Consider the following 71,027-nt stretch of genomic DNA (forward strand, 5'->3'; position numbering starts at 1 on the left):
AGAAGAATGGACAGAGAAGTACAGACTTCAGAGACAGCAGCAATAGCAGCAGCAGCAACCTGAACCTGACAAAGGCTTTGTCGATTGTCGTATCAACACCAAAGAGTTCTTCTTCTCTTTCCGAAGATGCAGACCTATCGCCAGAAAGTCCATCCTGAGAGGACGTAGCATTCTTAGAAACTAAAAGTTTGCCGTAGCAAACAAAAAAAACAGCCCTTTTCAGGGCTACCCAATACTCTAGAAAAGAAATAACAATCCAATTGCCAATATGTGTAGGTAGAGTAGTGTGTATATAAACACTGACTCTTTTTCATAGTGTGAGGGTATGTGTTTGTGTATAAGAATGTGTATTTGTAAGTGCTCACGTACGTTGGTGTGGATAATAGATTAAGATGATATTTGTTTTTTTGGCCTGTTGGAGGTGTGGGGAGAGTAGATTTGGGGGTTTGATTTTATTGCTTTGCGTATGTGAATAGTATATTGGAGTGATTAATGAAAAAATTTTTTAGAATAGTGATGAGCAGTATAAAAAAGTGAATGAGTGTTTCTTTTAGGTCCGCGCGTTGTTTTTTTTTGGTCATGATCTAGGTAAGATCAATGTTATGTTTTTCAGGGGATGTTTTCCTTCACGTCCGCAGTTTTAGTATAAATTGAAACTCGTTCGGCAGTCCAGCTACCCTTGTTGATTGATCAACACCAGAATGAACACGAGACTGGCGAAACTGTTGGAACTTCATGTGCATCTGGAATATGCCAGGCGCCTGTTGAACGAACTGGCCGCGGAGGCCATTGTGGAAGAAGGAAGGATGAGAGAGGAGGAGGAAAGAAGAAATAAAGAAGAGGAGGAGAGAAGATACAAAGAAGAGGAGGAAAGAAGATACAAAGAAGAGGAGAGAAGATACAAAGAAGAGGAGGAGAGAAGATATAAAGAAGAGGAGGAGGAAAAGGAGAAAAGAAGAAGAAATTTCAGAATCCCAGCAACCGAAAATTGGGATTCTGAAGCCACATATCCTGCCTCTGCACTCTCCCCCAAAAAAGTAAAAAGCAACTGGGGAACAAGATGTGTATGTGGCGCCAGGCCTGGAAGTTGCCACCATTAACCAGGTGTCCATGAAGTTCCAAAAAAAAACAGCCCTTTTCAGGGCTACCCAATACTCTAGAAAAGAAATAACCATCCATCTGCCAATGTGTGTGTGTGTGTGTGTGTGTAGGTAGAGTAGTGTGAATATAAACACTAACTCTTTTTTCATAGTGCGAGTGTATGTGTTTGTGTGTTTGTGTTTGTAACTGCTCACGTAAGTTTGTGTGAATGGTAGATTATAGGTTTCTTTATTGTTTCTTAGCGTATGTGGAGAGTATAGTTTGGGTTTTGTAACCGCTCACGTACGATTGTGTGGATAGTAGATTATGGATTTTGTTTATTGTTTCTTAGCGTATGTGGAAAGTATAGTTTGGATTTTGTAACCGCTCACGTAGGATTGTGTGGATAGTAAATTATGGATTTTGTTTATTGTTTCTTAGCGTATGTGGAGAGTATAGTTTGGGTTTTGTAACAGCTCACGTACGATTGTGTGGATAGTAGATTTGGGTTTGTTTTAATGATTTGCGTGTGTAAATAGTAGATTTGGGGTTAGTTTATTGTTGCTTCACTTATATGGATAGTATATTACATGAAATGAGAAAAGTAGGGGATGTTTTCTTTCACGTCCGCACGATGTTAGGTCATGATCTAGGTAATATCAATTTTATGTTTTAGGGGGATGTTTTCCTTCACGTCCACGCTTTTCGTATAAGAACCCACAGTATTCGTCGTTCAAATCATTCTACAGAGAAGATGGCTTCGAACCACCTCGATAAATTTCAAACATTGCAAGACGTCCTTGACAATTTGGGCATGATAGAACAAATGCTAGTACGACTCAGTGAAGACCACTATTCTTATAGTCCGCATAGAGTAAAAATGGAGATTAACAACGTAAGAAAAGCAAAGGACATGATAAGTGGTGTGATGAAGGAAATAAAGGAGGAGAAGGAGGATGAAGAGGAAAGGATAAGAATAAGAAAATGGAATGAAAAAATTGAAAAAGAAGAAGAAAATGAGAAGAGGAAGAAAGAAGAGGAGGAGGAAGAGAAGAAAGAAGAGGAGGAGAAAAAAAAGAAGAAAAAGAGTGTAGGTGAGAAAATAAGAAGTTGGTGGAGAAAAAGAAGAAATTAGAAGCAGAAGAAGAAGAAGAAGAAGAAGAAGAAGAAGAAACCAAAGGCCCTTTTCAGGGCCAGCCATATTTCTCGAAAAGAGAATGACTTTTCAATTGCCTACCCCTTTATAAAAAAATTTTTTAAAAAAGAATCCCATGTTCAATTCCCCTTGTCCCTAAAGTAGTTTTTTTTCTAACATGTTCAATTCCCCTTTGTCCCTAGACAAACCCACACTTTATTTCCATGTTCAATTCCCCTTGTCCCTAGACAGACCCAAACTCTATTCCCCATGTTCAATTGCCTTTGTCCCTAGAATCGATATTTTTTTTTCCATTGTTCGAATGCCTTTGATGCTAATCTCAATATTTCCTTTTTTTCCTTTCTCCAATGTTAAATTCCATTGACGCTAATCTTACCCAGGGTTTTTTGCCCATGTTAAATTTCCATTGACGCTAATCTCGCCCAGGGTGGTTAATGTTAAATTTCCATTGACGCTAATCTCGCCCAGGGGGTGTTTTTAATGCTAATTCCCATTGACGCTAATCTCACCCCTTATACTACTGACGTAAAATATCAATTAAATGGTTTTGATCATTATTATCGAAATTATATTTTGCCTTACCATTCAGTTGTATGTGTGTCTATTAATTTTCACTGTTTATGAACTTAATTTTTGTATGGATGCAATTCAGTATTGCTACCTATGTGGACTTATTTATGTAAATCGTTACAAATGATAAGAAAGAAAACACTAAACTTGCAAATTCCTTTATTATTTTTAATGTATTACTTCCTGAAATCTACATATTGTATTTCACTCGAATATATTAGGGATTTTTTCCGTACGTTTTAATAGTATTTGTCAACAATTGCTGAGTTTGCAGCCGATTTATTCAAACGGAATTGTAAGAATTCTAAATTATTTCAGTCAACTCCTATGAAAATAGTAGACGAAACTGCGGAAAACATGTCTACATTTGCAACAACCATGCGATATCTGTTTTAATAAAGACACAATGTTCTCTCAGTATGATCGTTTTAAGGTATAATTTGTTTTCAAGATAGATTAGGTAGTGATGCTCATATTCGAACGTATCTATTTTAGGCAAAAGCAAACATCGGGTTTTCTAATCGTTCCCTTCCTTCCTCATTAGCACTAATTTGCCTTAACATCAATGTTGCGTGCATGTTCATCACTAAACATTTAAGTAAGGTTCCTTTAACGGAATTCAAAGTGATTACGTCCATTTCAGCAAGACATTAAGAAAACCTAATGCAGACATTGTAGCTTTAATGCAAGCTACAATGTAATATCATAAATGAAAGCGACTGATTGGGACAGGTCTTTTCTTTAATCAGTCGATGTCATTTATCTGTTTCTGACTTTCATTTTATTTTCTTTCTTTCTATATGTTCCTATATCTTACTTTGTCATTAATCTAATGATTTTACCTTTAAATGTATGTTATCTCAAATGCATTTAATTGTCTTTCGATATTTGAACACTTTTTATGATTATTTATTCGTATTCCATCCCTACTCTCCTTGCAAAGTTAAAATTCTTCTAATTTCGTTATTCAAGCTATTTCGGTCGGTTTTGTTAAAAGGGGAGACAACGTCTGACCGTGTATCCTTTGGACTATATTTAAATGAGAAACGGATGAATGTTAGGTGGATTTAATTACAGCAATCATACATTTAGTTGATTGCAATTTTGTTTTAATGTTTTTGGTCTGTTTTTGGTCATCGTCTTCAAATCACATTAACGTTAATTTCTGAAAGCATTGATTATGTTGTTTAAGTTAAATACTAATGCTCAAATGTCTCATCGAAGTTTTGTTAACATATATTACCTTAAATCTTTCATCGTTGTTCCAATTGAGATTGGATATCTTTGAAATTTCTTTCTTTCGTTTTAATCTCTACATGTAGCCGGTCTTGTTCCTTTCATGTTTGAACGGATTGTAAAATGTTTTCAATGTCAGATAGGTCTGTTTATTTTCTTTCAATGTATGTAAGGCTGTGGTGATCACATTTAATTTCCGTTTAGATTATTTAAAAGAAACAGAGAGGGTGGCGGAGGAGCGGTGGCAGCAATATTGCGGCACGACGTGCTGACCACTGCATTTTCGGCCTGTCCCCAACCCCACATAAAAAAACCTAAAACACTTGACGCCATTTGACAAACGCCCCGCATCAGCTCTCCACGATAAAACAAATTCAGACATATTCGATAAAAGTGTTTATCTCAACTAACCTCACCAGAACGCATAGGGGCAGCCAGCTGCTCCCTCCTCCCCTCCCCAATGGTCAACTTGATGCTATACTTTTAATTTTGTTTAGAGACGCAGTTTGTGTGAACATTTCGTTCTGACTGGAAGCAGCTGAAATGCAAGCTTCGGATAGTTAAAGAACGAAGAAAAAGAACACAGAAAGCTTATAATGAAAGACATAAAAGCTTTTCTCTGAGCGACTTACGGGCTTCGGTTCTTCTGTGACCTATGAGCTCCTCTTCTAGCTTCATTGATAGTGACAGAAGTATGCGCAATATAAGCACAAGACACTATAGGACTCTTCATATTTGTGTATGTGTCGAGTTCTTGTAATATAGGGGTCTTAAACTCTAATTACCCTGAGGGCCGCATGAGGACATTTTTAATGGCCCAAGGACCACACCACCTTTAGTATCTCTCGTGACACCTTGTGACGCCAATCATTTTGCTGGCCGCATTATACGGCTTGGCAGGCCGGGTGCTGCCCGCGGGTCTCCTGTTTGAGACCCCTGTTCTAATATAAGCTTGAACTCTTCAGCGGATATGGCGTTGTCGTGTGATGCTCTAGATACGTGCTCGGTGATAGTTTCCTGCTAAAGAATTCATTTGTACAGTTTTTAATATTGCAATATTGTAATGAACAAAGTCCATATTGTTGTATTTTTGGACAAAAGTGTGAAATTTCAATAAGAGAAACGAATAGTGAACATAATAAAAGAATAAAACATAAAGTATTTTTTGTTTATTTATAATACCATGAAGACCATATTTTCGTCTCTTTATATGTGACCCCTTCTGTCGTTCTAGACTTTATAATACAGAAATATTATAAATAACACAGAATATTTCTACACTCTTTTCATCACAAGTTGGTATCAGGGCGAACCGAGGATGTGTCATGGCTCGAAGAACCCGGGCAAATGGTCGTAATAGTATATTAATTGCTGAATCTACATACATCACTCTTAATAATGTTGCGCGAAATACGTGTAAATTTGTGTGTGTGTGTGTGTGTGTGTGAGGAAAAGAGAGACAGAGAGAGAGTCTTAATGTAAAACTAATTCGCTAATGCTTAACTAAAGAGTGAATTTTTTGTTTTAATAAAAGTAATCCAATATTAATGGAAAATACATTATAACGTATTTATGAAAGCTATCAAATTATATTGGTCAGAAATTACTTGTGGTATAAGGAAGGGTTTTCATCAGTCCTGTTTAGCAGAGTGACTTGGATCGTTTGTAAACATCTGAGAGAGACTATAGTCATTTATCATCTATACCATCCACTTTACAATATACATGTGACTTTAATATACAGAAATATTATCACCAACACACCTTGCATATTTCTCCACCCTTTGTATCAGAACTAGGCAAAACAAGAATGTGTGATGACACGCAAAACCCTGACAAACGGTCTTAGCTGTATATTAATCGCTGTAGTGACTTTGATTACTATGCTTGATATCGCTTCTGATCTTTAAAAAAAAAAAATGACATTATTTGTAAATGTACCGAATCCTTATTAATGTTGTATGTCTGAAAGCTGTCAAATTATATTGAGTATAAATTACATTGTTGTGTAAGGAATATGTTTCATGGGTCTTGACTGAAGACATGTGCCTGAGTGCATGGGATTGTTTGTAAACATCTAACAGGACTACAGAGTTATTTACCCATCCAGCTTTAGAATATATGAATGGTTTCATTCATAGTGATATGTCCCTTATTTTAGACGAAGCTGTTAAAATCGTACAGGCTCTAGACCACTGTGTCTTCCTAGCAACTCACAATAAATCATTTCTATGTGATATATTAGGCTCTCACATGAAGGGTGCATATCACGTCGACAAATGTCTATGTATGAGAGCATCTCTCAGCTAAGACATATGCAACCTTCTCACAATGGACTGTGGGAGTGTGACGTACTTATTACAATGTTCAACACTTTCTAATGTTGGGACGCAATTCTTGCTTCTCATGACACGTGTGAAGAAAAAGGTTTCATCGAGGCTCCTGAATAAACAATACGGCTCTTGCCCAGACGTGCTAGTTTTAGGTGTAGAAATTGATATAATTAGCATTGTCACACGGCTTCGAGGGGAAAGGTTTATAAAATTAAAAGATGAAACAGATGCTGTGTTGAGGAGGAACACTTCACACCTGGTACTGTAAGGAAATGTTAGAGACAGTGCAAGCTAGGACGTCTTTAGGTTTTGAAATGAAGTTTTCATAGAAATAGGACCACTTTGGTGACCCAAGGACATCCTTGTCGGAAAATCATGTAATTATTCAAACCATTACCTGTTGTAGCAGCCATAGATTTTGAGGTGACAATTTTAAAATGGGAATGTACTCCATTACATTGATAATCAAGTACTTGTTCCATTATGACTACAATATTATGAAAATCAATATATATATATATATATATATATATATATATATATATATATATATATATATATATATATATATATATATATATATATATATATATATATATATGCATATTATCATCACCATCATCATCATCATGATGAGGGCAAGTTGCCTAGCTTTGCCAGTGGCAACCGAGTAGGCAAGAAATTAAGAGATATCAGGAAGCAATTGAGGAATCTGGTGTAATTCTGCATCTACTCTGGGAATTGTAACCCTAAGAGATATTTGAATTTCCGTTATTACCGAAGCACATTTTAGAGTCCACTTTTAAGCTGGCTCTATGCATTACAATCGTTCTTTTCATTGAACTTTATGTTTGATCTCGCAACTGATCTGAATTAATATATGTCTATTTTTCTATCTATCTCAAGATGTGGTTCAAATCAGAATTCAGTATCAGACGAGCTTACTTGCATACTAAATCTCCTTTTCCCCAACTATAGTCAAGACGTTTTAATCTTGAATATAAATATATTTACTAAAAGATCATGAAATAGATCTAGATGTTTTCAGTATTGATCTGATCGTATGTTGCGAAATAAATATACATTTCATGAGCGTCGACATTGTTGTTGATTTATAAACGAGTAAAAACCTTAATCTGTGGAATTTATTATTGTGTGTTTTCTGACAAACCATTCAAAACAACGATTAACTGTATATGTGTTGTCCATTCAAGTGTTACTCTTTTCTATGTGTTTCTGTGTAGGGTCTGAGAAATATAATTTAACTTTACTAAATCGCTCACTTAGTTAACAATTTTGAGACTGAAGCACGTTGGCAATTACTTCTATGGGAATATAATGATTATTCATGGCTCGATAGATAAACATATTCACATTTGTTTTCCCGTATTCTTTCTTGCATAAAATATATGACACCTTTGTCTTTTCGGGAAATGCGATTTTGTACAAAATATTTGACCCTATATTTTTACAGATTTTAACTTTTTACCTTTATATTTTATTTCACATACAAATTACAGGACATTAACATAATTACGTAGTAACTTTAATCCTGTTGTAAAATTAATTTTTTTAAACATTTTAATAACTTTACTTTGAACCGGCAGCATATATCTAATATTGTGCTCAGGTAACTTCAAACTTGAATCCATATATATATATATATATATATATATATATATATATATATATATATATATATATATATATATATATATATATATATATATATATATATATATATATACTCTTGTATGAGATGAGAATACAATCTAAACTAATTCTCTGAGAACTGATGATGAAACGGTGTCAATGAATACAGTCAAAATGTTCTTTTAACTTGTTACATAATTGTTACATAATAATAAAAGCAAATTCCACTTCAGGATCAAATGCAAATGCATTGAGCGTAACATTTGCAGGTTATTATGTCTCATGCCAAACAACATTTTCCAGCACCCATGTTGGTCTAGATTTCTCCATGGCCTACTACAGCACGGGTAATAATAACTTGAACATCCCGAAGTACGGAAAAACGACACAATTGATGACGATATCGGATAATTTGAAAATCAAAAGGTATCCCAAACATTTTCCGTTCACGGTTTACTGTAAATCTTTTGCTCCTGTATTTGTTCCCTTAGTAGAAACCAATCTTAGGTTCCTAAGCTTTTCATTTAAAATTGGCATTTTAAAAAAATAAATATGTTTTGATTGTTTAAACAGGCTGTGAACTACAAAGCTTGATAATGCATCAAAAATTATTTCAAAAATAGTAATCACTTCAAAAATGATGGTCATATATTAAGGAAGATCTCTTCTTATGTTTTTTACCTCTGAGTTTTCATATACCCTAGGATGTGGAAAGGCATGGGGCACGAAACAGTTACTATCACTGAACTGGGAAGAAAGTTGAGTATACAAATTTTCAATTTTGCCTCTGGATTCTTATTAATTGAATTTCAGTAATTACATGATAAGCCGGTTTCTGATATATGACCCTTTGGCGATTATTTTCATTAAGGGCGAAACATATTTGCCATAGAAAACCATTGTTCGCCACTTACAACTGGATTAAAAATCTATGATCTAAACGCACACAAATGACATAGCGATATATTCGAATGTCGTGTGTTCCAAAGCGGTTTTGATATATAAAAAATTTATTTAATTTCGTTCCCAGCTACTCACCAGTGTGGCATAAGAATAGCTTGCAGAATGGAAATCCCATGAATCATGTGAGCCAAATATCCTGCTCCATCAGTCTTTGATTTAATTATTTCAGTGGTTTCAATTTTCTCTTTCTTCTTCTTGTCCTGAGGTCTTCTAAATTAACGTTTCTCCTTTCCTGGCTTCCATAATTCACGGGTATGGTTCCAACCAACACAAAATTTGGTAAATTTGGTCATATATATATAAATATAAATATATGCATTACCAAAATAATATATTGTTTGACTATTAAATATTATGCTTGTCTTTTCCGGACTTTATCTGTTTTGGTGCATAATATTTTTTCTCTCTTTCTGAGTTTAGTTTTGATTCGTTACATAGTTTCCACTAACTCTTTTGACTATTTTCCATCTCCCCAATGTAACGCTCAAGTTTATTTTGAAAAGCTTAAATGCATTGAATTTGCTTTTGGTACTATAAGACTTCTGAAGTTTGCATCATCCCCTCTTCTTACTCCTCTTGCGAACTTGTAACATTACCTATGTCTTTTTTTAAGCTATTTGTTTTTCCATTCAGCTCGTTTTTAAGAGTATTTCAAGTCTAACTTTTTATAATTTTGATATTTTCATCAAAATTAGAAAGAGGTAAGTAATAGTTGATTCTAATGCGTCAAATCATACATTTGTTCACCTATTTGTATTTTTGTAGCAATTCGAAAAATATAAATATTTTAGCGGTAATCGTGTTGCTCAACTCTGAGATGCTGGTACGCAACTGTGCCATGAGCCTGTTAATCTCTTGCTCATTTCTTTGAATCATCATCTGTACATTTTTCTAATGGTTATTTGTTTAAGATGCAGATCATTTAATAAATCTCGAGCAAGTATATCCTTTTGCCTCATGTACAAAAGGTCCAGGACCTCTTAAAGATCTCTTTCCCATTTACTTCGTGTAAAGGTTATATTACAGTGTGGCAGTTTATAATGATGTCTAGCACTGGACATCATGCTGCACACATGTAGCATCATGTCCCACCCAGTCACATTATCCTGACACCAGGCCGACCAAAGGATGAGAGAGAGAGAGAGAGAGAGAGAGAGAGAGAGAGAGAGGGAGGGAGGGAGAGAGAGACAGAGAGACAGAGACAGAGAGAGAGATGCGGTGGAAAGATTGGAGAGACATACAATAAAGGCATTTATAAATTGCCCATCCTATGTTTATTTATTGCTCGATTAGTCTGCTGCCTTACCAGCCTACGAAGTGATAGAGAAAGGTTGAGGGAGGGTAGAGCGGTCTTTGGATATTTTAATATTAAATAATATGTTTTAGACCATTATTAATAGGTCCTATAAACATGAGACATACATAATTAATAGGCAACGTGTCCTTACACATCAATATACCGTACAAATCTTGACAGGCTAGTGCAACTTTGTGTCATTGGTTCTGTGAACACTGCAATAAAATCTCATTGAACATTTAAACCTAATCATAAGTAAGTCCAGGTTCTTGTATGTTACTTGGTGCAAGTTCAGTTTTCTTCGTTTTCTCCAACTCCACATTCAGTCATTTCGAAATATGCATTTTACAGAACATTCAAATTCCATGCTTATCAAAATCTTCTGGTTTGCAAAAGATTCATATGTTCTCAAACCATGAAATAATGCATGTGAATATAATAATATCTTTGAAAGCAAGAGAAAACATTAAAATCTGGTATTGTATTGTATTTCTTGTTTTGTTTTACACACTAAAATACTTGCCCAATTTCCAAGAAGTTGTCTTCTATAAATAGTATAATGTCCAGTCTTGTGTACGGTTCTCCACGATTAAATTGATAGTACTACAATTATTTGATACAAAATGTCAAGTATTTACTTTACTCTGCTGCAAAATTATGCATACTAGTATCGCTATATTCCTATTCCGCTCTGAAGTATACAACTGTAGAATACATCCCCCACAAAACGAGAAATCTCTAACGTTAACGTATTTCAAGATTATTTTACAGTTGCATCCTCGTGCTAAATTTTAAAACTCATAGAGTCTGTAACAGTAAAGCATTGTTTTACCTTAGTTGAGACCTACATGGAAATGATTTTCCCATCATCAGTATTCTTCATGGAATTCGTAAGAAAACTACTTTTTCCGTTTATTCAGTCAAGAATTATGCCTCTTGTGTGCGCAAATACAAAAAGAATCCAACCGAGACTCCAACATCAGCGGCTATGAATATCCAGAAGAGCATGGTGTTCATCGTTTTCAGTTTGAACGAAAGATTTTTTTTCTGTTCCTCCTTAGAAGAGTCCTTACTTGGGAGCTTTTGATCGAGATGACTAGTATAAGTAGTCTTATCAGCATCTTCTGCAGCTTGTTCATTGGTAGTAAAGAAATATCTTAGTTCGAGTGCCACAAAAAAGGTCGCAATCACGCTCAGAGATAGCATGCAAATTAGATATATAGTGAGACAGGAAATTTGCATGGAATTATGGGGCAAAGAGCTACTTATATTGGACAAGTACACTCCATAAGCAACATAAACCGTCACCGAAAATGATATTTTTTCACCAGAATGACACGGTACAAGAAAAACAAAACTATTTAAAAGAGACAATAACATTATTGGTACAAGAAATTCGAGCATGAAAAATTTAGCTCGTCTCTGGAGCTTTAAAGACATGATAACATTTGGTGAGAGATAGGTCTCGTCTGTTCTCAGCCAAGCTTCAAGCAATTGCCACTCCCCATTTTCATGAAAACCAGAATTGGAAATGCCCGGGAAATATGGTTTTATTTCCACTTCATCGATTCTATGTGACCAGATCAAAAAATGAAGTTCACATAGTTGTGTATCAAATGGATAATATGTGGTATCAATAGAACAAGTTGAGTCAAAAACGTCACCTGGATTCCATGTTGCTGTGCCATTGTTTGTCACGGTTACCTTCACAACATTCTCGCCCAAAACGTTAAACCTTTCGTATCCATTAGATAAAACAATATCAGGTTTCCAAATTTCATCCTGTGGGAACTCCACCGAATAAAGTTCTCCATACTTGCTTGCATTCCAGACTAGGAATTCATCGCTCCACGAAAGCTTGAAATACCCAGATATGGATAGTTTTTGAATACTTTCTTCAAGTCCGAGAACGGTTATCAAATTAAAGGCTGCAGACACAGTCAATGATCTGTTTTGATTCTGAAGCGGCCTGATACGTTTGTTGTATAATGCCATTAGGTCGGTGTGTAACATATTTGCCTGGTATCCCGTAACAGCAAAACATGGTTGAGATTGAAAGAAAAGTTGGAGAAGAATAAAAACCGATACAGTCAAAATCGTCTGCATATTGGACATACTTCTTTAGAATATATATTACTATGAAGTTTTCATACGTGTGCTTTAGTAAATACCGTTAGTTGCTGGCTACGTGCTGCCTTGTGTTATTCAGTGCCCAATCAGTCAAACTGATACACTGCTGGCAAGTGTTAGATAATCTTTCATCTGGCCAACGCAATCGCTCCGTGAATTCATTTAATGCACCTTACTCCAGCCACTTATGTCAATGCCTGTTTTACCAATACTTGTAAAATAAGCTGAACTGTATCAGCTATGGCAAACTACCTGAATTGAAGGAAATTTTCATAAACGCACGATTTGGTTTCTGTGATCTCCAGTATGAAATGCCATGAAACTAGAAATCAGCCTTACAAATGCCATGGTTGCTTAAACAATATTTTTTAACTAATCACACAACGAAGTTTATCAGATTCTCTTTGGCTATCTAAGAAAATGATGATTGCAATTGTTGGGAGATGTTAAAGATCGGACATGTGTCCATCCAATTTATGGCTGGATCTTCATTTTGAACAATAATCTTATGCAGTGAAAGGATTCAATTAAACACACATATTTCTAGCTAGGGATAGGTGCATTACCATTAAAAAGAAAACGTACTCTTGGGAATATAGGTTTCCTAGTAATTGCACTGACCTTTTAAAATGTCACAATTGCTGATGCGAAAATATGATATTAATGATGTTTACGGCAGTTCTATTAATAAGGTAAATATTATCTGAGTCATATATCCTAATCGATTCAAATCAGATTGTTGGATGTCGTTATGTGTTATAAACAATCCAAATGAGATGATACAGTCAGAATAAGGTACAGATTTTCACTAATTGTTTGAAATTTTCCTGTGAAATAAATAATGTGAAAACCATTAAAAGTAACTGATACACTTTCGTACCTCTCCACATAGTGGTACCGTAATTTAAAGATAAGTGATATTTTACCTGCAGTTTTCGAAAAGATCAGGCCACGTCCACCACTCTACTTATAATTTGTGCTAATCTTTAACCATATAAATTATATGTTCTTTACCGAATTCTTGCAGCATGTAAATTATATGCACTTTACCTAATTCCTATTACAGTAACCCAAAGCAACGTTTCTAAAGCTAAAACTGATTGGGTGGTGTTTAACTAAAGAGTGGCATGCATATATTTTCACCTCTAAATACATTTTGCTTTAAGCAATAGATCACCTCTTTTATCAAGCAAATATCTTTGTCCTTATTGTCTTTCCTTGCTTTATGATTTACCTCCCTTTAACGTGCCCTTCATTTGAGCAGTCAAAATATTTTACCTGGGCTGAATACGTATGCGCCATGTCTCCAGTATAGCTGGTGACATTCAGAGGTTGTTTGAGATCAAAGAAAGGTGTTTCTTTTAGAGGTATAAATGGCTGACTGACTATGGTAACTATATAACTTAATGTCAGGCGTGGAAATTTTGTCTCTTCAATATCAATTGGTTGTACATGACACAAAACCCACCCACAACTCCCATCATATCAATATTGACTGTTAGAAATAAGATGTTTCACACATTTTTCGATGCAGGTGGATCAATAATCTTATTGTGATGGATGAAGGACTAGAAGTTGAGATGATAGACTGAGGAAAAACTATACTGAAACGGATACAAATCAAGAGTACTAAACATTTGTATCCTTTTAAGGGAAAGAAACGAATAAGAACTAAAATGTATACTGTGAATTAATTTCTTTGAAACTAACGGATAATAACGTAGGTTTGAATAAATGACAATACTGTAAGTATATTCGGGCTCAATATTAATCTATATTTATATTCTCAACTACATGTGCAATTTTATTTCATGCACGCTGACCAATACATTGTCTCTCCTTATTGAAACACTTATATAATTCAAATATATCTGCAAATTATACAATCTGGACGTAACAAATATACCAAATAGTAAATGTATCATCCATAGCGAACCCCATTTTAAATTCAGCGTAATATTCACTCGAGTGGGCCATAAAATAATGTTAGGTTTATATTTTCCTTTTGAGAGGAACTCCAGCGAATAAATTCGCCATATGTACATGCTTTCTAAAGTAGACACACCTTCCACAGAAGCTCTAAATACTCAGATGTTAAGAGTTCTGAATACATGCCTCTAGTAAAGGAACGTTTATCACATTAAATTGAAGACACATTTAAAACTTTGTGCTAAGCTAGAAATGTTCTGATAGGTTTGCTGTTTCATGTCGTGAAATATCAAATAGATGATGTTAGAAGTACAGTTTTAAAAAGATTCAAAATCGATACAGTAAAGTATATATTTCTTTATATCATGTATCGTCTTGTACTTATGATAAGGATTTGGTTTCTAAATACTGCTAATTTTAGGCTATTTTCCCCATCGTCCTCAAGAACAAAATAATGTTTATTCTGGCTATTACAATAGCGCTGTGAAGACAGTTAATGTAATTGTATTCATCTACTCAAGTCTAAAGATGCTTTAACGATTCTTGTACGATGAGCTTAATTGCGCTAGCCAACGAGAAAACCTACATCAAAAGGCATTTTTCATTTAAGCACAATTTGGTCTACATCATCTTTTGAATAAAATGCTCCAAAATCCGCAATATACATGCCGAGGAGTTGAAAAAAAAATATTCGCAAATGTATTACATTGCCAATACATATTTTTGAATTGCATTTAGTATATCAAGAAAATGTTGAACACATGTCTACTGCAATTAAAATGACATGTTCAAGGTTCTGTACATTTATTCATCGACTGTGGAAGCATCACCAGGAGCGCCATTTCAAAGTTTAATCCTTACTCTCATCGATCAGCAAATGGAAGGATTCCATTGAAAACGTATTTCACTTTTAAGTAGGATTGGATGCATCAACATATACGAAAATAAATGGACTCTCGTTAATATAAAGTTCTGTGTAATTGACAAATCCTTTTAAAAAGTCATAAATCATGGTCAGAAAATGTTACATCAATGGTGTTTGATAAAAAAAAATTGTTTCAGACATACGTCTTAATTAAAATCCGTCGGTGAATATATTTATCGATCCTAGCCAGTCTGAAAGAGATCAGAGAGATAAAATCTACGTATAATGTTTGATCAATAATTTGTTTCAGTAATTATTAATGTGAAATCCATCAAACCTAATCGACGAGTCATGCCGTATACGTTCCGACAAAAGGAAACAGTGCCTTAAAATAAGTGTTCTCATACATAAAATATACTAATGACTTAGCCACCTCGATTACACTACATGCTTAGTATCAAAATATTGAGTTCTCACCATTCTTAATGACGGTCACTTATCACATCTAGCAAACTGTTGAATCTAGTTTTTGGGTGTCGGGTTTCTTGTGTCATTATTTGCCTCCACATATCATCCACCTTTCCTTTAATCAACCAGAAGCACTTAGCTTGATCAGACAGTTAAAGTCTATGACTCAACGATAGACAAGTACAGATCTTGGTTAGACTCTTAGACTTTGTCTGAAATCAGCTGCCATCGAGGAATGTTTTCCTCCCAGTCAGAATATAAATGGCTGGTTAGATTAGCAAACGTGTGTCAGTGATTAAAAGGAAAAGCTTGGTACCTACCATCGAGTATTATATTCCTCCCAACTGGAATATAAATGGTTGGTTAAGCTTAGTAACCTTGTAAGACGGTGATTAAAAGGTAAAGCTATGCACCTGATTCATCATCTCTCAATATGAATTACTTGAACATTGAGGCAAAATATGTGCACAACCCCCTGCACAACGAGGTTTATATAAAGGTACATGCGTTGATTTTCATATCTTGTTGGATGCAGGTGGATAACTAAACTTTTTATGACGTAAAAAGGGAAATCAGACATTGAGGAGAAAATATTTTCCAAGAAATTAAACAGAGAATGCTAACTGTAAAATATTTTAAAAGATGCAAAGTTAAAAGTTATAATGAACAAAAAATATTTATGCATATCAATATAAACTAGACGAATAAATTGTGAGTATGAAAGATAATGGATAAAAATGAAATTCAGTTTGTGATAATATGGAAAGTAAATTTATTCTCACAATTATTCTAAGGTTGGATTCCCAAATACAGGTACAATTATGTCACGACAACCCAGTGATTTGAAAAGAACCTAGGCAATCACTTCTGAGATTTGTCGTTTACTCCAACCGTCCATTATTTTTGCAACCTGAGTAATTTAGCTAGAGTTTCACATTCTTTACGAATAGTGTTCAATTAAACTGTCTCGTAGGTTATAGATATTCATAAATATTGAATGTTTGCAAGTTAAAGGGATCAATCTTTCTTTGATAATTTCTATTCTTGATATTGCCATTGTGTTTTCTTATAACCCCACAATTAGAAATGTTAGCATGGCAATTTCGTACAATCAGCACAGCGTATAATATATCACAAATTTATCTTTATTTGAAATGGATAATGTTTGGAAGAATTGATTGTCAGCAAATTGATTAATTAATTACCAGTTTCATTTTTCCTTGACATAGCACGGTAAAAGTCGGCAGAGAGTTACACTTGTGGTGTTACTGGAAGTTGATATGAGACCAGTTATCTGCAATGCATGTTTTCAAGTTGTCAGGTATCCAGTATTTGACAATTTAAACGATTGTGAAAGCTGAACTAAAACGCTATATTAAAGAACCTATGGCACTTTGCATCAAATTGTACTTCTTTATGGTACATGGAACAGATTTAAGGTAAGAATTCTTGGATCAATTACTGCGTTTCTTGCGTCCCAAAATTATCTGTTCATTTTACACAGACCTTCAAGAATATCCAATCAAGATTAATTCAAAGCTATGGTTTATATTTAAACTCTCGTCGTGATCAAATTATGCATGTTGCTTAAAAGTTTTATTATAAATACCTTTATTATAACCATTTGACACTGCTTAGTATAGGCTTTGTAAAACCATGTTAAAGCATAGTCATGCTTTAGAATTTCTCACGTTTATATGTGATTCTTCATTCACAGTACTTGCATGAGAAAACTCTCTAATTATTTTATATTATATTATATTATATTATATTATATTATATTATATTATATTATATTATATTATATTATATTATGAGAGCTTTCGCATGCAAGTACTATTAATAATTTTAAATGAAAGATCACATGTAAACTTCAGAAATATGTTTTACCGCACCGGTGGTCTAGTGGTTAGAGCGTCGGCCTCAGATGCATGGGATCACGGGTTCGAACCTCGGCAGAGCCATAACAAAGATTTGTTTTTTCAAAAATGGTACTAACAGCTGCCTCGCCAGGCACTCAGTATCAAGGTGTTAGGTCTGGTCGGCCTGGTGTCGGGATAATGTGACTGAGTGGGACATAATGCTACATGTCTCCTCCATGATGTCCCAGTGCCAGTCATCACTATAAACTGCCACACTGCAGACATCGTAAGGACATAACTGATTTTTTTAAAATCAACTTCAAAACTCCAAATCAAACACATATGTTATATTATATTATATTATATTATATTATATTATATTATATTATATTATATTATATTATATTATACTGTATTATGTTATGTTATGTTATATTATATCATATCATATTATATTATATTATATTATATTATATTATATTATATTATATTATATTATATTATATTATATTATATCATATTATTATTCAAATAATAACTAATCATAATGTCCGCTAAATTTTACATTGTTAGTGTTGAAATTCAGATAACAAAAGTAGTCCATTCCAGTGACACATGTCATACATATCTAATAAAACACACAGAAGAAATCATACTCAGTAAAGCTCCATTAAATATTCTAGCATATTATATTTTTTTCAAACTATCTCAACGAAAGACTCTTTCCAAATCGATCTTCCCAATTTTATAAATTCTAAATGTCATACGAATGAGTCAATATAAACTATAATTATTTTGAGCTGTAGACCGCATCCAACTAGCTGTAGAATCCCCACAGGAACATTCCGATTGCGAGAAGGATTAGGGCGTTTATATTGACAAAATATTTCCATTTTCGTTCTTCTTTGATGGAAGTCAATGCACGCAGAGCTTCTTTTTTCTCCTTTTCAGAAATGATGTGTTCCTTTGGGGGTTCATATCCACATAACAGACTCACAATCCTCCTCCATCCTGACAACTCGTCTGAAAGATGGAATGTCGACAAATACGGTGATATTGTGATTTCAATGTAATAAAGGTTTTGCACGTCATTCAAGTTATGCCGCAATCTGTGCTAAAACCTATCTTATGAAGAAAAATAATGAAAGAGACTTTTCTCCTTTTAGTACAATTTTTCGGAACTATTCTAATAATAACATTAACTAATCGCATAGTTTTAATAGTAATCTAACTCGCTGACGTGACATCCAATTTATTTACGTTTACTACAGGATGATTGAACGTGTTCAGCAAGCTGATGCTGATAGTCAAACAAGGTAGCTGAAGCGTAAGGACGACTTCTTAGATTAAATTGTCAAATTAAATTTTAATAAATTAGTCGATCTTAGAAATATCTGATGTGGGCAGTTGTATAACTAAATGGCAAATTTAGTGCTGCTACGAAAACAAATAAAATCGTATAGAAAAAATCTAACAATGTTATTACCTATTACTTTTGCTTGTACAGGTTTCCTTTCCTGTGCTTTGCGATCGAATGATACTTCTTCATCGAATAACACTCTTTCAATGGTGCTGTGCCTTGTCCACCAGGTTAACCTTACAATCTGAATAATAATAATAATAATAATAATAATAATAATTATTATTATTATTATTATTATTATTATTATTATTATTATTATTAAAGTTAAAAAAATTATTTTTTACCACGCTATATGAAGACATAGATCAAAATTGTTTACCGATAGAACTATGAATTCTATAAGTAAAACATTTTTGAGACCGCATTAACTTTTTATGGTTAACCCCTTCTATACCCCATGTCTTAACCTATGCTGAAAACGTTCAATCATCCGAGGTGAATCCCCTGTAAATTCAAACAGGAATCGCAAGAAGGTTCAGATTTTTTTCAGTGTATCAGCCATTTTTTTGTTGTTGTGGTAATAAGACAAATTGATACAGGCCGACAATGCATAAGTGATTGACCATTAGAAAATTTCAGTGGAATATTATATATAATGGTCTTTGAAGTTCTTCCGTTTGACGCATACAGTAATGTGAAGGCATTTGCGTCTGTAGCTAATGCGGGAAAGAAATTGACTTAATTTGTAACGTCATGATATATCAATTCTTCAGGTAGGTCCAAAAGATGATATATGATTTTCAAATACATCTTTGAAACCTCTTGTTAAAATAATCGAGTTAGGGATCGCGTTGGAGCGAGCACGGTGTGAACTAGGCGACAAATATCATAAAAAGTGTGTAAATTCGTTGTATAATGTCGTGCAAGAAAGCTTCACGTTAACTCATTCACCGGTGTAAGTGAATTTAGCCGTTAACCATCTTGAAGACAGTGAAACGCAAAGCGAAGATAGTGAAATATTCAACGAAGATAGTGAAAACAGCGAAGATCAACGCAATGGGCAAATCAGTTCGAAAAATGACTTTGGTATATAAAATACCAATGGCATCCACACTCAACTTTCATGAGGTGTACGAAGTGATACCAAGCGCCCGAAAACGAAGCAGAGCATCCAATCGGAGAAATTTTCCGAAGATATTTCCATGTCCGATGGAAGAAAAATCATAACAAAAACATAAAAGCACACGGAGACGTCTGTTATTGTTCGATACAAACGTTCGAACAATGGCCGTGTTCGAATTGGTTTAATACTAGGTCGTGGATCATTCGAGCTCATTTGCACAGTAGACCACTCGGCCATTTGGAGCACATCCTGGTTAAGTGAAAATATTACAACAAACATTAATTTTTGAAATAAGCAATTACATGATTTATTTATTATACAGGCTCAAGCAATTCGGGCGAGACCTTGGAATAATGCTACCAAGAGATGCAGGAAGGCCGATTTTCTTGTGCTATTTGGGACTTCCTCTGGATGACTCACGATTGACTGTGAGGCAGTTATGTTCAACAGCAGACCAGTTGCAAAGAAGATAAAATCTCACTCGGGTATTTTACCTAGTGGAGTCCTTATGATCTTTAACCGCAAAGACACAGAGACCATGAAGAACGAAATCGACAAAGACTTTGTAACGATCCCCAGTTTAACGACTACGACCGAATAGGTTCAGGATGGATTCTTTTTAGATGCGTGGAAGTTCACTGTACAAGCCTTTCGTAGGTCGAGTTATATTCCAACGCCAGTGTGTATTCCACGGCGAACAATGATAAATATGGAAAACGACGACAACCAGTATTTCGAATGGGCAATTGTCAGCGCTACATCATGCGTGCAATCATACAGATTAGACAAGAACATACTAGAAGCACATGGCTGAGCTTCAGTTTGGCAGGTTTGAACGGCTCAACCCAGACATCGTCGTTAATGTGTTTGCTTGGAAACGTTGCCTTCTTCCAAACTCTGGTTATCCACCTCTTCTTGTTGTTAAGCAACAAGGACGGTCCACTGGCGCGGTACCACTATGATTGGGTTAGCATCCAAAGCTACTTGACGACCACGCGGAAGTCAGTGAGAAGCCACAGTGTAGGATTATGCAGAAACCTGTAAAGAAGATTCTGAAATACATTGCAGTGCAAATTTAAATGAAAGACTAATATGTTACTAATGCGGTCTCAGCAGTTAAGTAAATACGATGCAAGTTGCCAAACAAGATTCATAAGGGTCAAGTGTGACAGAGCTATTGAGCCGTCAATGTTATATCAAGACATATACTCGGTTCGAATGCTTATTAAATCGCTTGAAGTTACACCGAAATGGATTTGGCAATTGATATCTACGCTCGCAGATATGATAATTACAGACGATTACATAAGTGAACTTTCGAGGCGTCTCATTGCTGTATCTGCGTTGGCGCCAGGCCCCGATTTGGAACTGAAAGTTACTCCTTCAAATGATGGTCACTTAATTTTGCAGGGAATCTTAACGGCATCAAACGCAGCAAATAAGCGATATCATCAACAACATGGAAAATAGATGACATATAGGCTAGGCCATCTACGCTTCATTGCCTTGCTACAGTTTCTAAATTTCAGAATGGACAAACTCGTCAGCAACTTTGCCGTACATGTTACCTTTTAATGATCGCTTTACCATCACTCTTCGATACGATGACGCCTCCTCCAGCGGCGATGAAATGTTCAAGTTGCTCTTCCGCAAAACAATCTACTCGTACCAATACATGAGTGACTGGGACAAGTTTTCTGAAAGTCAGTTGCCACCGATTGGGCTTTTACCTTTTTCTCTGTTCTGCGTCTGTATTTCCAGCGGCTATTACGCGCACGAGAGCAACACCTTGTCTGCTTTTGGTTGCCAAAATCTGAATGATTACATGTATGTTTTTGCTGGTAATGCGAGATCACCCCTGCAACATGCAGGATCAACGCGCCTTACATATTGATCTCCAGACTTTAGCCATAGATGGTACTCTAGTCATGTCCTAGGCCCTCAGTAATTGTACTGGGTCCGGATTGATCCAATAATGCTCTTCACCAGGATGTTTATTCTACGATTTCCCCGGGTTTTTAGTCACCCCATTAACAATAATGACCGCCAAGATTTTTTAAACATTTGTTGATATTCAGCCGATGGAACTGGAAGTTCCAACAAACATAAACTCCTTTTCTCCTCAACGAGAATAAGTTCAAGCTATTTCGGTTCTGTCATTATGCGTTAGAGACCGGTTCGATTTGCGATACAAGTTTACCTGCGTCATCGCACATGATATGACGGCATACTTAAAAGCATAAAAAAAACTAATAATCAACACGTCATCAATGTGAAAGAGAAAATGCGCATTCACCATCATGGACTTATCTGTCTCGGCAAAGTCTCAACTGTTGCTGAAGATGATTATGCGAGGATTAAAGTGGGATATGTAGTCGTAACTGCACCATCCGCTGACCATCAATCACGTTCTAACGTTCTCAACAACTTCGCGCGCGCATGCCTTTGTCGGAAACTTTGTTGTTCGACATTCAGTTCTTTTCTACAGGGGATTCAGCACGAAGTGATATTTGCCCGGCAATGGCAACCAAGCGAGAATATTTTCTCTGGGACATACCAAAAACGCAAACGCCAATGCCATTGTTAGACACGTCAGTAATGGCATCATGGTGTTGTTCAAAAGCTCACGATACCTCATCGACGGCAAAATAAATCAAAGCATGTTTTGACAAGGTCGGCCTTGCCACGAGCATTCTCAGACTCGACCATTACAGCGGCAGTCATGCAATATGTGCTGCTTCAACTGTGTTTTTCAAGGATTCAGCCATGATCATATCCAGGACATCGTATGTCAACTAACACGGGATTCTTTTATCGATTCACAAACTGCTGATATGCCTGATAAACCTGGTGCTGATGGTGCCCCTATGCTAAGTTCAAATCCGAATTTCAACCTTGGATTGGTCGCAAGTAGAGAACAAGTTAGTGGAAAATCGCTGTTGTTTCCGAGTGCCATTCCTCTCAGTCATATAACCAGGTTTTGTGGAGATGTTTGCAAGGCTATTTTCGGAGTCAAACACACAGTGGTATTAACCCGAAAGGGCGACGACAGCGGTGCAATTTAGCGTGATTCTGGTGCTACCAATAGTCTAGTTGTGTTGTACAAATTGACATTATGAATCCCCGTGATAACCCTACCACTGGCCACAGAACCGACTTTGTTGACTTTTATTGAGTTCATAGGTGTGTGAATGTGGTCGCTCCTTTCGCCCATCATAGACTAGATATAAGGCGCCCTTCAGGAACAGAGTACACGCCAAATAAGAGCCAAACAAAGCATCAGTGCACCAAGACAAGTGTTGTTTTGAGTTGCAAAGTTTAAATCAATTAAACGACAGACAAGCCCGTAGCGTAATTATATTTGACTAATTAGGAGAGTTGGAAGTTTCTTGCGATTAAGCGGTCATCAAGGATCATCTAAAACATATTTTGTCTCATTGGGAAGCCAGTCAAGTCGCATGTGCATATCACATTCTATGGTCATACATGGGCCGGTGTCAAAAATTCAACACATCACCCAGCACGTCCTTTCCACATTGCATCCGATTTATTACTTTTCGTTTGTACACCTGCATCTTTTCATATAGTCAATGACAATCATTACCGCGCCTGTGGAAACCTCATGTTGTCTTCTCAAACACGTAGCCTTTTTAAAACTTGTAGCGGGTAATTAAACCTGTAACATTTCTAATAAAATATGCACTTCTTACTTTGAGTCAAGCAACTGGAAAATATCTCAGCCGCGATGATAAAGCAATCCAAGGTTTATGTTAAACTTCTCCCCGGACAAGTTATACGTAGACGCCCCATTAATGTTGACACCGACGAAGGTGCAACAATACGAAGCAGCCAAACATCAATAGAGTGGAATCACTATTAAATTATCAGCCGTTAGAGTCACCGAGATGAAATACGACATAAGAATATTCCCATTCCTCTCTGCCATACCAACTCTTTTGGCAGCCACTGTTCACGCAGTTGCAAATACAGTTGCGTTAGGGGACGTCGGGACCGCGTAGGACGGCTTTGATAATGGCGATTGGTAGAACAATTTCTACGATATTTGTTGCGGGCGGAGAGCGTCTACAGAAAAATAACAGGTCTTCAATTACGTGGACGGAGGCTCTCAATCGGAATAGGTCTTCGGCTGTTGTGTCCACGTTGGCCAGTTTTGAATTCCTCGCAATGACAAATCAGTTGAACATTTCCGAGGGCCTTCATGATGAATGAACGCGGAGCCAAAGGCTCTCAGGCCGTGTTTCCTCTCACGTGGGAACCAGAAATCGTTAATTTAGGTTCGTCAAGACGATCTGAAACTCATTGGGCAACACCGCGACATCTTTGGTATATTGACCTGTAGGGATTCGCACCGCCAAGTGAAGCCTTTCATTATCTACAAAGACTTTTCACTTCGAGAAACGAACCTCCGCCAACACGCTGAAGTACTGAATGCATTTGCTGAAAGCCCGCAACCGAGCGCTTGTTGATTCTCCGTTTAAAAGCTACTCTGGAAAGTATGTACTAAATGCAAATTTTAAATTTAAAGACACACAAAACACAGTGATTGGACTGGGAGGCACTGATGTGGATTCAACTAGCCTTGCCAACAAAACCGATTTGATCGAGTTGAGCAACTGACTTTTGTTGGCGCCGACCCAAACCTGATTATGATTATCAGGATCGAACAATAAACTGGCAACTTCCAACGATGTTGTTCTAAAGCCGCTATGAACCTAGCCGAGCTAACCCCGAATCAGAGACTCTGGCGTGTCGGTGGACGATATTATCACCCGGAATCAGCGACTTTGGCGTGTATGTGGACTGTATTATCACCCGGAATGAGAGACTCTGGCATGTCGTTGGACTGTATTCAACATAACGTCGACGATGCTGGCATTGTGACGAAACAACATAAGGATGTGAACGCTGCTCAAGTGGTATCAACCCTGACAATCCTGCAAAACTGAACAGGACGAGTTCGATTATCTGAAAGAGCGTGTCATCATCTATGACTATTCTATGCCACTTGTTGATGACTATCGGCGTCAGAACGTCGTTAACATGTCCTCATAAGGACCGAATTGTGATCTTGCCAACGGCCAGATAGAAAACAGCATGATGTACCAATAACAAGTCCAGGACAATTTACAATCATCGCATTTGCGCATGAAACTCCTGATCACTGAAAGTGGACATGTACAAGGCGAAAGATTGTTTCGGAAACAAGGAGGTCATGCTCAAAGACTAGACTAACGCCACAATATTCTCCGTCAATTATATGGAATTAACAATACTTTAGCAGGCGGAATAAAACAGACTAGTGTTCAACAAAGACTCGTTTGTCCGCGTAACAGTTCTTGGACGAAAAGGAGAAAAATCTTTGGTTGTACAAAACAAGAGCTTAATCATTGCAGTTCTAGGTGAAATTGGAAACGTGCAAATAATCCCCGGTGACATAATATTCCCCTGGAAATTATTTTATTAGATTGCATAATAATTGTAACAGTGACGAAATATAATTGGTCATAAGTACCTTTTTTATTTGCGTTCGGCCTCGATACGTCTGAACTAGGCCTGCCTGTCGACCAGTTATACATGGCGCTGACGTTTGTAATAGAACTGTAATACATCCTAACAGATACCGACGAGAAAAAAATAATTAAATCGAAAAAACAGCTGCGAGATGAAATCACCAAAAAGACCACTGAACTCAAAATACTAACGTGTGTGTGATGTCGCGGATGCTATTTGTGCATTCTCCGCGGCAACAAGCTTTAGGCCCAAGTGTGGCTGTAATAGTAACCACGGCAACTATCATAGAAACGACTATCGGATTTGCTGTAGGAGTTACTTCGATAGCCACTGGTGTGAGTCGTGGCACTGGAAAAACAATTAAGTTACTTTCACATAAACAAATACGTATATATTTGAAACTTCTTGCGGCGATACAAAGCAGTCTTTGCACAATAACCAAACTGTACTCGGTGGCCATGGAAGATAAAACGATTACCTTCAGTTTTCGCGGGCACGTTCGAAGATGGTATCAAATTAAGCATGATCTCACCGCTAGGATGCATGCTCTTGGATCATTGTTTTAGTACTCACCTGGATTCATTCTATATGCATGGACATTCGCCGCGTTGGTAAATTCATTGGGTATTGAAAGGGACAACCATGAAAAGTTATCGCAGTCTTAAAGTTGAATTCTCCATCCACTTACGGGAATTCATTACACGTTTTCTTACCGTAAAAGGTGAAAATATAGAATGTAGTTTAAAGCATCTGAATCCATCTACGCTAGAAAGAGAACGAATGGACATGCAGACAGTCATTTCTTGTTTTTATTGGTTTTAATTACATTTTAACACGTCATGGCTATATCATGCCGAGAAAAAGAGATTCATATATGAGAGCTACCCCGGGCCATCTATCGAACCCGTTACCCTTGAATTACTAATTCTCCGTTCTACCAGATGAACTAACACGGTTGCCCCAGTATTCAGTCTAAAAAAAGAGCATTTGCAAACGCTTGTGATATGTATGTTGTCATGGCTAAGTGCTTTTAGTTTTTGATGAAAAATATGTTTTTGACCGAACTACTAATGGATAGAAATGCTAATTTTATGTAAGTTCTTTGCATGTATATTTCAACAATATTTGGTATGTTTTACCCATTTGATTGGGATTTCTGTAAAAGAATAAATAATTATTAGAGTTTCACGCTTAATACAGCTCCAATTTACCATTTCAACTATACATACATGTTTAGAATCGATTGGATTAGTACACAGCGAAATGATGACGGTTGCTAGGACACTGACGAAAAACAGGATGATGGTGAAGTGTAGAAAATGCACTTTGGATATTACGGTAGGTCTGAAGTCTACTTCTCCACAGTTTGGGCTTCCGTAACCAAAGTCTAGGCCCATCCGTATCAACCCAACCAATAAGCCAATCATCATACCCCAGAAGGCGCCCTGAAGTTGGAAATAAATAAATAAAAGAAGAAAAAATACACACACACACATACACACATACACACGCACACATACATACATACATACATACATACATACATACCATCTAAAGTCAATAACATGTACATGTATCTTATTTAAGAATTGCATTTGAGTCTTTTTACTACCTTGCCTAAACTAGAACAGAAAAGTTGGTCCGCATGTCACATGCTCCTAAGCTAGCTCTAACATAATGGCAGCTTTGGTACAAATATGTTTAAATAATGAAAACTAAAAACTACAAGTGATGCAGGGAACAAGTATAAAATGACTCGCCAGTGCAAGAAAAGAAATTGTATGCTTTTTTCTCCAATAGCTTTACATTGTCAGAATCGTGCAGTATTTTTTCATAGTGCACGGCTTGAGATTGTACGACACGATAGGAACGACTTTGATTGTAATCAAACCATGTACACTGATGTAGCAGACAATTAGCTTTTCGTTTATTATACTTGTGAATAAACTAAACAAGCTATTTGGTTCATTTGAAGAAGATAAAGTTAACAATGTGGACGGGTTCACTGAGTCTGAAATGAAACTTTCACGCAAGCAAAAGAATAAACGTAATATTCGCAATGTCCATAGCAAATAGAGACGCAGTATCGAAAAAAAGAACATCTCATCATTTAAACAGCTATTTAGTAGAAATGTTCGTAACTTTTCGCGAATAGAATTGTTCAGAATATTACAGGTGCTCTCTAGGGTTTATAACAATATCAGCATAATGAGGCCAATGACTATCACGTGTCTATCATATACGTATCATTTTACAAGTCAGTCAAAATACTGAATTCAGTAAAAAAAAAAAAGAAATATACGGAACTAAAGGTTTTGGTAGGAAACTACGAACCTTAAAGCCAATAAGCCAAGCCAAGACGGGGTAGAGGTCATATTTCCTCTAGCTGCCACACAGTAACTGCTTTGCCAATTTCCCCGTTGAGGTTTTTATACAACTTTTTGGATGTAGGCTAGCGATTAAAGCCATACAAGTCATGTACCATCGTGTACCTGTCCTTCCAACAGAGAGCATGCAAGTGACAGGGCATAAACATATGTCTTCTTTAGCTGGTAATAAGAATGTAAATAAATATACTTACCTTTTTGCATCTAGCATTTTCTTTCTTAGTTCAGCAAATCCGATTACTTGTCATGTGTTCCAAAACGTAATACTCGCCAAAATATTGTACTATAATTTCTACTATATTTATAAAGAAATTGCATAATCCCTACTGTACTCAAAATGAAATGAATGTGATATTCCATAGCGTCTTTTTTATAATTTCCATCAAAAGAAATAATATGTTTCGCACATTATGATTTTAAACAATCAGTGACAGAATAGAAAACAGAGGTGCGTTTGATTCAATGCCAGTCCACTGCTCAAATCACATGTACATCGTACGGAAAATACACAAATATAAAACAAAATACAGTCCAACTCATGCGGAAAAGCAAACTTGAGTTGGATCAACGGAAAAACAAAATCCATGTATTCCTGACCAACTGGAAAAGTTGTTTCAATATGCAGTATTCACAATATAACTCTAAATTTCAATTTTAAGTAGACCAAAACAAGATATTTTTAACTAAATGTCGAGCGCGTGACGAAGTCTAAAGGTCGCTGCGTGGTGCTATCTGCACATTAATATTGTTATTTTATATTGATGAATCTATGATTGTGTATTTATTTTGGAATAAAGCATAAATTCAGTTACTTTGTTTCTTGTAGTGTATTTTTTATAATTAAGAATTATGTAGAATAAGAAAATGAGTATATAATAAAAAGGTTACTGCATTTGTAAGGGAAAATATGAACTCTATATTTGTGACTAATACTGCATTCCCAATGTAGTGCAGTATTACTCAGGAAAACTCATTCATATTTTCCCATAAAAATGCAGTAATCTATCATTACTAAATCAGATACTTACTGCTTCGGTCGTTCTGCTCCACAGCAAGGCCAGGAGATAGAGCGAGAGAACTGGTGGCGCTAAATACCCGGTGACGGATTGTATATAGTTAAAGAGTTGTCCTCCTTGGGACTGTTGTAAGACAGGGATCCAAGCGATACTGACGCCAACCAATACAAGGACAAATACCCTGTGGGATTCAAATGCAAATGATCAGTTCATTTATACATCAGTCTCATACCTAAATTCATACTTTCAAATTAGTTCTTGCGTCGTGAATGTTTCCCCTCTATTAATCCAAAGCTTGAAAAGAAATAAGATAAAATTGTATAATATCCACACGAGCTGAAGTAAAAGATTTTGCCCCAAAATGCAAAGCAAGAGAGATACTAAGGTACAAGCTGGTTGCATAAACACATAAACTTGTACATTGTCAAATATGCAAGGAAATGCAATAATAAGTTTATGTAAGCATGCAATAGAGACAAAGAATCTGTAGATTGTTTTTAAGGCTAACCTTTATAGACAAATCGTCAAACAAATATCTAATTTAACGATAATTTGGCATGATTTTTTTATATAAAAGTGTTTGAGTTAAAGACCTCAAAATACATACACATCTTACAGGATTTTCGAAAATATGACACATGGTCTGTTTAATTTAACATTCAATATGAGTGTGTAGATTTAAATAGCAAATTAATCGGATTTTGTGACTTAAATGTACTTGGCTTAACGGAAACGTTAGCCTCTCACTTCATCGAATATGACGGTCATTCATTTCAACAAAAGAAATACGGTGGTGCATTTATTACGAAAAACCCAGCTACGTGCCAACTTGAGTACTCATAACGGGATGTATTTCTTTTACCTCCCGACGACCAAAAGTTCCCCTTCCGAAGACCTAGGACGTATTCGTTTCCAAATGTCCATAGTGAATATTGAGCTTGAACTGTTAAATACAGAAGTCAAGGAACTCATCAAAGCCGCCATCATGGCGGCCAACATCAACCCCTTCAGTCCTTAAAAGGTAAATAGAAAAGGAGAGAGAAATAGTACACTGACAAAATGTTACGATCGTACGACATTTGGCTGTTTCTCCGTTTCAAACGATTTAGAGGCTCTTTCGTTTTCGGAATGTGTTACCACAAATATTATTTGCGGATGTCTAAATATACGTACGTACTCCATCTGCAAACCATACAAAATTATGTAAATGACTATAATCTTGCTTTGTGATATTTGTCTGCTCAGAATGTGATGTACAAGGCAAACGCATACTGCAAATACGGTTAATATATTAGGAGTACGTTGTAAGGCAGTTTAGCAATTTGAGTGTCTAAAGCATATGTTCAATCGTGCAAGAAACTGATTCTTTGAATATAAATATATATTTTTATGACAGAAGCGGCCACATTGTGCATTGAACCATATGTTAGACGAACCGTTCATAAAGAAGGCACATTTAGACCATTCGATTGTTTGCAGCACTAAATATAGAAAGGGAAACATTAACGTGATTGCAATGTTATCCCATGGCTTATTGTTGGAAGTTGTTATGTAATTATAGACCAAAATCTTAAATATAAAGAAAAGCCTAAGATAGATAATAACAGAATGATTACCTTAAAATAATTTAGCTCACTCAGTAATGATAATGACAGAATGTGGTTTAATCGCACATCCAAATCGCAGGCGAGAACTGGAAGAATGCAGTCGAATCATAGACGATCGTTACAGGAAAAGCTATACTATGCATGCACCAAACGGTTTAGTAAATAATTTTTATCACATATTAGGTACACTTTACTTATAGTTTGTGTAGTGTAATATGTTTGATATGACAACATGTTAACATATCGCTTTATGTTATTCCGATTAGTCCACTAAGTCTAAGCTCAGTGTCATCTTTTCTGATTGGCTGCGACAGTGGGAATTTTCCATACCCACCTTCTAAAACTTTTTTTACTATTATAAACACTTCGGCTGGACATCATATTTTCAACCAAATCGCGAAGTGGCATTGGCAAGAAAGATCTACGTCTGTCGGAATATAGCAAATTTACCCCACAGGGACTCGTTACAAATGAAACTAGGTGCATCGGTCATTGGACAGAGGGCTTGAGGGACCTATAAAAGGGACCACATCCGGCGACAATCTTGGTTTAAATGTTAACGTATACGAGTACATAAGGACTCTATTTAATAAAGAATGTTGACTTGTGCTGGTCAATTAAGTGAAAGAGTGTTATCCAACCACACCATTTTTACGCGGTACAAAAACTCAGTTGACAAGAATAATAATAATAGTGTTCATTTGTAATATAGGCCACTGGCCCATGATACATATCCATACATCATGCAGTACAAAAAGATGTTATAGTGCGTAACAAAAGAACATCAAATGTATAAAAATTAATATACACGAAAGCAATCATTATTGCTTTTTTCGGACATAGGTGAGATACAAGTATATACTGCACAATAATCAAACAAACGGATTTAAGGGTAACCCTAAAACTTGTGAGGAGCAAGATTTGTGATCTTGATCTAAGGCTTATGTAGCAGGAGTCGTTGATAAAAAGGTTTCTCTAATCTTGAATGCTTTTATAGTAAACATTGCTAAATTAGTCATCAGAATTTTACTAGTATCGTTGTGTATAAAGGACCTACATTTTTCTAAAGTTGGATTTTTATATACAAAGCTGGGTACATATTTTATTCGTATTTCTCCATATAGCGGACAAGCAGTAATAAAATGGAATTCATTTTCGATGTTAACGTTACAAATTTGACACAATCTTTCCTCATAGCAGATACTTTCATATCTTCCAGTATTACCTCTGATTGGCAAGTCCCCCAATCAATGCATAGTGATTAGGTAACATAGATCGTTATCTTCCGACAATTCTTTGTACTTCGACAAGTAAATTCTACTCCTCATGACCTATAGAAGTCTTTGCATGGACTTAGTCTCATCCTGCAGCTTTTGATTGAAATATCTTCACATCTCTGACTGAACAATCTAAGAAATATAGTTTCATGATTTACGCCCTGAGTACACCAAACGTTGCCAAATTCAAATGTAAATAGAAGCTTTTTAACACAATTAGCCCACCAATCACAATTTCCCCCCCATCTTAGCTGTAAATTGTAGCATTGTTTAGTATATCTGTCTTCTGGCATTTTTAGAATTCTTAGCCAATATTTCAAAATACGTTTATATCGTATACACTGCATACTAATTCTTCCTAATTAGTTTTATACGAATGCATTTGGAGTAGACTTAGATGTACCATGGATATATTTACAAAATAACTAACGAGCGTTTTCAGTATCATTGGTATCATAAAACCCCAAAACCTCAGCTCCATAATTAAGTGTGGGAGCTATCTTTGCGCCAAACAGACAAAGCAATCCAGTTACGGGTAATCTGGCAAATTTTGAAAGACTTTGTTTCAATATATGCACAGCCTTCAGCGCCTGGAAGGATAGAGTTATCTGGCACATATACAAAGAGGTTTTTGAAAAACATATGTATCCTAAATACTTATATGGTTCAACCTTCATCTGTGTATGGCCATAGTGCCACTTTTCGTGACTTCTGAGAAAGCCATTTCTGCGAAATACAAACAATTTTGTTTTTCCATATTCACCTTTAATTTCCATTTAGGCAATATGTATGTAACCTATTGAGCATATACTTCAGCTGGTGAGCAGTGTCAGCAAAGACAATTATAAATTGTCTGCATACAACAGTGAAAAGAGTTCAAAGGTTTCTACACACTCCCCTGTTTCCGTCAGCTATAAAGGGTTTCAAATCATTCAAAACTAAAGAAAAGAGCAAAGGCTACAAAACACAACTTTGGCGCATGCCCAAAGGGCATTTACACACATCGGTTATAAGACTCTAGAACTTAGCACATGATATTACATCAATATAAATTACCTTAATAATTCTTAACATTTTTCCTGATATTTTCAATAACTAACTTTTGGTACAGTACACGTCTCTATTTCCTATCAAAGGCTTTTCATAGTCAATAAATACAGTGGCGTCGCTAGGGGGGTGCGGGGGGTGCGGACCGCACCGGGTGACACCATCTCAGAGGGGTGACACCAAAATGAAAAACTTCAAATTTTACAGAACACACACTGCTCGGTCTAGTCGGATTTCATAAGCGGATAACCGATCATAGTAAAATACATGACTAGCAGGCACAGCAGTGGCGTCGCTAGGGGGATGCTGGGGGTGCGGACTGCACCGGGTGACACCATCAGAGGGGGTGGCACCAAAATGACATTACTAAGGATTCTGTATGGTCTGTTACGGAAGGAGGACCATGGGGGTGACATCATGAGCTACCGCACTGGGTGACACCAACCCGAGTGACGGCACTGAATAAATACTGTATAGAATCTACCCCTACGTTTTCTTAAATATTTACAAATTATTGCATATAATTTAAATATATTATCTGCTGTGGAATACCCGCTCTAAATCCTGCTTACTCTTCGCCCAGCAATTCGTTTTCCTCCACCCATTAATTTATTGCTATTTAAAATCGATGTAAACACTTTGCTTAATAAGGGTAGTAAACTAATGCCTCTGTAATTGGAGGATTCATTTGCATCCCCTTTCTTAAAAATTGGCATGATGATAGCCGTTGACCAATATTCTGGATAATGTCCAACACTGACTAGATTATTAAATAATATTGTTAATATTGGTGCAATTATGTTGCTTGGACATATAACGAAGACGCTAGATAAAGCATCTATTCCCCCAGCTTTGTTATGTTTCGTTTCCTTAATGCTAGGCGTGTCTCTTCTTCAGTGATTGTTCTATTTAAAGTCTCGTGAATTACTCGAATGTTTTCATTTTCCTGTATCTGGTCAATAGAACTGGCAAAATTAAATAATTCCGAAAAATATTGATACAAGGTTGCAGTCGTGATATTGTTTTGCATACCAGTACTAGGGTTCTTTACAAGGCTCCAGAAAAAGTGTGTATCTTTTGAGTATAATGCAGATAAAAGGATATTTTTTATGTTTTAATTCATGTTGATTTTGCTTGCTTCATGTAAGAGATTTATACATATTTCTATAAAATTTATAATCTTCAAGTGATTCACTTGTACGTTTCAATCTACACAGTTTTAGATATCTTAAGGATTTGCTTTTGGCAATTGTGCAATCTGTATCAAACCAAGGCTGATATTTAACAATTTTTCTTGGAGATGTTACAGCTGGAATTTGCTTTCTATTGATTGTTTTCATTGTGCTTGCTGAATCATAGAAAATATCAGTAATTGTTTCGACGCATTCATTAAGTTTTGTTATTGTTTATATCATTTAAATCTGACAAGAATAGCTAAACATTATTTTTAGAAAATCGAAGCTACCAGTCTCAAAACGAGATGAATATAGATCGTTTTAACACTGTACCAAACATATGAACAAACAATGAACAATGTTATTAAAGTTTAATGCAAACTCTCATCCTTTGTTTGAGATATTAAACACATTTGTACTTAAAATGAAGTGAACGTACAAGATGGATATTTAGAAAGATAAGAGTACAAGTTATTAGATTTAATGCATTTTTTAGGGTTTCCTGAGTTGGTTAACAATCAAACAAGCTCAAATTAAAGTTCAAATAACAAATGACAGGAATAACAACTGTTTCATATATGCAGTTGAATCAATGTTAAATATTATTAAATTAAACAAAGAAGGACTATCAAAATACGGCCCAGGGTGGTACAATTCGAGGTTTTATAGATGTTCAGTAAAACTCCGTAAAACTTCGAAAAGTAATTCAATATATCAGGCAATGTTTACGAGATGTTGGAAGAAATATAATGTGACCGATAGAAACTATATAAAGCTGGTCAAATTAACACAGAGAGAATGGGAAAGTCGTGTTTGGTGTGATAATCCTATTCAATCTAGTATCCACAACGAACTCAAAGACGGGAAGTATCATGACGTTAAAACTGAAAGATAAACAATCGCAATAAAATATTGTGTCTGCAACACATAATTGATTTCTAACACTACCAGGAAAAATAGATGAACACAAAGTATTATTCATTAAAGAAAAACTCGACAAACTGAATATCAAGGACAGGTTTATCTGTAAAATGCAAACAATCTATCAACACCTATTGAAAGTTCCTTACCTGATCAATTGTGATTTTCAGAGTAGATCAAAACGATAAATATCTGCAGAGAAAAACCTAGCTTAGCCTGGAAAACCAAAACATTTAAACCCATTTTATCAGATTCTGTTTGTACATCAAATCAGTACGCAAAGAATATCAAGCAACAGTTTACAGAGAAAATGAATGCGCTGATTTGTTTCAATCCAAAGTTCTGTAAAATCGCAAAACTGTTATGAGGAATTGAGGTGACAAAAGTCTCCTCCCCTCCAATAAGTCCCTATGATTTCACGGATGACTAGATATATATTGATTCAACAGATCACGATCAATTAACAAGCATGTATACAGATGCGGCATATTCGCAGTCAGCTGTTAATCAAGACACTCGTAGAAAAATACTTTAAAAAGAAAGTACAGATAATTGCAAATACGAAAGAGAAATATATTTCACTTAGAAAAGATTTCATAGCTTATAAAAGAAGGAACAAAATTTAACAGGTAGCAAATTTACGATGCATAATATATTACTTTACCACGTTTGTTCTAATAGAAACTGATAATCACAAGCTTTTGTATGTAACTAAAATGTACAATCATTCAACATGAAAATGTATTCATTGCCATGATATATGATAGCTTTTTAACTAGCATTCTTTGCAAAGTAGTACTGCATTGTTAGCATTATATTTCACCTTTATATAAAAATTGACATTATCACTGTATAATCACGATTTGAAAACTTAGTTTTGTTATACAATTAATACGGTTTACAAAATGTCTAATCTTGCACAGAGTATGTGCTGGTTTGAGGTATTTCACATCCTTTTGGTATATATTTCTACTTACAATACTGTAGGTTTTATAATCATTGCAATATATCGCGCTATAAAAGCTATGCTATTATATTTATTGCCTGTATAAATCTATATCCGACATACCCGCTTCGCCGATTACAGGGGAAACGATGTACTCGTATGTCTAATTATTAGAAGGATGATACAAAAATGTGTATTCTTTTGGTTTCCTCTAAAGTTACCTCAGAATAAGCTGAATATTACAAAGCAAAAGATTAAGATGTGTTGTTCATGGACTGGGCAATCAAAAATTTGTGATCTACACAATTTTTTAAGTAATCTAGAATGCTAACTCTGTAGAAAATCATCTGTTTTATTGGTCGATACCAGTAGTAAGTTAGTCTTTGAAAGTCAGTAAAATCTGATCTCTCAGTATTTTGATTTTCTTGATTAGGTCTGTCATGGCTAAGTAATAAGTTGTTCTCGTGCTCGTATCATGCTTTCTTTAACATTTTTGTTTTCATTGTCCTCTATATTCTTTTGTGTTGTCTCTATTAAAATATCATTTTTCCCCAACTCTTAAAAGCTTTCACTGAAGGCAGTCAATTTATTGTTCAGATCTTAAAACCGGTGCTAAAATCATTCTTTGGAGTCGATCTGTAACAGCTCCTGTTGCGATCGAAAAGTACCAAAGTCTTCAGGGAATTGTATGTGTAAATAAATCTTTGTTCAGTGGGTTGTAAATTGTAAATATTGTTGAATGTTACGTATATTATTCGCTTTGTCTCTTACTGCTCGCAGGTCTTGTATAAGATTAAACAAAGCATTTAATATGTGTTTCTACATACAACGGATGTGCTAATGATTATGGTCTGGACACTGTCTTCTTCCTTGTGCTTTTTGATATTTTTGAGACAGAGCAACCAATTATACAAAACAAAACTATGAGAAGTGACAACCAAAAAATCCAGGCATTCAAACTGCCAATTTTATATTTGAGAAGATTCTGAGAAGTATTTGTTAATCACGAAGATCAGACACAAACTGTCTTTCAGTCTGTTTCACATCTTCTTCATCCTCCACGATTACGTTTTGCTACATGATAAATATTTACCTTTAAAATGAGATTTGACATCACAACTCTTGTTAATCGAAGGAATACATAACAAAGAAACAAAGCATCCTATGTAATATATATTTCTTGGGCAAAAATATTATTCGCTTATCTTCTGTTATTTTATATATCTGGAATTTGCATAAAGCTTAACAAACCAGTGCTGACACGGGCAAGCCAGTCTTAAATGATGAACATACGTTGAGTAAAGATGTTACCATTTAAATTGCAACGCCTAACAACGACCCTGATATCTTAGCATAGACTTCATAGATTTTCTTGATCTCTCTTTGCTGTCATTTTATGTACAATTGTGTATAGCTTTTGCCAGTAATCTCCTTGCAAGTTCTATTAACATGAGCTATTCTATAACACCTAATTATTTTTCCAATTAGCTTTCATTCATTGATCTTACTGTAAATTATATACTATTTAGATAACTAAAATTAAAGAAGCATGAGAACCTACAGCATATGAATACTTTAAAATGACTGACGATGAGATAATAAACAAGAGGAAATACATTAATATTATGAACAGAAAATCTTGTTAGTGAATTTGATTAAAATGAAGAACATGTATATACTTAATTTATGGATAAATAAAGGGTCTAAAGTCCATTATTGAAGCTCAAACAATTTAATCTGGAACTTGCTTTTCTTGAGCGAATATAGAGATTATATTGCCATTGTTTTCCACAAGCACATTCGATGATGTTATCTCTTACCAATGTATTTATTTCATTCACTTTTATATCAATTTGGTCTCAATGACATTACACATTTTGCATCTCTAGTATTTATATTCCATTTCCTTATATCGTGTATCAGTTTCAATCTGTTAAATATGTTAACACTTAAGAATTGATTTTCCAGCTACATTTGCTTTAATAGCGTTATTTAAAATACTACTGTCAACTGAACGTTCTGGAAAATCTAGAACGTATATATCACCTTCAAAAGATGTTTCAAAATCTTTCTGGGGTTTAGTCATCCAAGTGTTATAAAACCTCCACCCGTATAAGTTTTGGTTACGCTTTGGTGATTCGTTTGGATAAATACCGCGTTATGAATGTGATAAAATGTAAAAGATTTGTCCAGGAGAAGGCGAATTTAATGTACGATGCAGACTCCATACAGTCTGTATACAAAATCTGCAAAAGCATTCATGCTCTATTCAACATGTGTCGTGTATATAAGTCTGAAAAAGGTGTTGCTGTATAAATAAATTGATTAGTTTGTCATTCCAATTAAGAATATATTTAGGTGGCATATGGGTGGAGGTGCACACAAGGGTCCACGTTTGATCAAAGGTGATATGTTTGATGTCGATATCATGAAAGGCTTAAAGTAATGAATGCTCAATGTTAGGTCACGAAGAGAATGGATGTTTTAGATACCTTTCCCCAATATGATTGGCAAACATTTTAATTGGGTTCAGTTGTAAATATTTATACTTCTGTCACAGTTTTGTGGAATCAAAATCATGGGTTTCTGCTCAGTTCCAATGTATTTTATTGTGATTGCATAAAAAAGCGTAAGAAACAAAATATAATCGTTTGTAATGAAATTACTAAATGCACTCTTACCTTTTGGCATGAGTTCAACCACAAGTTTGGGATAGGCGATGTTTGTACACCCTGCAGCATTTTGACAAACTTTCATACAGATATCGGGGTCTACACAGCCAACTTCCTCTGTAAAAGCAGCAAATGTACAAGGAAATTTTATTCCTAGTTTCTCGAATTTTACGTTCGGGAAGAGTGATTAAAAGCAGGTCTGGCCTGAGAAGTCATTAATTTTATGAACATTTAATGAAATTTCATTTGTTGGACCATAATTGATGGCTTTCAAAACGCGTTCTCGCTCTAAGTTCATGATAACTAATGTAGAATATTGTGGATGAATATCAATACCCCCAAAGAATCAATAAGTATAAACTAAATAATTGACATAAGCAATTAATGTTAAGATAATTGCCATTACTTAAACTGTTGTATGATTCCATGATGAAAGATGCATGAATACGGGATTCTTTGAAGCATTGTATTAGTAGAAAATAAAATATACCTCGTGAATAACGTGAAAAAAAAAACATTCAGTGCGACTGAAGTAACCACTCAACAAAATACAATGGCATTGAAACTACTCACTGAAGTAGCCATTCTACATAACTCAGTGGAATAGAAATCATTCACTGCGACTGAAGTAGCCATCCTACATGATACAGTGGCATGGAAACCATTCACTATGACTGAGGTAGCCATCCTAGACAATACAGTGGCATAGAAATCATTCACTGCGACTGAAGTAGCCATCCTACATGATACAGTGGCATGGAAACCATTCAATGTGGCTGACGTAGCCATCCTAGACAATACAACAGCATTGAAAATATTCACTGTGACTTACGTAACCATCCTACATCATACAGTGGCATAGAAACCAATCACCGCGACTGAAGTATCCATTCTGCATGATACAGTGGCATATAAACCATTCACTGTGGCTGAAGTAGCCATCCTAGACAATACAATGGCATTGAAACCATTCACTGTGACTGACGTAACCATCCTACTTCATACAGTGGCATAGAAACCATTCACTGCGACTGAAGTAGTCATCCTAGACAATACAATGGCATTGAAACCAATCGCTGCAACTGAAGTATCCACCCTACACAGTACAATGGCATATAAACCATTCACTGTGATTGAAGTAGACATCCTACATGATACAGTGGCATAGAAACCATTCACTGTGGCTAAAGTAGCCATCCTAGACAATACAACGGCACTGAAACCATTCACTGTGACTGATGTAGCCATCCTAGACAATACAGTGACATAGAAACCATTCGCTGCAACTGAAGTAGCCACCCTAAATGATATAATGACATTGAAACCATTCACTGTGACTGAAGTAGCCATCCTACATCATACAGTGGCAAAGAAACCAATCACTGCGACTGAAGTAACCACTCTACACAATACAGTGGCAAAGAAACTATTCACTGTGACTGAAGTAGCCATCCTACGTGATACAGTAGTATAGAAACCAATCACTGCGATTGAAGTAACCATCCTACACAATACAGTGGCAAAGAAAATATTCACTGTGACTGAAGTAGCCATTCTACGTGATACAGTGGCATAGAAACCAATCATTGCGACTGAAGTAACCATTTTACACAATACAATGGCATAGATAGGGTACGTAGGATGTGCACACAAGACACTCAAACTATGTAAAACAGGATCCAGAAGCATGCTTCCAGTGTACAATTTGGCAACAATGTGTACATACATAATTACAAATAGCACCTTAGCAAGACCCTGGCAGGAAAAGAGACCATCATGCAGCTATGCTAAAATAATGTTTTCTGACTTCATTTCCTGAGGTAACAAAAAGAAAGAAAGTTATTTCTTTTCTAACCTAATTCTAAACTACAATATGTTTATCATTCCGAATTTGTGCACGAGAGTTTCGAGAAGACAATGATAAATACCAAAAGAAACCTTACCGGTGAAGAGCACCCTGCTAATCATTCCAGGAAAGACAATCGTGAATAAAGGCAGGATTTTCAAATATGCTGCTAATATAGAACCTCCCTTCACATGGAGCATGTTTTTTGCTGCCAGAGATCTTTGTGCCAGCACCTTGGAAAATAAATAGTTGCACTTTTTATATGAGCGTGCGTGTATTTTGTTTTGTTTTGCTAGGATGCTAAAAGTGTTTAGAGATAAGAATCAATAATCGTCATAGATAGCGTTATTGACGTCTGTTCGCCATTATATATATTATATACTTTGTCACATACGAGTAAGATTGATTGTGTTATGTTACATGCGAGCAAGTAATGATCGAAATTTTATTGTTTCTGATAAAATATAGAGGATAACATCTGCTATGTAAATAAGTAAATATATGCTGCATCACATATTCTAAATAACATACATGTAGCATAGAGAACTCATTCAGAATTAAGGAAGAGAGTTAGTAAGTTAGTAAGCACCTGATCTGAACAAAAGTACCAAGCACCCAATATCGTTATTCCGAATACATTGCCTGGCCATGGTAGGTCGCCACTATCTACTCTCCGTAACAAATGAAAAGCTTCATCAGTCGGTATTCCACAATCAGAGCCATTTACCAGGTACGATGGTATTGCTTTCGGAAAGTCCGTGTAGAGTTTGGACATTCCTCCAACTCGAACAAAACCTTGATGAATCATAAAAACAAGGATTATTCCACGTCAATCAAAATCTATGTCACTCACGTTGCAATATCCATCGGGTACTACTTATATTTTATTTTCACGTGGTGAGGTTTTTATATTATTTTAAGTTGATTCTCTTTATCCGAATGTTATATTACAAAAATTGGATTTGCACTGTCAGTTGTTAGTTTCTGTATCTAAACTATCGCGATGCACTATTAACATTAAGTATCCAATACAACTTGAACACTGTTTTGTACTTACGTATTGAACGATTTTGAAAACTTTTATGTGTTAGTGTATTCACCGGTAACTGAACAATGTATTTATTAGATTTAAAATATATGTAACAGCGTCGTCTCTCTACGTTAGAATGTTCAATTTCAGTCAATTCGTACCCTATAGGCTCTTAATGGTTCCTCGAAATTTTCTTACAAAATGTCCACTGAGCATAATTGAGAAGAAATTCGCGTAAGTGCAGAGTAATTTTAAAGTGTAGTCACTTAGTCCATTAGCTCGACTAGGACTACAACTATATGGAATTATTTGCTGAGAAGGTAGTTAAATGTCTTTTTTTTTAAAACTAGACCTAAAACAATATGGAATTATTTGCTGAGAAGGTAGTTAAATGTCTTTCTTTTTAAATCTCTCCTGCGGAATTGGGGATGTAGAATTGACTCAGGACATCTCATGCATGTAGTTAGGAGCAGTTAATGCATTAATTCCTCTGTACCACACGTGTCAATGAGATTTGGTGTTGTTTAATGCATGGGTTGTGTAATTCATTTCACTGTACCAAACGTGTCAATTAACCTTGGTGTTGTTTAGTGCATGGGTTTTGTAATTATTTTTTGTACCATACGCAGTGTTGTTTGGCACATTTTAGTTTCAGCTTGTAGCGACTTTATGTAAGTTATCGTTTCTTTTCCCACCAATGTCCCCCATCCCTCATCTCTTTGCTTGCGTTTTAAAAACAAAACTATTATTTTTATTTCAAATGCATTGTTCATTGGCAAACATTTTAGTGTTGACGTAACTTTGTTTAAATCATATACGTTAAAAATGCAATTTCTCATTCTTGGCAGAAAAGCTTATTGGGGCTAATGTTGTTGTCTTAATACCGACAAGAGATAAAATATTTTGGGCTTAAATTTGACTTTGGATCCTTCCTGTATACGACTTCAAGGCATGATTAACTGCAGCGGTTTATAGTGCAAAATCGCATGGCTACATCGTGAAGATGAGCTTCCTCTGGCTATGCTTCTGTATTCTAACATTCGTAAGGTGATTCGTTATCTACAATGGCTTGACGTTTGCAATATACAACTGAACAACGGAACTTCAAACCAATATCCTTAAAATGTGTCTTATTTACAACTTTAAAGTCAAGTTATCCATCATTCCAATGGCTCAACTAGCCTTTTGTTTTACATACCAGTTTAACATATCTCAATAATGTTGATAAAAGTTTGGGAATTATGGGAAGAATGTCATAATCTAAAATAAATATGTATGTACTTACTTATGACCATGAGTACCAATGCGCCTCCAACCATTATCACCGTTTGTAATGTGTCGGTATAGATCACTGCCTTCAGTCCACCTGTTAGGCAATTCGATATTATTATTATTATTATTATTATTATTATCATCATTATTATTATTAATTTATTTATTTTTATAACATGCGCTTGTCCACCTGCTCATCCTGAGATCCAGACACCTGACATTTTTGCTTCATGTATTTGCTAAATTGCAAGGTACTGCTGCCTTAGTAAAGAAGTCATCTGAATTCTACATTCTAAACTATATAATAAAAGTTTCCAATAATACATTTATTTTTGTTGTATTTTGTGTGTTAAGTCTACCTTAATCCCATCAAACGTTTTAAAATTCATACGGATTTCCTCACCTGATACAGTGTAGATGGACGTGATAGCAAGCAATAGCAGAATACCAAGATACATGTTCCAGCCTATGGTTTGCTGGATGAAGATTGTCCCGGCATAGATGTCAGCCTAAACAAATAAACATATGCATACGTGGATAACACAAAAAGGCATAACACATGGAACATGCTAAATTAAAAACATAAACGAATTAGGACACACGATGTAGACTATTATATGCGTTTAATCATGTAATGGTACATTCATCTCCGATGATATACCCACAAGAATCCAATATTTACGGTAAACAATATCAATCAGAATACATGACAAGAATCTGAAGCGGAAACGGTGTAAATTCAATAGCTAAACTAAAATGCTAAATACTAATATATTGTACTGAATATACAGACTAGTGACCAACACATTGTAAACCATACGCAATTTCCCCTCATTTTTTATCTGATTCCAATCAAGAATCCATTTTTAAGCTCTTTTATCATATTATTTATCTATCTGTTTATTCTTTTATTAACTATATTGTCTCATATTTGTGGCTATTCGAGCCCTTATTTGTCGTCTCATTAATTAAACATTAACTGCCATTCTAATAATATTTCCTTCGTATCAACCGTTGTCGAAAAGCAATTGGCATTTGTAATTCGTTTCTAATATTTCATTACCCTTTATATTTTTAAGAACGTCTATGTTAATATGAGAAAAGCACTTACCGAAATTTTCGTGAAAACGCAGATAAATAGCGTTAGTACAGACATGTAAATTTGTAATCTTTGACCACCAAATCTCTTCTTCAGATATTCGGGAAGCGTATAAACCTAGGATAAATATATGAAAAATAAGGAAAGTAAAACGAAAATCTTAACATAATTATTAATTGTAACATTTATTGTGAATTAGAGAAATTATATTACTTTAAAGATTTTAAGAAAATGTAACTCCTTATTCTCTTTTGCACAAAAGTTATCGAAAATTTTAATGTAAACGCTAGGTTAAGTTATTCAGAGATCTTTCTAGTACTTTTTCAATATTAAATAAAAACTAATCAGATGAGATTGGCTGTTAACCAGAGGCACACATTGGATAACATAATCTAATTTTTAGAACCAAAAGCTATGTATTGGACAAAAAGGTCATAATTTGTTGCAAAAATGTCAATCCTATATTTTTATGTTATATTTATGAAATGTTTACTTACTCCGCTAGCTACATAGACTGGTACAAATAGCCATGCCAGCAACAGCAAACAAAATAAACCCTACAAAGAGAATGAAAATCAACACGACACCTACAACATTTCCTACTATGTCACACACATCATATGTTGTTATGTATATCAATAACATGTATTCCATTTTGATTCATGATTGTAGATTGTAAAGGTCATTTATTAGCAACATATTAAATAGTTAATTTATTCTATTCTAGGTTTGTACTTGGGATGAGGTATTTCCTTTGAGAAAACGTGTTATACCCTATTGACTTTGGAATGTGCAGATGTAATCGCATTGACGAATCTGATGGCATTTCTCTCAGGAACCATCCGGTTCACCTGATTTCTGATTTGTGTGCTGCTAAAGGAACTGACCTTGTGACAAGTTGGAAGGTTCTAAAAACGAACATTTTAATTTCATCAAGGTTCTGAAATTTTGTCTTAGATTTTTATACAACATTGCTAGAGCAGAAGTATTATTCATAGCGTAAACGTCTGTAGTGGAGGCTGTCATTTATTTGCGTCCAATTATTATTTCAGAGTATTCGTTTATTTCAATTATTCATTGACATAATAAGGTACTCATAAACTTTAGAAATAAGTAAATAGTTTGGAATTACCCTGAATTAATTCAAAGACGTTTTGGATTAAATCATTGTGATACATCAGGACTAATAACATTTTTAACAATTCAAGGCTATTCGCACACCAGCACAATAGATTCGACTTCATTTGGAACAAGTTGGAATGCTCTGTAAATGAAGATTTCAGCCTTATCTTGGTTCTGAAATTGTGAATACGTTTTTGTTTATAAAAGGTAGCGCGTAATAGAAGTATTATTCTTATCTTAGACATCTGAAGTTGAGACCGTTATTTGTTTGCGTTCAATTATTATTTCAGACGATTTATTTTATCAAGTATTCATTGAAATTACAAGGTGCTAATAAATGTTAGAACTAAGTAACTATTTTGGAATTAATGTGAATTCATTTAAAAACATTTTGGATTAAAATATTGTTATACATCAAGACTGCTAGCCTTTAAGCAATTCAAGGCTATTCGTACATCAGCACAATAGATTGGACTTCAGTCAGAACACCACTGGAACTCATTTGAAATACTATATGCTATTAGACTTGTGATAGAATTTCGAGGACTATTTGCGATTTAATTCACAATACTTTAATTTTTGTTTTTAAATTTGCTATATTTTCTCGGAAAATAAATTATTTGTTGAATTTTACAAAACTTGCATGTCTTCGCTATTTATTGTTCCTTACGTTAAGACCATAGAATCGTAACAATACATATATGTATGCTTGTGTGTGTGTGTGTGTGTGTGTGTATGTGTGTGTGTGTGTGTGTGTGTGTGTGTGTGTTCCATCGACTTTGCAGATTCATTCTTTGGTGACCTGTGCATGGTCGAAAGGGAATAACGGTTGGTGCATGCAGGCAAGGCGATGGGTGCTATATCAAAAGTTCTCCAAACTGTGTGATAATATAATGTCTTCATATTTAAAAAGTTATATTAATATTAAAAAGTTAATTTAATATGTTACTCCAATCAAGCATTCTCCTGTAGAATGCAGGAAGAGTACTTTCCGTTTTCTTTGGTATCTCTCTCTCTCTCTCTCTCTCTCTCTCTCTCTCTCTCTCTCTCTCTGTGTCTGTCTGTCTGTCTCTCTCTCTCTCTCTCTCTGTATATATGTATATATATATATATATATATATATATATATATATATATATATATATATATATATATATATATATATATATATATATATATATATATATATATAAGCTTTTATATCGTTGTCTGCTTAAAACTATAGTTTCCAGTTCATATGGTCATTGATAGTTATAGTAGCATAGAGATATGCTATCCTATTCAATGGTCATTGATGGTTATATTAGCCAGGAGTTATAGTGTCATGTTCACATAGTTCTTGATAATTACATTAGCTATAGTATCCTGTTCACATGATCATTGACAGCTATATTAGCCAGGAATTATAGTGTCATGTTCACATAGTTATTGATAATTACATTAGCTATAGTATCCTGTTCACATGATCATTGACAGCTATATTAGCCTGGAGCTATAGTGTCATGTTCACATAGTTCTTGATAATTGCATTAGCTGTAGTTTCCTGTTCACATGATCATTGACAGTTATATTAGCCTGGAGCTGAGGTGTCATGTTCACATAGTTATTGATAATTACATTAGCTATAGTATCCTGTTCACATGGTCATTGATAGCTATATTAGCCTGGAGCTGTAGTGTCATGTTCACATAGTTCTTGATAATTACATTAGCTATAGTATCCTGTTCACATGATCATTGACAGCTATATTAGCCTGGAGCTATAGTGTCATGTTCACATAGTTCTTGATAATTGCATTAGCTGTAGTATCCTGTTCACATGATCATTGACAGCTATATTAGCCTGGAGCTGTGGTGTCATGTTCACATAGTTATTGATAATTACATTAGCTATAGTATCCTGTTCACATGGTCATTGATACCTATATTAGCCTGGAACTGTAGTGTCATGTTCACATAGCTATTGATAATTACATTAGCTATAGTATCCTGTTCACATGATCATTAACAGCTTTATTAGCTTGGAGTGTAGTGTCATGTTCACATAGTTATTGATAATTACATTAGCTATAGCAGCCTGTTCACATGATCATTGATAGCTATATTAGCCTGGAGCTATAGTGTCCTGCTGTGCTTTCTTATGGTCAATGAGAGACACCCACACCCACCCACGACACTACAGCACCATTGTAATAAATCTGAAGTATGTGCATTTTGTTATAACGCCCCGTTTTAAGGAATTCTTAGATTTTTGTGATTACTTGTTTGATTATTGGAACTCGGTCCAATGGAAATATTTCTTAGCCCGCAATAATTAACCAGTTACTAGGAGCAAACGTCACGGAATGAAGTGTTAGTGAGTTTCCATTATGCCATGATTTACGTTTGATAAATTCAGGTCCGAACCGCATGAGTGTCCCTGTCGTTCCATAGTCACTATAAAATCTAGTGGTGTACATTGGTGGTGTCACTGAAGGTGCAGTATTTACGGTAAGAGAATGGTAAATTACACAATGGAATAAACAAGAAAGGACTTGGCAGATACCGTTATGTCGCCATGGTGGCAAATATGATGCAGTTTTACAGGCGAAATGTAGCCGGAAACAATTTATAGTATCGATTTAAATTTCAGTTCTAATCTTACAGAGATACAGAATGCCAAATGCATACTGTAGAAAGATAAACCATTTCAAATACACGTAAAAACGATATGAAGAGAAAATAATGCAACTTTTCTTTTAAAGGTATATAAAGTTAAAGATGATTCTAAGTATAAAATCCATAAAATATCAATGTAAATAATTTTGCCTCATCAAAAATTAGTCTGATGAGAAAAACACTTTATCAGGAAATAAACGATGGCTAGCAAACCAGGCTGAAAAAATAAAACGTTTCAGTTCTGAACAAGTACCGATGTGTGCCATTACGTACATTTAATTCATAACTCGCAACAGCAATTCCATTTGCCGCTCCTGTGCCGGCCAAGCCTATAAAACTCCCGCTTCCAATGTTACTGGAAAATAAAGATGCTCCAACCTAGGGAATGAAAAAAAAAAAAAAAAATATATATATATATATATATATATATATATATATATATATATATATATATATATATATATATATATATATATATATATATATATATATATGTGTGTGTGTGTGTGTGTGTGTGTGTGTGTTGTTTTTTGTCTACCTGACCATATCTCAAGGTACATTCTTATGTATATCTACATTTTATGTAACCTTTCGGATATGACTGCATCAATATTGTGTGTAATTTCTTTTCATGATTGTAATTGTAGTGATCATCTATAAACAGGATAATTGGTAGTTAATTTTTGTTCATGGGAATAGATTCTATTTTGAAAGACACTGAGCTATAAAAAGCTATTTACAAGTGAAATTCAACCAATATATTGAACCTGTTGACAAATTTGAAATAATTTTTAATAGACTGATTGGGTGAAGTGGGTTCTTAACAGAAATAAGTTATTTCTTATTAGATGAAGTGGGTTCTTTTACGACGTGCGAATATCTGCGAAATGTCACGTAATGAGAAGGGGAAAAATTGCATTTTAGAACTCTATGCCTGTATATAAGCTGATAGAACTAGACAATTATTTCATTCCTATTTCGGAGTATTATTTCATATGGTCTTATGTTAATATCAGTCTGCATACCTATTTAATGTTTTGTTTGGGTGTAATTTGAGGGGAGACACTTGTTTGGATTATTCGTTGGAATTAGAAAGTGACCATTGGACTACAATATTATTTTCTGACTGTTGTGAATTTATTCAATAGAGTTCTGGGCAATGCCATTGTGATACATCAGGACTGTTGGCAGACCAGAAAATTCAAGGATCTGGAACTTATTCGGAACATTCGATTCTTTAAGACTTGTTATATAACTTCCGGAATTATTTTGGATTCAACTCATAATACCGTAAGTTCCTCTTAAATTTTTATATATTAAAAATTAAATATTTATATTATTTAAGATTTGCAAAACTTTCGGTTTTGCTTATTTCTGTTACCTAGTTCATGACCACAGAGTCGTAGCAACAGATATTGCTCTCACTACGTACGTCTCAAATGCAATACAACACTATGCGCAACTGTGTCTGGCGTATTTATCGGCAAATAAATTTGTTTAAATATGGATGGGTATACACTGAACAGAGAAAAGAGTTCGAGAACTTACAGCGAACCACACCATATCCCTTCCTGCCAGAAAGTAACCACTGATACTGCCCCTTTGTGTTCGCCATGTTGCCTGAAAACAGAAACTGATTAGGTCTTGGAAAGAAGATTATGTTGACGACAACTGCAACAACAACGACGACGATGACGACGACGATGATGATGATAATGCTGATGAAACACTTCTCAACTTCCACATTGTTCCTGAGGAAGAAAAGTTTTTAGGTGCGTCTTCAATATCATTATACAATATCGTTTTGAGTGATATACATTGCGACGTTATCTATAAATGGTTTGAACATATTGGGAACATTTTGATTTCAGTTTTAATTATTGATCTGTTTAACAAAGTATGATACGTAACAATGAAGCTCTGAAGGCAGGCATTTAACAATTTTTAAATGATGTATCTATACAGGAACGGAGCGCACGATTATAAGCTACATCTAAAGGTATGATTTACAAATAGCTCAGACGAGACCGAAAATGAGTAGTACTTGATATATTTTGAAAGAAACCTCCAGTACAATCAGAGCATTGGGAAGTCATGCCAATATAAGACAGAAAATACACCGTGTGATATAGGTGTGGCATATTTCTTTTCTTCTTTTTTTGCGGGGGGGGGGGGGGCTTTTTCGGAAGAGAAAGATGTAAATTATTACCGTATTAATATTGTTCTAATTATAATGCAAACAATTTGGTAAACTCTTTTCCTCCAGAAAATGCTGAACATTAATGTGTCTTGATATAATGATGAAAACTTTGTGTAACTGATAGCAACGTACAAATTGTGCAGCTGACTGGATGTGCACGTGTACCGGTATCCTTGTGTACGTATACATATATACCTTTATGTATCTATATGGTATTCGTACAGGTATGTTTTTGTGCCTGCGTACAACGTTGCAAAAATTGTTTTTCATATTGTAATAATCACGCTGTGTTTTATATCACACTTTAGTAACGCATACCCCATTTTATCATATATCTGCGTGTAGCCTGACTGAGATTTCAATACCAAATTATGGTTCTGTTAAGTTCAACAACCTTCCACACGTGAATTAAAATGTCCGCTGTATAGATCCACACTTGACTATGCTTGGAAGATAAATTTTGATTAGCTGATTCAAAAACCGTGATAGGTCATGATGATTGACAATGGCATAAAGAATCTTCTCGCATTCACAGTGATTAGTTATATAGATTTTCGCAAAATGAGGAAATCTTCGCTAAGGCGGTGACCGGTGATAAATGAGTATCGCGGATTATCACATGTGGCTTGATACGCCGAGATCACGACAGACTGTTACCTATTTTGCCTGTCAAAAGGTGTAACTTAGGAATTATTTCAAAGGTGATACGTTGCCGGTAGTGACCAATGTGGGAATACACCATGGATCTGGACGCCAGTTCCTTAACCCCTCGCCCATATTCGCCCAATGTTGAACTTAATTTACATGTAGGTTATTTTAATATTGATCCCATTCACCCGACTGACGCAAAATTATTTACTTTTTTTGTTATGCACTTCCCCCTATAACTTTGTATCCAATTGAAAACGCATTTTAGTGAGTGTTAATAGACGCATTCTCCGATCAAAGTAGCGAAAGAACATAAAAGTGTATGCAAGAAGATCTTGAAATGGAGGCCGCCAAATTATCTATCGAAGTCGTCGTGGCCGAGTGGTTAAGGCGATGGACTTGAAATCTATTGGGGTTTCCCCGCGTAGGTTCGAATCCTATCGGCGACGAATTAGTTGTGCGTTATGTTAAACTTGCCATGTTATTATCAATATAAAAGGAACCTAACCTTGCTCACATAGGAAGACAGAGTTCTTTTTTAAACCAAATTCACAAATTTGACGGCACGAAATAAACAAATAACACCAAAATACAATATATCATGTGTAAAAAAAATTATTTCATATAACTTTTGCTCTTCTTTCAGATAATGTGCAATCTATATTTGTAAATATGCATTATTATCCAGTAATGCTATTTGATGTAGTAAATTCAGTTGCAAATCCTAGCAGATTAACAATTTCTTCACAGATAATGACAGCGCTGCTTATGTTCAGAAGAGTCTTCATAATGAATGTACTTTTACACACAACAGTAAAGCAGTCAATCAGAATGTTGGACTCTGCTTCATGGGTGTTAATCAGAGTATCAAAATCCGGTGAGGAAAAGGACAAAGTGTTATCGTTGGCGCAGTTATATAAAGAGCTATACGTAATAAACTAGTAGATATAATTTATAACAACATTAAAAAGTAATGGTCCTAGTATCCACCCCGTGAATCCGCAAAGATGACAGTTTATGGTATGGTGTTTTCTTTTCTTCCAAATACATACTAGTCGAAATTTTGCTATTAATTTGCATTAAAGTTAATTTATTACTGAATACCGAATGTACATGCACCTGGCAAATGTAGAGATCTCTCTCATTCACATGACGGACACGATGATATTTCGCTTATTTATTATTCGCCTCCCACTATAACTTTGCACCTTAAAACGCATTGTAGTGGTTTGTAAGAGGAGAAATAACCCGTAGCTGAATAGGGAAAGAAGAATAAACTGAATATGAACTGATGCAAACATCCAGGTCACTATATTTCTTATCGAAGTCGTCGTGGCCGAGCGGTTAAGGCGATGGTTCGAATACTATCGGAAACAAATTACTTTTGCATTATGTTTCAAAAGTCATGTTAGATCAGTAAAAGAAGTAAACTAATCCGTTAACAATCAAAGTTTACAGTCTAGCTTTCTAAACATTGTTCACATGTTTGACGACACGATGAAAGGCAGCAAAAAATAATTAATAGATCGTGTGACTTCTGCACCTTTTTCAGATAAACTGCAATCTATTCTTATTAAGATTTATATCCATGTGAAGAATTACAAAAGACCATTACCACGGTCAATTAATTGTAACTCTTGCTGGTATGCACAGAATACCGTCGTATTGAACTCAGCCATTGCAACATTTTAGCAGTTAACCAAGCAGGATTTCGTGCAGATAGATCTCGTATTCTTACCATCGTAATATTGTATTAATACTAATGTGATAAGGTTCGGTAAACTCTTCTCCTCCTAAATTAGTTGATATAAGTATGAAACAATGTAACTGCCAGCAACATGCAAAGCATTGCCGCCTATGAAGGCATATATATGGATGGTTGTATGTATGTGTGCTTGTATGTACATGGTTTACGTTACAAATATTATTCATTATGCCGTGTTTACGTTGTGTTTTACACTATATATTAGAAATTCACCCAATTTCGTCATACATCTGTTAGTAAACTAAAATAACTACCCTCTATACACACTGCCGCCTAATATATATATATATATATATATATATATATATATATATATATATATATATATATATATATATATATATATACACACACACACAGATGTACATATCTCGATATCATCTATCAAAGAGATGACATCCTCTGAAAATCAGCTCAGTCACATATAGTCACGAAGCATCGTTGGATAAAGCCATGTATAGAAAGATTATAAATGGTATACGAGAGAGAGAGAGAGAGAGAGAGAGAGAGAGAGAGAGAGAGAGAGTGGTTATAATTCAGGAAAAATATTAATTTCGTAGTGCACAGCATATTAGGGAAGACTGCATAAACGAATCCATCTTTTACTTTGTGGTATTTGATGCAGACCCTTGTGAACCAAAACATTGATTGTAGATGCAGGGAGATTTATAGACTCTAATGGTAACAGTTTGAAAAGACGTATTTTACCTAGAGGAAATCCATCAAGAGGATGAAAACAAAATACGTCGTAAGTAATAGATAACAGTATTCCTTAAGCGGTGGAGGTTCATTGTCAAAATTATACAACTCGAAAGTGCTAGAATAACGATCATAAATCGAACCAGAAAAGAAAGCTGAACATGTTTGGCAGCTGAAACTCTCAAAAACGTTGCATATGAAAAATACGCACTAAATAGGAACTTCGTTAGCTTAGTTGCTAGAGTGTCGGGCTCATAATCTAAGGGTCGCAGATTTTGATATCAGCCCAGCACAGGTCAGCTGCCTCGGTGTACCATTGGGAAAGGCATACAGCTCCCATTTCCTCATCATGATATGCATGTGTGTGTGTGTGTGTGTGTGCACGTATGTATGTATGTATGTATGCACGTACGTATATGTGTATGTAAGTATGTGTGCACGTACGCATATATGTATGTATGTATGAACGTTTCGTGATGTGCACTAATAACGACGTGAATATCACAAAACATGTTTAACACTGTTTGCTGAGGCTATCGGTAAATGTTTACATCACAAAACATGTTTAATCTTTGCGACGCTGTCTGCAATACCCCTGATCACCTACAAGTGCGGAGGATATGTATTTAGCAGGGTTCACATCACATATGCCGTAAAAGTATTTTTGAGAGAAATACTCTTCTTGAGGCAGATTGTGTAATTAGCTACATTGGATTTGTCAATTTGAAACAAAAGCTAGTGAAAATGCTTCGTTCATGCTAGGTTCCATCTTTTCTGTTTAGTTCCCGTTCCCGTGCAAGCTTTGATAGTAGTAAATTTATAGCAAGACTCGTTGTATTATCTGACTTCATGGATGAAAACGTTTAATAAACTGGTATTCAGTTTTGTTCAAAAACAAAGTCAATATGGTCAGAAATTCCTATAATGAAAATATTTTTATGTCAATGAATGGAAAATGAATTATACGAGGAAGAGCAAACGTAAAAATTACTAATTTGAAAGGAATTTATTGTATTTTTCTGGCGTTGCAAAACCAAACCAGTGATTTGACTACGATCCTTTGTTATAATATAATCTATGGCAGTCTCTTTATTGTTTATATTATTATTTTTGGATAGGATAGGTCATTCATAAAATTTGTAAGATATACAGTGCTGGAATTGAAATTTGATGCAGCCAAGACACTATCTTTACACCGCTAAAGACGAAGATGGTCGTCCATACTGGCCTATCGTGGATTCTCTGGTCTTCTCTCCATTGAAGACCACTGTGCATCCTAACCTACGAGCAAACGCTTATACTAACACTTTTTTTAAAAAAAATAAAAAAATATATTGGTGTAAATCGTGGTAAGAATTAAATATTTCGTTAGTGTTCTTAAATACATTACCCATATACCGACCAGAAGACAGAATGCAAGATAAACGAGTATTACAACCAGGTCAACAGTGTCAACACTAGTGTTAGTAAATGCGCTTCCGATACTGCTTGTGTTCGTCATGATTAACGTCTTCCTGAAAACGACATGAAATACAACATAAGGATTAATAACGTATAACTATATTAATCCCGCTTTAATATTATCGTGAAAAAGAAGTACATGTCCTCAACGACGAGAATGAGTGTTTAGATTACATCAACACTAAGACGGACAAATACAAATATTGGACAATAATCTGATGACCATGCTTAAATGGTATCTTCATCAAATGGCAAAATATTAGTTTGATTCGACTTATTTTGTAGTGTTGAATAATAATATCATCGAATTCCCAAATCCTAAAGAATATACCTCCCAATGAAAAAAATACAACATGATCCACAGATAAATTAGAATTCCCCCTTCTGTGCGGTATTGAATGTGTTCAATGTATTTATTCACAAAACTTAAATGATGCCCTGACGCACTTGTGAAATTTAAATTGTCATGATCTTCTCCAACGAAGATTGGCCGGCAAAGAGAACCAAACTTAAAAGAAAATAAACATGTTACGCACCATAAATAATGGCAGAAAGCAACATTGTGACAAATTCAACAGTGTTAAGAAAGGCGATAACAAAGTTGTACGTATTTAACAGATAAGCAACACTCTCAGTATCAGAAGATAACGTTCATCTGTTTACAAGTTTGGATGGGATCAAAAGTGTTATCAAAGAAAATTTTATACCAAATAGCATATAATAGAAAACGAAAAGATGATTTATAGATTGCAAGCATCAAAATAATGTCCTGGAATGTTTCAGAAAAGATGTAGATTTACAGATAACATTCACATGTGGACACATATACAAATTTGTGTTGCGCTAAATTGACAGCACAACTTGAATTTTAGCTCGTACATTTTCAAGTCAGTCTAGAAAGATTCGATATAAACAAAGAGTTACAATTCTTGGAAAACAAAGTTCGGTTTAAAATAGCACATGATGTTTCCGAATATGAAGAAGCTGTTTTAAAATCAACCGTAAGTTTGGCAAAATTCGAAATAAGAAACGTTTTAAAGTGCTGAAAAGAAATTGTGTTTTAGACGGTCGTCCTGTTGGTTTGATAGAAATACCTAATATAATTTGTCAAGCGTAAAGTGTGAATTTTCATACGGTCTTAAATGGCCGACAAGCAACACTATTGGTAACATCTTACAACGATCCAGAAAGTCAATTTACTTATATAAATATCCATCAATTGTGGGAAGATATTAAATTGCACATGATGAAACTTAAATAACCTTGATCAAAAGAATGTTTAAGCGAACAGTCTGCCTACACATAACACAGGCAAGCTATAAAATGATATCTCTACTAATTGGTCTGTGCACGTGACGTGGATGACTAGTACGAGGTTGGCAGTGCTAACATGTAAGAATCTGCAAAATAAAACAATGCATATAAATGCATCTTGACAGATATATGGATGAATGTGTAAACAAGTGCACATATTTCAATGTGTAGATAAACATTTCAATTTACAATTTACACAGAAATATTAACATTATTAAAATGAAAATAAAAACTGAAATAAATGACGCTATCGTCGTTATCTCGGTGATGACAGCATTGTCGGAGGTTAGCTGTTCTGAATAAACTAAATGCAGAAATGAATATATGCATATAGTACAATGCAATATAGACACAGACGGTAGATGAATTACAAAACGCAAAAGCAAATACAAAGGATGTAATGATTGTGGAGATGAATCGAGATTAAACTGTTTAATATTAAAATGGAAGAAATGTAGAAAGAAAATCAACAGAGAAATATGCATGAGTGTGTGAAAATAGTAAATGTAATCAAGTAAAGCCGACCTCATATTATTTTTATTACACATAGATAGAATGCACATGGCACGTGGTAGACAGGTGTCTCAATAGATGTTTAGTAGACATCATTGATGATATAATATAATTAAAAAATAAGCGCATTCCCCGCTTATTATCATCTATACCAATATTTTTGTAGCTCCTGGTACATGATTTTACCTAATTTTTTTTATTTGTATTAATGGCTGTAAATTGTATATATTATCCTTAGTTAGATTTTGCCCATTGGACTATTGTCCAATATTAAGAGCGTAAACTTACAACAGATCTAAAAAGAGATCCTTACGTATCTTTATAATAAAACGTGTTGACTATTTTGGGTTAATTTCTCATTGGTTGTTGTGGTTTGGATCGTTCTAGAAGAATGAGGTATTTTGCTATTGGTTGAGATAGGTCACAGTCAACTTTGAAATAGAACGAGTAGTACGATCTGTCACATGAAGTATGTTGTGAAATATAGTCGTAATGGAAGGTGTATGTAAGGAGAGAACTGTGCAGTCAGATTCATCCCCATTTAAGGGTCATTCTTATTTTTTGTGTTCCTGTTGTCATTCAACAGATGTTATTTTATGTTGTCCTTAGATGTTATTCGAGATGAAAAACATTCGTTTGGATTGTTCATTGGAATTAGTGCTAATTTTTTTACTATAATATTTTTTGGAACTGTTGTGAATTATTCATATGGGTTCTGGACGAATCCATATTGACAACGTGGACCAATACATTTCCAGTTTTGAAATTTATATGGAACTTTTTATTATTTTGTACTGTCATAAAACTGTATCATGATTATTTTCGATTCACTTCATAATACTGTACGTTCCACTCACATTTTTGCTTATAACATTTATAATTAAATTGTTTAAATTTTACAAACTTGTTTGGATTCTTCTTTCCGTTATTTTGTTCGTGACCATAGAGTCGAAACATAATCTGATGGAAAATAATATGATGCCAGTGATCTTTCACATGGTTTTGAACCAGGTGGAAAGAAACACTTTTTAGTTGGAATGCAAATCTTTTTGATGTTCAGTTACCTCCTTCTTTTTCAGAACCAGTCTGGCGATGGCATTCTGGTTCAGCAGGCTACTAAGTTCAACGCATTTTCGTTACCCTCCAGCACGGTTGAACACTCTAGTGAATCATGTTTTTCACAAATTTGTAACGACTTAACATTTGTTAGAGAACACTGAATTCACTTTTTTTGCAGACAAACATGAGCCACGATGGCGACCCAAATGGTGCAAGTTAGAATCCTACAATCAGACCTGTTTGGATCAGATACCGTGTTGTATCTTTGGGAAAGGTATTTTACTCTAATTTTCCCGGCATTAAATATCCTGCTCGTGCTGCTGTGCCGTAAAACACCAAACCAAACATACAAACCATTAAATAGTTTTCATAACTGTACTTTAAAATTCGACAGCGATGCATTTGTGAGAAGATACAGAAGACAACGTGACATAAGCTTAGAACACAACCAGCTAAACACAAAACTATACAGGATGGTTATGCAGAGGCTACACCTGCTCTTGTGAAAGCTAGTTTACAAACGTCATTACAGGTCTGAAGCAGGTGCTGTTGAATAGTCGAGAACCTTGCCAGTTGGTGAAATAAATTATATGACAGGCGAAGATGAGCTAAAAGCTGGACATCCTTCTTCTGGAGAGATTGAAATGGATCAGCAGATGAGGAAATATCTAGACAGAATCATAACAGATGGTGTTATAAAATGTGCATTTTCGCGCACATCGGACAAAGCAAGACATCTGTCACGCCTAATCCCACTCGTCTTTTACACCTTTAAAAATACACTTGACAAACCCACTAATGGTCAAACAGAGACTATGACGGAGTCATCTGGGAAAGCAACACTTTACCGACTTGTTACACCACTAAGCCCTCGCTTTTGCAATATTTTCTCTAACGTATGTCTCCAAAAGTGTTAGCTGTCCAATTTCTTGTTTCTTTTCTTTCAACACTATTTTGTCCATAAAAGTTCTACTTTCGGTCTGTTGCTTCGCTAATGTCCTTTGGTCGTTCCCCAATCGTTTTGTCATAAGTTTTAACATCAATTTTCATGTCTCATATTTTGATTGGACAACTTTTTAAGTCTTTACACAATTTCTAGAGTCGGTTCCTCTGGTGTAGTGAACATCTTATCACTGCAGATGGACACTCACCGCTTTTAATTACTCCGTTTTAATTGTCATTAATAGCATTTGCTTCTCGTGTATATTAATCAAACGGCTTATTTGTGTCAATAATTTGCATGACGTGTTTGTGTCATCTAGTGTTGAATGTTGGTGTAAGCGGATATTTCGGATAAATCCTCCTATATATCTTATCCATTCTAATTTGCATATCGCATATACCACTTTTCTTACGCCCCATACATTGATATTTGAACTAATCATGTATGGTTTTCTAACAGATGTTCTAGCTTTCATATATAATCATTTCTGATTAATTCATTTTGTCTTTTATTTATGTCAAGTTGCGTTTCAATCTGTTATTTGAACTCCTCGATAAGTCTGAATGAAAATGTATGTTATTTCATCAAAATATCATTGGCTTTGATCTGCAACACCATTTGCGAGATTTATAATATTATGTATGCATCTACGAGATCATCGTCGTCATATGCAGAATTTTAAATTTGTCATTTCCAAGCTATCACTCTGCTCATCCATTTTCGTTTATTTTAAATAGTATGGAAATGTTTAAACGAACAGTTGCGTTAAAACCCAGAAATAAAAGTGTACCAATTTCATTCCACACGTGTGACATCTCTTCTTTTCAATTTGCTCGTGGAAAATAATACCCAAGTGGCATGCACTAGTTCAATTATAGTGCCATCAATTAATTTAAACACCTTTTTGTGAAAAAATCGAGTCAAGCAATAGTTATATAAATATGACAGCAATGCTCTACGTATTCTAAATACTCTCGAAACATTCAGTAGATATGTTTGCTAGAGATGTTAAAATTTACAAATGTTCTACTATTTTCAGTAGGCTGACTCCGGCAAGCCCTCCAGATTAGCTAGGACATGTTATCATAATTCGCTTTCCTGAATTAGCAGCCGGGTTACACCTCACTTTCGACCCATATTTATAGAACAAAAACAATATGAATGACGCATTTACGTGTTACCTATAACATTTCAGAACATTTTACAACCTTAAGAAAACGATATTTACCGATAGGTGCAGTTAATATCAAATGTTGTTCCTGGAAATTTTCAGAACTTTTTCTACTATTTCTTTGGCTAAATAATCTGGTGGATCTTTACTGAAGATAAGGGATGATACCACGTGACGAAAAATAAGCAATAAAGGCCAAAAGGTATCTTCTTAATAATAGCTAGATGAGACAGCGTGTGTGATGGATGCAGAAATCCAAACATATTAATCTTAAAACCTCCTGATTTCTATGACCTAACAGTCTTAAAACTTCGTGATTTCTATGACCAAATAGTCTTAAAACCTCATGACCTAATAGTCTTAAAACCTCCTGATTTCTCTGACCTAACAGTCTTAAAACCTCATGATTTCTATAATCTAATAGTTTTAAAACCTCATGAGTTCTCTGACCTAATAATCTTAAACCTCATGATTTGTATGACCTAATAGTCTTAAAACCTCATGATTTCTCTGACCTAATAGTCTTAAAACATCATGATTTCTATGATTTAATATTCTTAAAGCTTCGTTATTTCTATGACTTAATAGTTGCTATAAACAAGAGCATCTGTCATTAAGGAACCAATCAGGAACGGTCACCGTGATGCTTTTAAAATTGAAACATACTATTACTCAATGGCTGCGCTTGTTACACTCGAATTTAACTATTTGGCATTTGCAAGTAGATCCAACTGACTCGTATATTAAAAATTCGAATTGTGTTGCTTTCAATGTTTTCATTGATTTATTAACCATTTATGCGATGTTGTACATCGGATGTTTTAAAATGGAAAAATACATACCTGGACGAGTAAGTGATACCTATAATTACAGGTACAAGTCCATCTCACATCAACTATTCATTGATCACGCTAAAGCCTTGTTACATTCCGTCTTGAGGCGCACATACATTGAGGCTCCCATGGGAGTACCTATACATCAGTAAGTGGGAGAAGAAAAAAATATATGTGGTAAACTGATTCCTGGAATGTCAGCTAATTCTTAATTCACCAGCATGTCACTGAATTACGGTTTACTGTTGTACAATAATACAGGTGATAAGCAACTAAGTGTGCGTATTTCCATACCTGTTGCAAATCGAAACGAACAAATAACAAAATTATCTACCTAGCATCTGATGAGTGACAGCGAATCTACAAGGTAGAATATATATAAACTGTTTGATGAGAAGTTTAGGTAAATAATCCCTTCCAATTCATTTACGACTTTGTGTTACCGTCATAAGATATCGATCAGCTGAGATGCAAACAAACGACGAGTATGTTCACTATGTACATGTATGTCCAGCTCTAAATACCGTGTTACTCATATCAAATCAAAACTACTATGTTCTTACCTGTCCATGTTCGTGTCTTTCTGCAGACACGCCGCATTAAAATCTGGGTCAGAAGTCCCCTTCAATTAATGCCATTCATGTTACTGATTGTGTTGAAATCGGATATATTTATTTAACATGCATTTAAACACGGAAAAGAGTTTCTTTGTGTCATTAAAAATAATGTGCAGATAAATGCATATATTATACTTCGCTTGAAAGAAAGATAAAAGCAAGAACACATAAACAATAAATATTATTTACCACGCTTAAAATAAGGTATCATAGTGGGAAAATCCTCCTCTCCCTAACCCCTCCAAAAAAGTCCAAAATAAAAGAACATTTTCAGCTTGGAAGGGGCCAAAAGAGAATGCGAGTGAAACTAGAGTTGTTTTTCATCCATGAAACCAGTCCAAAGTAAATATTGTTCTCTTTTCTTTACGCACTTGTAATTGATAAAAATGTGCGGATCTGTGCCAGGAATTAACCATCACGAAATTATCTTGACTGATTATGTCTCGTCTCCTTCACTGATATAGGAGACTTATACAGCATAATTATTGGCAGCTTTCCAACAGATCAAAGACATCCATCAACATCACGTGGCGATACGTGATTAATAGTGAACTCCATATTGCGAGCAGCAGAGAAGGTGAACAGATCACTTGCGTTAAAGTCCATTTATGAAAATAAAACTTCACACGAAAAAAGTGAAAAATATAAGATCAAAAACACAAAACCGAAGACTAAAACCAAAAGCGAGACTTTCTCTAATTGGGTTAGCTTATTTTGCTACTACATCTTTGTCGTTCGTGTTTTTCTAAATTTGTGTATGTTTTGTTTACCCACCGGGAGCACAATCTCTGCTTCTGTATTGTGTGAGTAATTAAATCATTATTATATCAATAATGGAATCTCGCACAACTATATTAGCTCAAGAGCGTTTAGAGGCAATTAAAAAATATATTCCAGTCCGTGATTCTGTCATGCAGCAACTACAAGCTCGTCAAGAGTCTCAGGTGGAATTTGCAAAAGGTACAAAACAGTTATTCAAACCAATTATCAAACCAACCATGAAAATTGTTACAGCAACTGAGGCGGCTCAAAAAGCGCTTGAGATATTGCCTGTTGATATTGCTGGCCGTCTTCAAGCAGCTCAACCACCACCCCAGCAAATCCCTCAACCAAAACCTGAAATTTAACCACAACCTCTGCCAAGAGCTAGAACCAACATTACAGAAAAATTTACGCCTGAATGTATTGCCGCTATCAAAGACCCAAACAAAATATTTGATATTGCTGCGTTTGGATATCATGATAGAGATAAATATGTAAAACCCGAATATGCTAAAACGTTTTTAAAAATTCTAATTGGATTAGGGATGTATACTAATACTCAACAAATCAGATCTGAGGAAGATGTTAACAATTTTAATATTTTTGTCCAGACAGTGGATGAGCGCATTAGACGATTAATTCTGGAAAGGAGACATAAAGAAGAAGAAATGAAGTTGCAACTTGAAAAAGCAAAAGCAGAAAGGAAATACAGAAAAAGGAAATGAAGTCTAAACTTAAGGAAGTTGAACCAGCAGGGAAACAAAAAGAAGAAGAGGATTTGAAATTTGAAAAAATTAGATGATGGAAGAAGTTATATCCTTCACCAAGTAACAACGAAGCAGAAGAAACAACCGGAAGTGGTCTTGTTACTCAAAGAAGTGGTCTTATTACTCCATGTCCCAATAACTTTCTTGCTGATATTGAATGACTAGAAATTCTAATTGGCGGAAAAGAAGCTGGTAATAATTCTCCAGTAATTATTAAATAAACAGCTGATATTTGTCAACGGTTATTTACAGGCGGTATCATGGACATTAATGTTTATCGGTCTCTCATCGATGAAGTCGTTGATGATTATCACAGTGAGGGTATACAATTAGATCAGTGACAAGCAAATAAGATGATTATACATAATGTTCAACGTGGACCTGTTATAGTCAGGGTGATAAATTCGCAAATACATACAAAGTTACCTACGGAGATGGATTCAGTGATGTTGTTCAGTGTCTATTTAAAACGATAGCCCCAAAAGCAATACCGATTGAAAAACAATTATAAATGAAAGCTATTTATATTGTTCGTGATGAAGGTATTGGTGCTGTTGGTGATGTTACCAGTAAAGCATTCTCGGCAATCAAGGATAAACTAGCACGATAAACTAACACGAAGAAAACCTCAGCCAGTAAAATTACCCAGCACTGAAATTATGCCTGCAAATGCTAGTAAAATAATAAATCCAGCTACAAATCAAACATTAACAGAGTTGGCTGGTGAACCCATGTCAGAAAAAGACAACAATATAACGGTAAGTTTAATAGCAGGAAGTGGTCTTCCTGTTAGACGATAGTAATTATAATAACATGTTTAAACATGTATCTGATCCCGCATTTGACATGGATGCGCCAGTTCTTAAAGATGAACCTAAGCGCGATTATCAGTATTATTCTTATGACCCACGTATATCTAACGCACGTGGACGAATCGAATTACAAGATTATTATGCAAGTAGATATTTTTACCTGCTGAAGCGTTTATTGAAGTAGAAGGTAGACTTTTGAAAACAGATGATACCTCATACGCACTTTTAGGTCGACCTAGTTTTGTTAACAATGATGTTATGGTATTACTTAACAGTGCCATATACATGATTGACGGAACAAATATTGAATCGTGTCTCGAAAATGTTGATGTTGCCACGACAACACTGCGTCTCGCAAGATATTCCGATGATTACTCGATGTCAGTTGGTCCGTCAGTGATGTTTGCTAAGGATACAACTGATCACCCCGAGTGTAGCAACGTGAGACCATATGCGGCTGGGGACTCAGTTGCGTCAATGAATAACGAATGCAACTTAGGATTCGCAGCACGCAGACAATTGTTAAATGGAGAAGAAATTTTTCATGTGTGATTTCACTATCACATATATTTGGATTTTGTAGAAATGTTAGAAACTTTATATTTGGCGCTAAACACATTGTGGCACTTGTAAGAAAAGCCACCGACAACGATGCAATATGATGGCCCAACACAGTTGATGAAGATAAAGTAATACTAACAAAACTGTCACTGTGGATGCCAGTAATGACTCATCTATCGATGAAGAACAGCGATTATTATCTTTCATAGGTCAAGGCGGTAAATCAACATTGTCATGGTTGACAATGACTACGGACAGCATTCAAAATAATGCTGCTGGGTTATTCACACAGCAGCTAGCATCACAGCAGGGAGTGTCAGCACCACGTCATATATGCATCACATTTCAGGAAAATACCAGAGTAGATTCGCAGGAAAGAAATCCAATGGTGTTTGACACGCTTGGGGTTAGTGCAGTTACTTTGAGGATAAACGGACATCAAGAACCTTCTGAAGAAGTTTTGCTCAATTTTGATCAAAATCATGTTGCATGTGCTTATTATCGGTTGATGACATTTATGGGACGTGATCAGAATGTTGATTCTGTTTGCAGATATCTTAGAGTGATTTCACAACATTATATTCAATCTATTACTTTTCGTTGGAACATTTAGATTTAATCAGGCAATCTGTTGTTGATATACACTTCCGAGCTCGTGTAACTACCCGCTGGTGGTTACAGAGCAATCGCTGTTATATGCAGCGATAAAACAATGTTACTTGAAGGTGTTGGTGGACGAATGAGAGTTATTGATGCCCCAGTAGAAAACATGTAATTAAATCCCTCATGATATTATAAATGTTATATCATCATGTTAGTGTCAGTCTGACTCCTGGTCAGATTTAAAAACTTCAATAAGTATCAAAAACAAACTCTGGAACAAAAATAACACTAAAAGAATATCAGCTCAGAGGTGGTCAAAATAAACTATCACTGACTGAACGTCGACTCAAGCACTTCAATAACGCCAAACCATCAAATACCGGTGTTAAATTTGATCGTTCTGCGGATGCCATTAAACACGTGGTTATATTTCCACATCTTGCAGCTATAACAGCGTTAATAGAAGTTGCGGCTCGAACTTTTGCAAAAGTAGCTGCACTTGATGATGTTGTAACTGCTGCTGGAAGAAAGTAACAGGAAAAGGAATAAAGACTTCTGAAGAAAGGAAAAGGGTCTAAGATTGCCAGGAACAATTCGCTGATTCTTCCTATGTCAAATTTTGATTTGCTTAATGCTGCCAAAAAAATTAATATAAACAACCGCAGAGGTGTTTTTATGCGTGATCAATTACAAAACAACCAAACAATATTGAAACAAGCATTATTAATCTCGATAAAAGTTCCAGTCCAGGTACCCATTGGGTGGCATACACAATTGATCAACGTGGAATTGTTTTTTTTATTCGTATGGGTTGACTCCATCAAAAGAATTTTTAAATTACGTAAACACAATAAAAACTCCAGTCTGGTATTCAACATTACCAGCACAGACAATAATAGATCCGCCAATATGCGGGCGTGAAGTAACTGCCGTACTTGACGCTGTGTCATCATCAACAATACCACCTCATAAAGTCGTGCACCAGTATACAAGCAGACGATCCGTCGTTTTAAACAGCTCTTAAAGTATAATATTAGATATTTACGGAAGATCTTCTCTGAGTAAGACTCAAGGGAAACTTCAAGGCAACTTATCTAAATATGCAACCCATGACGAGGTCAAGGATGAACTCACTAATCTGTTGAGTTTTGCAAATGTGGATCAAAATGAAGTCGTTGTTTTCCAAGATAAGCATTGACGATTAAAGACGAGTAATATCCTATTGACAGATAACATTCTGCGGGTTTCTGATGCAACAGACGATAACTTAGTGGTGTTTACCAAAAACGGTAAAATTAAAAACTCGGAGGAATCAGTTCTATCAGTCATAGGAGAAATTGCTGGCCGTTATGTACGGCGATCTCAATATGAGTAAAAATACAATTATTAATGTGAGAGAACCAAAATCAGATGAAGATTTGGTAACAAAAGGATATGTATACAGCAACAACAACATGTTCTGAACTAGATCAATCATCGTTTATTAACCGCAGGTGATACAATGACTGGTTCTGTCAATATGACTAAAAATAAAATAAATTACTGGTCTTGGATAATCAATGATGAAATGACCACATTTAGATCTGAATATTCTAATCATGTACAAATGTTTTTCATTTTTCATAGAAACATAAATAGAGCCATTAACGAATTTTTTGGAAGTCCAGCGGTTAGTGATATTAAGCTTTCTGACATAAAAAAATTACCGACAGTGTAGTATATACGGTCGCATCTGGATCAACATTATGGTAACCACTTAATAAATATATTAAGCATCGCGCTGAGGTTACCAGGTTATACACATTCTTAGTACTTGGTACTACGACATTCACAATATCCACCACAATACCACGGCGTTCTCCAATTAACGAGTTCATTGGATATATGTTAGTTATATTAGATCAGAACGACGAGAAAACATTCGTGGTGGAATCGGCAGAAAGAGGCAAACTATTGGTGTCTTGAATTAGTTCCTTAACTACCACCTACTTAAAATATAATGAGCTCCCCAATCAACGTTCAACATTTTAGATACAATCAAGCACGTGAATTGCAAAGAAAATTAAAAAATGTCGTTGACGAGTATACAGTATAAGTTAAAAAAATATCGCAGACATACAGCTGTTGTTGACATAATTGTGTATTCAGCGCCTGCTGCTATCGCTGGAACCGGCGTATTACTATCAACAACAGCAATGACATCACCAGCAGTTGCAACAATTTGTGTTGCAGCTGCAGCAAGAATTGTTAGTGTTCTTAATATCATCTCCAAAAATATGCACATGTACAAAGACAAAATTACATGAGTATATAATAAAATTACACGCATCGACTTTATCATATTCTAAATTATCTTCGTTGATATCATCAAGCCTTAGCGATGGAATAATATCAGATACTGAGTTCATGGAGATGATTAAGCTTTGCAAAGAAGTAATGACTGTTAGAATCCACGCCCGATATAAATAATGATAATAGCAATAATAATAATGTCAGCACCGAACGAGTTACTGCAGCACATTGTCGTTAATGCAACTCCGTTAAAAACTACAATAATATCAGCAAGCTCAACCAATCCTAAATTTAGCGTCAACTTTCCAACTGCAAATCAAGCAAAAAAATAGCACTAGCACAATTACGAATATATCACAGTTGGCCAAATATTCGATCAAAATAAACCCCATCTAATCGATATACCTAAATATATATCTTTCATTCAAATAAGAAAGGTATTATCAAACTTGTTTTGTAGACAAAAGCTGATTAATCCCAATGGAACTTTTAGAATATTCATGGTCAAATATATCTAGCTGTCTTAGTCACGACTAGTAGCAATAATGAAAGTGGTCTAACATCAACAATTGCAGTTAATCTTGTATGTGATGCATTTGATGGCAGCGATCATATAGATCTTGAAAAATCAAGTCAGGCTTAGCAGAGATATATTTTATACACATTTACACCCCAAGTATCTCCTGGATATTTGATTGAACAAGTACCGATTAATCCGGTTTATTTGCGATGTCATAATCCGCTATTATCAAGGATACATTTTAAACTGGAACTCTGAATATAAATATGTATGTAAAATCATAGATCTTCACCTTAGAGATTGATTTTCAATCCTGGTTCATAATCAGGAAAAAAAAAAAAATATATATATATATATATATATATATATATATATAACAAAATTTATCTTTTTACTGATTCTCGCTCAGATTTCAGGTAAATGCTATTCAAAATAAAAAAAATTAGTCAGATTTTAAAATTGATGGGATAAAATGATACTTAAAATAACGAACATCAGTCAGATTTTATAATTTATTGGGTAAAATGATACTTACAATAACGACAATCAGTCAGATTTAATAATTGACGGTGTAAAATAATACTCAAAATAATAATAAAAAAAAATAATAATAAAAAACATTACATAATAATTTATCTTTAACGATCATCAGTTAGATTTCATCAAATTGATGGGTATATTACCCAAACTTGTTCAGATTATCAAACAATTTCATCAAATTAATGGGAATTTTGTCCATAATTTTTCAGAATATTAGTCAATTTCATCAAATCGATGGGTATATTAGACATAATTTTTCAGATTATAAGTCAAAAAAATATATTTTGATAATATTAATTTTTTTACTGATTCTCGTTCAGATTTCATGTCAATGATATTTATAATCATGAAAATCAGTCAAATTTTATAATTTGATAGGGTATATGATACTACAAATTATTAAAATACTACTAATAACATAAAAAAATAATAAATATTATTATCAGAATAATAAAATATTATCAGAAAAAAATCTTATTTTTCAGTGATTAATGAATTTAATGGGGTATATGGTACTTGTGATTACAAAGACCAATCATATTTTATAATTTGATAGGGTGTTTGGTACTGAAAATCATGAAAATCAGTCAGATTTTATAATTTGATTGGATGAAAGCTACTTAAAATAATAATAAAAATCTCATCGAAAACAGACAATTACTTAAAAAATATTATTATTAGAATAAATAGTATTATCAGCATAAATATTATTATCAGAATAAATATTATAATCTTGTTCTTCACCAATTCTCAAATTTGATACGGTATATGGTGCTCTTAATTATGAAAATCAGTCTGATTTAATAATTTGATGGAGTACATGGTACTCGTAATTGTGAAAATCATTCAGATTTTATCATTTGATGAGCTATTTGGTACTTAAAATCTTGACAATCATACTAAAACAGAAATTACATAATAAATATAATAATAATAATAATAATAATATAATAATAATAATAATAATAATAATAACAATTATTATTATTATTATTATTATTATTATTATTATTATTATTATTATTATCAAACGATATTTGCAAATCCGTTAAATTACAGATATTTGAAAGGTCAAACCTCACACGCTTTTCTATTTGAATTTGGTGATTTTTTGATAAATTCTCATGAAACTATGTCTGAGTCATGTTTTTCTTTATCTGATTATGATTCAGTTTCTACTAAATCAAGCCTTCTAAACCTAGATTTGATCTTGATAGAAGAACCCCTGACCCAAGAAGACGAGCTTTGATTGATTCGACGAAAACTCAGATAAAAAGTCTTCGTGAAGCCAAGGAGGAATTTCTCAAAGATTGCGCATCTCATGTGTGGTCAACATTCAAAATTATTAACAATGGAGGCGTTATTGGTGCTACAATGAACGACAAACCAGCAGCGACGATTATTAATTATCTCGATAATCAAAGATATTTTTTCACAATAAAAGTTATTGTGGGATTAGACGATGCTTCGATTACCCGTGGCAAACATGACCCTGTCCGTCTTCACACTGGAAATAGTGTTACATTAAATAAAGGTTCCAAACCAGGGATGTTGACTGGTATGAGAAACCGTATTACGAAAGAGTGTATCCTGTGACCGAAGTTATTTATGTAATATATCTGCTGAATTATAACCCAGTGTTCATGATCTGAAACCAATGAAATTTTCGAAAATAAATTAGGTAGAAGAACGAGTAATGGAACATTTTACAAATGAAATACGTGGAAATAAACTAACATATCAACGACGTGAAAAAAGAAATAAATGGGCTGAATCAGTCAAGAATAAAGGAGCTACGATAAGTGACGTTGCTGAATTAGGAAAGAAATTAAAATTCCCAATAATAGTAACAACAAGAATAAAGTTTTGTACGAATCGAAATATAAATCGAAAGGAGCTCCGATAAATAGTATTGATCATAATGAGCACGTGTGGACATCTCCAGTAACAATATTTCGTCGAGATGGAACTGTTAAATTTTACCAAGGAGATATATTTCATTTTATTAACGAAATAAATAAAAATGATCCTGTATCAGTATGGTTATTTCAGAGTTCTGAAGAAAATCACAACGAATTAATAAAACCTGACGGAAGTATCTGCATCGAAGAAAATAAGTTTGATCAGTTTGTAAGACCTGATGGTGAGATTTATCTAACAAAATCTATCCACGAAGAAATGAAACATAATGCGCTAAAATATACCAACGATCATGAAAAGCTGCTCAGTAATTGCTTTACAATTCCATCAGTCAAGGCTTATCTTGCAAGAGAAAAAAATTCGTGGAAGCCTACTAGGTTTGATTTACTCGATGATGAAATATTACGTTGTGTCGAATACGGACACGGTGGATTATGGAATACCAGGTACAGTTATAAGGATCGTTACGTCAGTTGCTGCTCATTTTGCAAATTGCGATTGGACTTTCTTGAAGAAATACAGCGCAGTTTTATCGAATACGGATTATGAAATACGAGATACGATTATAGGGATGTTATCACTGTCAATATACTTGCACGTTATTCCGTAAGTATTCTTGGAATGGGAGAGTGCTCTAAATATTTTGAGCGATTTGGACATCCAAAACCTGAGGATCGATAAACGGACCATTACCAGATTTTGACCTGAGTGGATTCGTTTGTAGTCATTTAAGCTTGCAGAAAATCCTCATTCAATTTGTTATGTCTGGTTTAGCAAACACTTTTCAGAAAAAAATGTGGGCTCCAACATTATTATTACCGTAAATGCTTGATGTAAAATTACTATTATCGTTAACAGTAAGTGAAGCAATTATATCATATAGTCTGCAAAAACGAGTTTGGTTAGCATAGCAAAAGACATGTTCTGATGATGAAAATCCTGATATAACCGATTTTGAGAATGAAATCGCAAAGATCTTGGCAGAAAAATAATAGGTAATTTACCCAAGGAAGATCATATGATCATAAACAACATTGTACAAGATTAATTATAGATGACGCTGAACTATATTTCATAATTACCGATACAACAAAGAGAAATATGTTTATAAGTCGAGCAACAGTTTTCTTTACAAATGGAACTAAATTAGGTACAATTGTGAGTTATATTAATAGTGAGTCACTGCAATATACTCATTTAAGATTTTCAATGCTTGGGTATGTTTCGATACATTTATTATGAAGATAAACAGATTTTCTAATACCGCGGTTAGAGTCGCTACAGATTCATTTTATATCAATAAAAAACTTGCAGGATTGTTAGAACAATTACATATAGGCGCTTACGTACCATGGGGCGAATGGAGAATAAAACAATAAAAGATAGTTATTCT

General features: G+C 34.9%; 2 protein-coding genes and 1 non-coding gene across 3 annotated transcripts; 1 reads left to right on the forward strand and 2 right to left on the reverse strand.

The window, feature by feature from the left end:
* Window positions 1–10,371: 10,371 nt before the first annotated feature.
* Window positions 10,372–12,379, reverse strand: LOC149801319 (neuronal acetylcholine receptor subunit alpha-7-like). Its single transcript, XM_089954300.1, has one exon. It carries the CDS (start codon window positions 12,299–12,301, stop codon window positions 11,216–11,218), a length of 1,086 nt encoding a protein of 361 aa, XP_089810426.1. The 5' UTR covers window positions 12,302–12,379; the 3' UTR covers window positions 10,372–11,215.
* A 5,657-nt stretch (window positions 12,380–18,036) lies between these two features.
* On the reverse strand, window positions 18,037–60,553 carry LOC149801320 (sodium/glucose cotransporter 4-like). Its single transcript, XM_089954302.1, has 16 exons — window positions 60,250–60,553; window positions 54,337–54,460; window positions 49,183–49,254; window positions 47,908–48,012; window positions 44,353–44,412; window positions 43,868–43,972; window positions 43,160–43,265; window positions 42,770–42,850; window positions 41,044–41,249; window positions 40,552–40,687; window positions 38,618–38,725; window positions 29,826–29,976; window positions 28,976–29,144; window positions 26,790–27,005; window positions 19,029–19,146; window positions 18,037–18,565 (listed from the first exon to the last, which is right to left on the reverse strand). The coding sequence occupies exons 2-16, from the start codon at window positions 54,445–54,447 to the stop codon at window positions 18,360–18,362; spliced, it is 1,950 nt and encodes a 649-aa protein (XP_089810428.1). The 5' UTR covers window positions 54,448–54,460; window positions 60,250–60,553; the 3' UTR covers window positions 18,037–18,359.
* Trnas-uga (transfer RNA serine (anticodon UGA)) lies at window positions 50,850–50,931 on the forward strand. The gene has a single exon. It is a non-coding gene; the product is annotated as a tRNA-Ser (tRNA).
* Window positions 60,554–71,027: the final 10,474 nt, after the last annotated feature.

The sequence above is a fragment of the Sinohyriopsis cumingii genome, chromosome 4 (genome assembly GCF_028554795.1).
Source record: "Sinohyriopsis cumingii isolate HCF-2022 chromosome 4, ASM2855479v2, whole genome shotgun sequence".
NCBI classification, from domain to species: domain Eukaryota; kingdom Metazoa; phylum Mollusca; class Bivalvia; order Unionida; family Unionidae; genus Sinohyriopsis; species Sinohyriopsis cumingii.

Excerpts from the sequence above, each read along its gene's own strand:
- LOC149801319 (XM_089954300.1), bottom strand. The coding sequence starts at position 12,301 with ATGTTACACACCGACCTAATGGCATTATACAACAAACGTATCAGGCCG.
- LOC149801320 (XM_089954302.1), bottom strand. The coding sequence starts at position 54,447 with ATGACGAACACAAGCAGTATCGGAAGCGCATTTACTAACACTAGTGTT. Across the intron at positions 43,266-43,867 it reads GCGTTTTCACGAAAATTTCG|GCTGACATCTATGCCGGGAC; the intron begins GTAAGTGCTTTT and ends TTATTTGTTTAG. Across the intron at positions 40,688-41,043 it reads GGTACTTTTGTTCAGATCAG|GTGCTGGCACAAAGATCTCT; the intron begins GTGCTTACTAAC and ends TTATTTTCCAAG.